This window comes from Pongo pygmaeus, chromosome 1, assembly GCF_028885625.2.
Source record: "Pongo pygmaeus isolate AG05252 chromosome 1, NHGRI_mPonPyg2-v2.0_pri, whole genome shotgun sequence".
Classification (NCBI taxonomy): Eukaryota; Metazoa; Chordata; class Mammalia; order Primates; family Hominidae; genus Pongo; species Pongo pygmaeus.
Window position 1 is genome coordinate 222,149,841 of NC_072373.2, and position 70,283 is coordinate 222,220,123.

The window sequence follows — 70,283 nt, forward strand, 5'->3', positions numbered from 1 at the left end:
TTAATAGATGATTGATGGGTTTTCCATTAATGATATGGGTTCCCTGAGCCATGAGATAGCCCCACTCACTCCAAATTTGAGCACCAGAATGAATAATGTTATAGGCATATTTAGAATTGGTGTATATATTAAAGTGTGTGTGTTTTTGCTAGAGCTAGTGCTCTTATTAGGGCAACTAGTTCTGCTTGTTGGGAGGACGTGCCCAAAGGCAAGGGAGCAGACTGTATGACTTTTCTAGGTGGGAGAAAGTGGATATTATCATGATACCCTTCAATGATGGTGCATCCTGCTTTGAAGGGAGGATTTTTTGATGCGCTCCCATCTATAAACCAATCTGGGGCTCCTTTTATGTGAGTGGAAGTAAGGTGGTAAAACATGGTGAGAGACCTTTCAGTTAGATTACAGCATGAGTGTTGGTCGGGGTCTAAAATTGGCGTTGAAGGTAAGAGTGGTAGGATTGGCAGGGGGCATCAGGAAGAGAGATAGAGGGTTGAGAGAGTTGAATATAGGACTTGCACATGAGAGGATGAGATGGAGGTGAGCACCTTATGGCTGACCATATCTTGTAGACTGTGAGAAGGAAATACCCGAAGAGGTTCATAGAACGTGAGCTTTTGTGCGTAATTATTGAAGCTGTGGCCAAAAATTTTAAGCAAAGAGGCCAGCTTTTATAAACGGGGTCCAGTTGTTTTGAAAAATATGCCACTGGTTGGAGGGAGTTTCCCATGAGTTGGGCTAGAAGTCTAAGGGCCTGATTATGAGAACTATGTAAATATAGATGAAAAGGTCTTAGGGGGCTTGGAAGGCCTAAAGGAGGGGCCTGTAATAAGACACATTTTAGGTGCAAGAAGGCATGATAGAAGGTCTGGGATGGGAGTGAGTAGTTGGTCAAGATTTCCTTTAGTGTGTTAATAAAGGAGTTTAGCAATAATGGCAAAATTTGCTATCCATATTCAGAAATATCCCACTAATCCGAGGAAGGAAAGTAAGTCCCTTTTTATTTTAGGAAATGGGATTTGTTGAACACGTTGCTTTTGTGCTGACAGAATATCCTGGATATTCAGAGTTATGATTAATCCTAGGTATGAAACTTTCGGAGATGTTAATTGGGCCTTTCTTTTGGATACCTAGTACCCATTCAGCCAAAAAATTTAAAAGCTTGGTGGTGTGTTGAATACAATATTTTAGGGAAGGGCTGCAAAGGAGTAAATTATCCACTTATTGAAGCAAAATGCTAGGTTGTAGAGGTAGTTGGGAGAGGTCTAATTGAAGTGCCTGACAGAAATAGTGAGGGCTGTCCCTAAACCCCTGGGGGAGGACAGTCCAGGTGAGTTGTTGGGAGCAGCCTGTGTCAGGATCAGTCCAAGTGAGAGCAAAAAGATTTTGAGAGGAGGGATGTAGAGGGATAGTTAAAAAGGCATCTTTAAGGCTTAATACAGAGAAGTTGCTAGTGTTGGGATAGGAGGGTAGAGGGTGTGGGGAAAAGAAAGAGAGATTAGATTGTTACTGTGTCTGTGTAGAAAGAAGTAGACATAGGAGACTCCATTTTGTTCTGTTAATCTATAACCTTACCCCCAACCCCTTGCTCTCTGAAACATGTGCTGTGTCAACTCAGGGTTAAATGGATTAAGGGCTGTGCAAGATGTGCTTTGTTAAACAGATGCTTGAAGGCAGCATGCTCGTTAAGAGTCATCACCACTCCCTAATCTCAAGTACCCAGGGACATAAACACTGCGGAAGGCCGCAGGGACCTCTGCCTAGGAAAGCCAGATATTGTCCAAGGTTTCTCCCCATGTGATAGTCTGAAATATGGCCTCGTGGGAAGGGAAAGACCTGATCGTCCCCCAGCCCGACACCCGTAAATGATCTGTGCTGAGGAGGATTAGTATAAGAGGAAGGCATGCCTCTTTGCAGTTGAGACAAGAGGAAGCATCTGTCTCCTGCCCGTCCCTGGGCAATGGAATGTCTCGGTATAAAACCCGATTGTATGTTCCATCTACTGAGATAGGGGAAAACTGCCTTAGGGCTGGAGGTGGGACATGCGGGCAACAATACTGCTCTGTAAGGCACTGAGATGTTTATGTATATGCATATCTAAAGCACAGCGCTTAATTCTTTACCTTGTCTATGATGCAGAGACCTTTGTTCACGTGTTCATCTGCTGACCTTCTCTCCACTATTATCCTATGACCCTGCCACATCCCCCTCTCTGAGAAACACCCAAGAATGATCAATAAATACTAAGGGAACTCAGAGGCTGGCAGGATCCTCCATATGCTGAACGCTGGTCCCCTGGGCCCCCTTATTTCTTTCTCTATATTTTGTCTTTGTGTCTTTTTCTTTTCCAAGTCTCTCATTCCACCTAACGAGAAACACCCACAAGTGTGGAGGGGTAACCCACCCCTTCAATAGGGGTTTGGGACAACCGGATAAACAGGAACAAGAGCAGAGTTGATTTGTCACAAATCCTGAACCAGTCTATAGGAGCCATCCCGTTTTTTAATTGGGAGAATAGGATTATTGTGGGAAGAATAGGTGGGGATTAAAATATTGGCAGCCAAAAGTTGGGAGATGATGGGCTTGAGTCCCCATAATCCATTAAGGATTGAGGGGTTATTATAGGACCACTATATAGTGCTTAGGATTCTTCAGTGAAATTTGGATTGGAGAATGGTGGGTAGCTATTATGGAGAAGTCAGTCATACTATGGGGTTTACTTGGCTGAGGAATTTGGGATTTAAGTCTGTTTGATGTTGAATGTCTGAGGAGGGGTTCTGTTCTTGACATAATAGTACATAAGAGTGGCTTTGGTGTAGGGCCAATAAATGAATGATTCCCCCTAGTTTGTGTAGAATGTCCCTTCTTAATAAAGGAGTGGGACAGTGAGGAATGACCAAAAAAGAGTGAGTGAGGGTGATTCCCTGAAATGAGCAGTATAGTGGCAGTGTTTGGTTTCTTATACGCCCTTCACGCCAACAGAAACGGATGAATGTTCTAATGGGCCTTCATATTCAGTTAGTACTGATAGGCTCGCCCCAGTATCCAAAAAAAAGGAAATAATCTTAATGGATACTGTCCAAATTACCCTGGGTTCCATGGACTCACTAGATGTGGGGGTGAAGAATCCCAGGCACCCTCATTCCTCCATGGGCAGCGCCAGCTGTGAAGAGATTTCCTCCTGTGATGGTCAGGGGTCTTCATTATGAGTGGCACCCAAACGGGGAAGGTGTTCCCACTGGGGGCAGTCCATTTTCCAGTGTTCCCAAAGACTGCAAGTTGGGCACAGTTTGGTGGGCAGCCGGGAGTTAGGCCAAGCCTTTGGCCAGTGTCCAGGGTTGCCACATCAGAAACAAACTCCCAGAGAGGTGGGGGAGTTTCCTTTTGGGTTGTTGGGAGGCTTTTGTGTAATTGACTTTTGGACAGCAGAGGCAAGCATCTGGTATTTTAAACAGAGATGCTTGCCTTTTTGAATTTTTTGTTCCTTGTCTCTGTTGTTAAAGACATGGAAGGCTGTATTTAGGAGGTCCCACTGAGATGTCTGGGGACCCTTCTCTAATTTTTATAATTTTTTCTAGATATCTGGGGCGGATTGGGAAATAAATTGGAGGTGGAGAAAAGTTTGACCTTCTCTAGATTCTGGGTCCAAATTGGTATGTTCTAGCATAGCTTCAATGAGGTGTGATAAGAAAAGGGTAGGATTTTCCTGGGGCTCTTGTGTAATTTCTGTAAGTTTTTCATAATTAGCTGCCTTATGGGCATTTTCGTCCATGCCCACAAGGAGACAGGTAATCGTGTGGTCTCTTTATCTGATGCCAGCGTCTCCCTGTTGGTAAGTTCAGTTTGGGTCTCTATGGGGAACTGCATCATTAGCCACCGGATTGTGTATAGGGGCTTGATTATGGAGTTTATCTGCGTGTATTTCAGCTGAATGCCAGATGCACACTTTTTCATCAGGAGTGAGGGTGGAGGTTAGAATTATATGAATGTCATGCCAAGTTAAAGGACTGAATTATGTGCAGGAATTTCTTGCGATAATGAGAGGAATTTTCAGAGAAAGATCCCACACGCTGTTTGATTTGTGACAAATCAGAGATGGAGAAAAAGACATGAACGCAAGTGATGCCTTTAATCCCAACCACTTTCCAGAAAGGAAGACTGGCAGGAGTGGCTTGACTGGCTGAAGTAGTTTTTGTTGTTGTTGTTGTTGTTGTTGTTTTTGAGATGGAGTCTTGCTCTATCGCCCAGGCTGGAGTGCAGTGGCACAATCTCGGCTTACTGCAACCTCCGCCTCCTGGGTTGAAGCAATTCTCCTGCCTCAGCCTCCTGAGTAGCTAGGACTACAGACACCCACCACCACATCTGGCTAATTTTTTTGTATTTTTAGTAGAGACAGGGTTTCACCGTGTTAGCCAGGATGGTCTCGATCTCCTGACCTCGTGATCCACTTGACCTCCCAAAGTGCTGGGATTACAGGCATGAACCACTATACTCAGCTGACGTAGTTTTTGAGTGGGTAACGGGTGAAGAATGCAGGAGAGAGTGGCAGTTGGCCAGATGCCAAGCCACCACCAGGGGTAGTCGGCAGACTGCAGCCACCCAAGGGGCTGGAGTAGTTTTCAAACAGCTAATAGGTGGAGAAGGAGAAGGGAGGGGGTTTGGTGGTAAAGGCTTGGGAGCAGGAGGGGCCAGCTGGGTGGAGGGTTCGGGTGGGTAAGGAGTGGATGCAGAGGGTTGAGAATATGGAGGGAGTTTATCTGCAGGGTCAAAAGGGGTTTCAGAGGAGGGGTTCTGGAGGAAGGAAAAACCCAGGGAGGATTTTCATTAAGAACAGGGATTTCATGAGGGGTGCAAGCTTGGCATAAGGAGGGTCAGGATCTAAGATAGAAGAAAGCCCGAATACAGGGAATCTCTTGCCATTTGCTATTCCTGGTTATAAAGTTGTTAAGGTCCCTGAGAATTTGAAAGTCAAAGGTGCCATTTTCAGGCCATCAACTGTCATTATCTCATTTGTATTGGGGCCAGGCTGTCTCGTAATAAAAACCTAAATGCTTTGGCTTTAGGTTCCCCCGTAAGCCAAATGTTGGATGTTCCAGTTGGAATTGGCAAAGGGCCTCCTGGACTGGAGGCACGCGAGGAAGAGAGAGAGAGAGAAGAGGAAGGAAAAGGGAGCAAGTGCTAGAGAGCGAAATACCTGTTGCGGGCAGTTGGAGGTGGATTCCTGAGACCTGAGGGTTTTCAGAGCCCACCGGAGAGTAGCCCTGGCCCGAGCCTCATAGTCCCTTCAGATTAGTTGTCCTCCTCACACAAATCACTTGAAAAGTGAAATAAGAGAAAAGACAGGGCGGGTGTCCAGAGGCTCTTAGGATCCAGGAGTTAACTCAGGATGAGGGCTGCTGCTGTCCACTGCCTCTTGGGTTGCAAGAGAGCCTCTGCCGCCAAGACCCATCCCAGGTTTTGGCACCAAGTGTCCAAATGTAAGACTTAAAGAAAGAAGAAAGAGGCTGGGCGTGGTGGCTCACACCTGTAATCCCAGCACTTTGGGAGGCTGAGGTGGGCGGATCACAAGGTCAGGAGATCAAGACCATCCTGGCTAACACGGTGAAACCCCATCTGTACTAAAAATACAAAAAATTAGCCAGGCGTGGTGGCGGGCACCTGTAATCCCAGCTACTTGTGAGGCTGAGGCAGGAGAATGGCGAGAACCCGGGAGGCGGAGCTTGCAGTGAGCCAAGATTGCACCACTGCACTCCAGCCTGGGCGACAGAGCGAGACTGTCTCAAAAAAAAAAAAAAAAGAAAGAAAGAAAGAAGAAAGAAACACAAAATGTGGCTTGACAGTTAAGGACAGGTTTATTTTAGAGAAAACAAACCTGAAAGGGGCTTCTGGCTGAGTTAGGTGAGACAGCTCTTCTCTCTTACAGACTAAGGATATTTAAGGGTTTTGAAAGAGGGGACTTATCATAGGTTCAGAATGTTTCTATGTGAAGGAAAGTTTATTGTGGGGTTGGAATGTCTCTGGTCACAGGGGAGGCTGTCTTGGGGTTGGCATATTTCTGGTCAGAGAGGGATTTATCTTAGGGTTGGAATGTTTCTGGTTATGCTGACATTAGCCATTAGGCTGATGTTTTGGGGCTGGATTTAGAGGTTTTTTAATCAAGTGGAACTTAGGATGGTGGTGTTTGCTCAAAATGGTGTTGCTCCTGCTCTGTCAAGCACCAGTACCATTTTCCATACCCTTATGATGGCATTCCACAACCAATCAATAGCACCCATTCCCTAGTCTGCTGCCCACCAAACTATCTTTGAAAATCCCTAACCTCAGCCAGGTGCAGTGGCTCATGCTTGTAATCCCAGCACTTTGGGAGGCCAAGGTGGGTGGATTGCTTGAGGTTAGGAGTTCAAGACCAACCTGACCAACTTGGTGAAACACTATCTGTACTAAAAAAATACAAAACTTAGCCAGGCATGGTGGTGCATGCCTGTAATCCTAGCTACTCAGGAGGCTGAGGTAGGAGAATCACTTGAACCTGGGAGGAGGAGGTTGTAGTGAGCTAAGATTGTGCCACTGCACTCCAGCCTGGGCAACAAAGTGAGACTTCATCTCAAAAAAAAAAAAAAAAAGAGAGAGAAAAAGAAAATCCCTAGCCTCTGAGCTTTCCGGGAGATTAATTTGAGTGGTAACTCCCTCTCCCTTAGGGCATGGCTGGCCTCGAAGCAATTAAACTCTTTCTTTACTGCAATGCCATGGTTTCAGTCAATTGACTTTGTCTGTGTAGCGGGGCAGGAAGAACCCATCGGCAATTACACTTCAGGCAATGACTAAGCTGGAGAAAGAGCCCTAGAGCAGGTCCAGCTGTCATTATCCCTGTTAATTAGCCTTTCTTGCATTATCCAAGTGATCATGAAGATTGAACTCCCTGTCCCACTTCATATTAACTAGTTCCTTTCCTTTGTTCCCAGGGCCCCAGTCCCATCCTCAGCAGTCAACAGAGGACCTGGGAGGGAAGACTTATTCTTGTTGGGCAGTACCTGTTAATGAGGAAAGCATTTCCAGCAATTTCTTAGGACCATGATACCAGAGATGAGATCAGACCCTTCCTCCTTTCAGCTTTTCTCCCTGGCAGACAGCAGAACCCAGGATTTGCCTGGGCCCGTTGCATTGGGGAAAGCTTTTCAAATACCAGCAGATAAAAGCTTTCTGCAGCCAGCACTTGTCTTGGCCTGGAGGGGAGCAAACCTGCCCCGTCCTGCACCACTGCCCCCGCAGTGTAAACCAAAAATAAAATTCTAAGCTGCCCTCCCGACACAACCATCTGAATGAACTTCCTCCTCAGCCAGGGCTCTTAAAACTTAACCTGAGAGACTGTTTCAGGCCATAATGGAAGTGGGGATCGAACATGCCTCATCAAACCTCTCCAGCACCAACAGCAACACAGACTTTAAGGCTGATAAAAAACATTTTGCAACTTATTCTCTCTGAAGCCTGCTAGCTAAAAAGCTTCATCTGCATGATAAAACTTTGGTCTCCACAACCTCTTATCTTACAGACATTCCTTTCTGTTTAATCCCAGGTCTTTAGACAAATTCAACCAATTGTCAACCAGAAAGTGTTTAAATTTACCTATAGCCTGGAAGAACCCTCCCCCACCTTCAAATTGTCCCGCCTTTCTGGACCAAACCAATGTATTTCTTAAATGTATTTGATTGATGTCTCATGCCTCCTTAAAATGTAGAAAAGCAAGCTGTACCCTTGAGCACATGTTCTCAGAACTCCCTGAGGGCTGTGTCACAGGCCGTAGTCACTCATATTTGGCTCAGAATAAATCTCTAAAAATATTTTACAGTTTGACTCTTTTCATCAACACCAGCACCACATTATCCCAGGAGGAAAAGCAGACGCGTGACAGAGTTGGAGAGCAGGCACAGAGTGCTGTGGCAGTCAGCCAGCACCCACATCAACACCAAGGAGAGTCCTGCGGGTGCTGTGCAAGGCCAGGGGTAAGTCAGCCCTGGTTGGGCACAGAGGCCTTGGGGCCGGGAGGAATCACTGGTGCGCCGCGTTCAGGAAAAGCCTAGAGCAGAGCTTCTCGAACTTAAATGTGAGCTTGAACCACCAGGGATGTGGCCAAAATGCAGGTTCTGATTCAGCAGGTCTGGAGTGAAGTGTTTTTTGCATTTTTCTAACCAGCTCCCAGGTAATGGGGCTGTTGCCGGTTTCCAGACCAACGGGGGCTGGAGGATAGTCTGGTTCCAGGGTCGCCAAGGGTTTGGCCGATGCTCACATGGTGTGGCTGCCCCCATAGGGCTGCTGGCTTCCAAAGCATATTCCTCAAGATCCCAGGTGAGATGCAAGATGTGTTATCTGGACCTGGTGCCTGATGTAGTACCAGAGTCCATGATGTGCTGGAACGTGTCCAGCAGGCTGGGATGGTGGGCCGGGGGCTGATTTATAGTGTGAGCTGATTTGTATAGTGTTTCTGATGCCAGTGGGCTAGGGGAGGTCCCCAAACGCCAGTGGGACCTTAACTGCAGGCGGTGTCCAGGCTCTTGACACCTTTGCCAGAAGGAATTCAAGGACAAGTCAGAAAATAGTGAAAGTACAGAGATTTATTGCAAAGCAAAAGTACCCACTCAAGAAAGGAGAGTTCGGGCCTACTCAAGAGAGAGTTGCACCCAGCGGGGTTGGGAGCTTCCACGTTTATGGGTTTCTTTAACCAAGGGGTGGGATATTTATGAAGATTCCTGGAAAAAGGGGAGGGTTTCTCAAAATTGTGGTGTTACCTGTTTTTATGCCAAATATGGATGTCCCAGGAACTGTCATGGCACTGGTGGATGTGGGTTTAGTATGTTTTTTGTTTTGTTTTTTTTGTTGTTGTTGTTTTTTGAGACAGAGTCTCGCTGTCGCCCAGGCTAGAGTGCAGTGGCGCCATCTTGGCTCACTGCAAGCTCCACCTCCCGGGTTCACGCCATGCTCCTGCCTCAGCCTCCCGCGTAGCTGGGACTACAGGCACCCGCCACCTCGCCCAGCTAATTTTTTGTATTTTTAGTAGAGACGGGGTTTCACCGTGTTAGCCAGGATGGTCTCGATCTCCTGACCTCATGATCCGCCCGCCTCGGCCTCCCAAAGTGGTGGGATTACAGGCGTGAGCCACTGTGCCCGGCCGGGTTTAGTATGTTTTGTTTGTTTGTTTGTTTGTTTTGAGATGGAGTTTCACTCTTGTTGCCCAGGCTGGAGTGCAATGGTGTGATCTTGATTCACTGCAACCTCTGCCTCCTGGGTTCAAGCGATTCTTCTGCCTCAGCCTCCCGAGTAGCTGGGATTACAGGCATGTGCCACCATGCCCTGCTAATTTTTTTGTATTATTAGCAGAGATGGGGTTTCACCATGTTGGCCAGGCTGGTCTTGAACTCCTGACCTCAGGTGATCTGCCCACCTCAACCTCCCAAAGTGCTGGGATTACAGGCATGAGCCACCGAACCCAGCAGGGTTTAGTATGTTAATGAGCACATAATGAGGTCCTACGTGACACCTAGGTCAAATCCAGTGCTATGTTGGTTTCAGTCGGCCTTAGCCAGCTTGGCCCACCTGTTTTTCAGGGCCCCTACTTCTGCAGCTATTTCAACAGTTTCCTTTTGCTAGCCATGCAAAACTGCTGCCTGGAATTTTCTATTCTCCTGAGACCACCCTGTATTATTCCTGTCTCATTTTCACCATGGCTGATTTCAAACCACTGTGGAGAAAAATGTGCGCTTTCGTGGAAAATTGCATTGCTTCAAGCATACTCTTCCCGATCCAACAGGGCCCTGCCCTTGCGTTGCCTTTGAGCTTACAGTTCTGTAAGTTGTAGATAAATGATGTCCCAGCAAAGTAGTTGTCTTTAAAACAATTTTTTTGAGACAGAGTCTTGCGGTGTTACCCAGGCTAGTATCGATTTCTTTTTTGTATTGAGGTGAAATTTACATAACATGAAATTAACAATTTGAAAGTGAACAATTTGGCAGCATTTAGTATATTCACAGAGTTGCACAATTAATGAATAACTTCATCTATTTCTTCACCCCAAAAGGAAAAGGTGCCTATTAGCTGTCACTTCTCATTCCCCCTGCCCCCAGCCCCTGGCAACCACCAATCTGCATTTTTTTTTTGTCCTGTTTGCAGTATCATACATGATCATCGAACTGCTCCTAGAATGCCCACAGCTGTTACTGCAAATTCAAAACCCAGGAAAGACTTCTGGGAATTTACTTTAGGTCAGGGTTGGGCTGCCTGGTACAAGACTGTACCCACAACTGGCCAGGTTCAAAAACATAGGAGCCTTTCCCCAGACCATCAATCTGCATTCTCTATGGATTTATCTATTCTATCTATATTTTTCACATAAATGAAATCTTACAATATGCAACCTTTTTCTGTCTGGCTTCTTTCACTCAGCATGTTTTTGAAGCTCATGTAGCATGTATCAGTACTTCTGTTTTTTGATTTTTTCCTTTTAGAGACAGGGTCCCCCTATGTTGCCAAGGCTAGACTTGAACTCTGGGACTCAAGCAATCCTCCCACCTCAGCCTCCTGAGGAGCTGGGACTAGAGGCATGCACCCCTGTGCCTGGCTCATTTCTTCTTATAGCTGTATAGTATTCCATTGTGTATGTGCCACAATTTGCCTACCTGTTCATCCACCGATGGACATTTTGGCTGTTTCCCCCTTTTGGCTATGTAAATACTGCTGCTACGAACATATGTGTACATGTATTTGCTTGAGTACATGTTTTTCATTCTTTTTGGGTATACATCTAGGAGTAGAATTGCTGGGTCATATGGTAATTCTATGTTTAACTTTTTGAGGAACCACCAAACTGTTTTTTCCTCAGTAGCTGAACCATTTTACATTCCCATCAGCAAGGTACAAGTGTTCTAATTTCTCCACATTCTAAACAACACTTGTTTTATTTTATTTTTTTTGAGACAGAGTCTTGCTCTGTCTCCCAGGCTGGGGTGCAGTGGTGGAATCTCAGCTTACTGCAACCTCCACCTCCTGGGTTCAAGCAATTCTCGTGCCTCGGCCTCCCAAGTAGCTGGGATTACAGGTTTATTGCACCTGTACAGCTGGATTACACCACCACACCTGACTAATTTTTGTATTTTTAGTAGAGACGGGGTTTTGCCATGTTGTTCAGGCTGGTCTTGAACTCCTGGGCTAAAATGATCCACCCACCTCAGCTTCCCAAAGTGCTGGGATTATAGATGTGAGCCACCTCACCTGACCACCAACACTAGTTAATTTCCCTTTTTTTTTTTTTTAAGTATGATAGCCATCCTAATGTGTGAAGTGATACCTCATTTTGTTTTTGATTTGCATTTCTCTAGTGAGTAATGATGCCGAGTATCTTTTCATGTGCTTCTTGGTCATTTGCATATCTTCTTTGGAGAAAATAATCTATTCAAGTGTTTTGCCCATTTTGAATTTGGTTGTTTGTCTTTTGTTGTTGAGTTGTAAGAATTCTTTATATATTCTGGATACCAGACCCTTATAAGATATACGATTTGCAAAAATTTTTCTTCTAGTCTCTTGTCTTTTTACTTTTTATTTTTTTTTATTTTTTAAGAGAAGGAGTCTACCTCCATTGCCCAGGCTGGACTTCAACTCCTGATCTTTCCTGCCTCAGCTTCCCAAGTCGCTGGGAATATAGGCACATGCCACTGTACCCAGCTCATCTTTTTACTTTCTTGATAATGTCTTTTCAGGCACAAAAGTGTGGGTTTTGTTTTGGTCGTGTTTTTTTTTTTTTTTTCTGAAACAAGGTCTCATGCTGTTTCCCGGCCTGGAGTGCAGTGGTATGATCACAGCTCACGCCAGCCCTGACCACTCAGGCTCAAGTGATCCTCCCACCTCAGCCTCCTGAGTAGCTGGGAACAAGGGCATGTGCCACCACCCTCAGCTAATTTTGTTTGTTTGTTTATTTGTTTTTAGTATTTTTTGTAGAGATGAGGTTTCACCACATTGCCCAGGCCAGTCTTAACTCCTGAGCTTGAGTGATTCGCCTACCTCGGCCTCTGAGGTGCTGAGTTTGCAGGCATGAGCAACCTCACCCACCACTTTTTCATTTTGATGAGGTTATTGGCAACCTGAAATAATTGAAAGCATTAGAATCCAGTTTAAAGGAGTTTATTCAAGGCCAGGCGGAGTGACTCACACCTATCATCCCAGGCGAGAGGGATTAAAGGTCCCATAAGCACATTCCTTTAAGACTCAAAATAATTCCAATTTCCAACAGCTTTGATTTTGAATTATTTGTTTTCACATTATATATAAGCTGGCTCCTGCACACCACTGGATATTATTTATGGCCTGCCTGGTCTCATTTTCTGTGATCAAAGACAGTGGTCTCATTAGGAAAGAACTTGAATAGACATTTCTCCAAAGATGTACCGATGGCCAACACGAATGTGAAAAGATGCTCAACATCACTCATCATTAGGGAAATGCAAATCAAAACCACAATGAGAGATCACCTCACACCTGTTAGGATGGCTGCTACCGAAAACAAAAACCACAACAACAATAACAACAAAAACCACAACCCAGAAAATAACAAGTGTTGGTGAGGATATGGAGAAACTGAAACTCTTATGTACTGTTGGTGAGCACGTAAAATGGTGTAGCTACTGTGGAAAACAGAATGGTGATTCCTTAAAAAAAATTAAAAATAGAATTATCATGTGATCCAGTGATCCCACTTCTGGGTATGTATCCAAAATAATTGAAAACGGGGGCTCAGCGAGATACTTGTACACCCATGCGCATAACTGCATTTCTCACAATTGCCAAAGGTATTAATAGAAGCAACCCAAGTGACCTCTGACAGATAAATGGTTAAACCAGATGTGGTGTGTGCACAATGGAGTATGTTCCAGCCTTAGGAAGGCAATCTTGTTCCATGTTACAACATGAAGGACTCATGAAGACATGCTCTAAGTCTTCGGAAATCAGTTACAAAAAGGCAAATACTGCATGATCCTACTTACATGAGGTATCGTGAGTGCCCAAATTCGTAGAAGCAGAAAAGTAGAATGGTGGTTGCCAGGGGCTTTGGAGAGGGAAAATGGGGAGTAGTTGTTTAATGGGGACGGAGTTTCAGTTTTGCAAGATGAAAAGGTTCTGCAGATCTGTTTCATAACAATGCGAATATACTTACCACAACTCAACTGGTACATTTATTTAAAAATGTACAGTTAAAATGATAAGTTTTATGTTATGATGTTTTTAAAAAGAGGGATATCGGCTGGGCGTGGTGGCTCATGCCTGTAATCCCAGCAATTTGGGAGGCGGAGGTGGGCAGATCACCTGAGGTCGGGAGTTCGAGATCAGCCTGGCCAACATGGTGAAACCCCGTCTCTACTAAAACTTCAAAAAAATTAGCTGGGCATGGTGGCTCACGTCTGTAATCCCAGCTACTCGGGAGGCTGAGGCAGGAGAATCGCTTGAGCCCAGGAGGCAAAGGTTGCAGGGAGCTGAGATCACGCCACTGTACTCCAGCCTGGGCAACAGAATGAGACTCTGTCTCAACAAAATAAACAAATAAATCAAAAATAAAAAGAGGAGTGTCTATCCAGGGTAATGTGTAACCGACAGAAGCCCCCTGGGTCCTGAAGAGCCTCTGCTGCTCCGGCTTTCACGTCTTCTGCCTGTGCTTCTCCAGGAGCATGCCCTTCCTGTGCACGTGCACTCTGATAGGCGAGGTCAAATTCTGTTCTTGGTAAGAAAACACATAGGCACCTTGTCATGTCTCTGAAGTTTACACCCCAGGTGTATCAGAGCGTGATCAACAATCTCTGTGCCTCGGGGACATCTAGTAGGAGCTTGGAAGGGAGCGCAAGTGAGGACAGAATACACAACTGGCTCCTGAAGGAAGATAAACTTGGAAGGCGCACGTTTTCTGGACCCTCCCTGCAGACTTGGGTTCCGGCGGCCAGGTGGCATGCCCAAGGTGGGGTGTGGCTTTTCACAGAAGAGGAAGAGGGAGACACCGCACGTGGGCACTGGAGTTGGGAGGTCCTGTGTCAATCGACTGGATGCACCCCTCTCCCTTCCCCAGACGAGATACACTGCCTGTGCCAAAAGCAAAGCAAGTGCACTGTGGGGTGGTCAGGTCCACTCTGAATCTGTTAATGATTCCTTCCTTATCTAAACCTGGAATGTGGGAAAAGAAAAACAGCCGAGCAGTGTGAGCCCTGCGAGGTTCGCAAAATTTATTAGGCCCAGAGAGACGTGAGTGGGAACTTGAGTCACTTCCCCACCCACGTCCAGGGCAGCTATTTGACGACATTTTGTTCCTGATAGCTGCCTCGCCCATTTTCTTCAGGGTTTTGGAATTCACGGTACAAAGAACAATGTAGAGTCCATCTACAGTTTACATGGTTTTGATGTAAATTCTTGGTAAAGAACTGTGTCTTCTTTAAATGAAATGTTTTTCAATAGTTTTTGGGGATACAAGTGGTTCTTGGTTACATGGATAAATTCGTTAGTGGTAATTTCTGGGATTTGGGTGCACCCATCACCCCAGCGCTGTACACTGTACCCAATATGAGGTCTTCTTTCCCTTTCTCGCCTCCTGTCAGAGACATTGGAACCAGAGCGACTCCATCTTGAATAGGGACCGAGTAAAGTGAGGCCGAGACCTACTGGGTGGCATTCCCAGGAGGTTTAGGCATTAGTCACAGGATGAAATAAGAAGTCAGCACAAGGTCACAAAAACCTTGCTGATGAAAGGATGTGGTAAAGAAGCCACAAAAACCCACCGAAACCAAGATGGTGATGAAAGTGACCTCTGGTTGTCCTCACTGCTCATTATATGCTAATTATAATACATTAGCATGCTAAGAGACATTCCCACCAGTGCCATGACAGTTTACAAATGACATGGCAACCTCAGGAAGTTACCTTATGTGGCCTAAAAGCGGGAGGAGCCCTCAGTTCTGGGGAACTGTCCACCCCTTTCCCAGAAAACTAGTGGATAATCCTCCCCTTGTTTAGCAAAGAACAATAACTAATTATAAGTATAATCAGTTGAGCAGCCCAGGCCACTGCTCTGCCTATGGGGTAGCCTTTTTTTTATTTCTTTACTTTCTTAATGAACTTGCTTTCACCATACTCTATGGACTCACCCCGAATTCTTTCTCACATGAAGTCCAAGAACCTTCTCTTGGGGTCTGGATCAGGACCAACACTCCCATTGCCCCTCCCTCCCTTCCTTCCTTCCTTCCTTCTTCCCTCCTTCTTTCCCTTCTTCCCTCCCTCTCTCCCTCCCTCCCTGTCTCCCTGTTTCACCTTTGTTGCCCAGGCTGGAGTGCAATGGAATGATCTCGGCTCACTGCAACCAGGTTCAAATGATCTCCTGCCTCAGCCTTCCGAGTAGCTGGAATTACAGGTGCCTGCCACCAAGCCCAGCTAATTTTTTTTTTTTTTTTTTTTTTGTATTTTTAGTGGAGATGGGGTTTCACTATGTTGGCCAGGCTGGTCTTGAACTCCTGACCTCAGGCGATCCACCTGCCTCAGCCTCCCAAAGTGCTGGGATTACAGGCGTGAGCCACTGCGTCCAGCCTTTTCTGTTTTGTTGTTGTTGTTGTTGTTGTTGTTGTTGTTGTTTGAGACAGGTTTTGACTCTGTGGCCCAGGCAGGAGTGCAGTGGCGCTATCTCAGTTCACTGCAACCTCCACCTCCCAGGCTGAAGCAATCCTTCCACTCCAGCCTCCCAAGTGGCTGGGACTACAGGCGTGCAGCACCATGCCTGGCTAATTTTTGTATTTTTGTAGAGACAATATCTTACCATTTTGGCCAGACTAGTCTTAAACTCGTGAGCTCAAGCGATCTGCCTGCCTCAGCCTCCCAAAGTGCTGAGATTATAGGCATGAGCCACCATGTCCAGCCTTCCTTTTTTCTTTTAAAAACCCACTTGTAAGCCTTGGCGTGGTGGCTCACACCTATAATCCCAGCACTTTGGGAGGCCGAGGCGAGCGGATCACGAGGTCAGGAGTTCGAGACCAGCCTGGCCAACATGGTGGAACCCTATCTCTACTAAAAATACAAAATTAGCCAGGCGTGGTGGCAGGTGTCTGTAATCCCAGCTACTAGGGAGGCTGAGGCAGAAGAATCGCTTGAACCTGGGAGATGGAGGTTGCAGTGAGCCGAGATCGCGCCACTGCACTCTAGTCTGGGCAACAAGAGTGAGACTCCATCTCAAAAAAAAAACAAAAAAACAAAAAAACAAAAAAACACCACACTTGTAACTATTGCTGGTAGGAACATACATTCAGGGCAACTTGAATCTATGCTCCTGGGTTGCAGTCCTCAAACTTGGCCCAAATAAACTCTCTACTTGTATGGATTTCGCCTCAGTTTTTTCCTTTAGATTAATAAATGGGTGTGGCCAAGAGCCATTTCCTCTCCCCATCAATCAAGCAAGCCAAATATAGACACCACCTTGATAACAACCCCGTTTTGTGCGTCAAAGGCACATATAGGCATTTCTGCTATCATGTGATATACATGTTCCTAAAGAACAGGACATTCTGCCAAGTGGCACATAAAAATAACAGGGCTTAAGGGGAGAAAGGACTGGCAAGGACCATTTGAATCCTATGCAGTTTTACAATCTGAACACAAACAAGTATAAATGCAGTCTTGATAAGCACAGCAGCTAGGGCAGATCTCCACCGCCTGGGGGAACTCCTGCTTTCTCTTCTCAGATTAGGGCCTTTGGGCCTTTCACTCCTAGTAGAGCTGTTCATCAAAATTGAAAATCCAGCCAGGTGCAGTGGCTCATGCCTGTAATCCCAGCACTTTGGGAGGCCGAGACGGTCAGATCATTTGAGGTCAGGAGTTCTAGACCAGCCTGGCCAACATGGCGAAACCCGGCCTCTACTAAAAATACAAAAATTAGCCAGGCGTGGTGGTGGGCGCCTGTAATTCCAGTTACTCAGGAGGCTGAGGCAGGAGAATCGCTTGAATCTGGGAGGTGGAGGTTGCAGTGAGCCGAGATTGTGCCACTGCACCCCAGCCTGGGCAACACAGCAAGACTCCATCTAAAAAAAAAAAAAAAAAAGCCGGGTGCGGTGGCTCACGCCTGTAATCCCAGCACTTTGGGAGGCCGAGGCGGGTGGATCACCTGAGATCAGGAGATCGAGACCAGCCTGACCAACATGGTGAAACCCCGTCTCTACTAAAAATACAAAAATTAGCCAGGCGTGGTGGCAGGTGCCTGTAATCCCAACTCCTCGGGAGGTTGAGGCAGGAGAATCACTTGAACTTGGGAGGCCGAGGTTACAGTGAGTTGAGATCATGCCATTGCACTCCAGCCTGGGGGACAAGAGTGAGACTTTGTCTCAAAAAAAAAAAAATCGAAAATCCAATTCAGGCTATAATCAATTAAAACAAACAAATTACATATGAAAATATCTTCAACTGTCCTCCTAACTCCACCATTTATTTTAAGATTATTGAACGGGTCACAGGGGAGTGACAACTGTCTGGGCCAGTGGCACGGGAGTAAAAGAATTTACCAAGACAGTTGTAGGTAGAGAAAGATAGATTTATTAGAGAAAGTAGAAAAATATGTTGCAAGGAGGCAATGGGCGGTATCAGCAGAAGAGGAGCGGACTGCAAGGCAACAAAGGCTTGCTGGAGATTTTATAGGATGGTTCTTGGGATGATGGATTACGCCATGGCTGCAGGAGCTAACCTGCCTTCTTCTGTCAGCCGGGATGTTTGATAAATTGAGGCGTTTGATGATAAGCGGGAAGTTTGTGAGTTATGTGTGTTATTTGCTCAGGAGGGCTACACTTCCTGGGACATAAACACAGACCTATAACTCGTCTGCTTCCTCTTTGTTTATCTGTTCTGGACCATGAAGAAAGGCAGATTTATAGCTTATTTGCTTTTTCTTGCTTTCCCCTGGTGTTGCCAACCTGACTCCTTTTCCCTAATTAGGACTACACAGAAAGCTTGGAAAGCTCTTCTTTTTTTGTTTTGTTTTGTTTTTTGAGACAGGATCTCACTCTGTTGCTCAAGCCGAGTTCTGTGGCTCAGTCACAGCTCACTGCAGCCTGAAGTTCCTGGCTCAAGCAATTCTTCTGCCTCAGCCTCTCAAGTAGCTGGGACTACAGGTGCACACCACCACACCCGGATAATTTTTGATTATTTGTAGAGATAAGGTCTCACTGTGTTGCCCAGGCTGGTCTCGAACTCCTGGGCTCAAGCGATCCTCTTGCCTCGGCCTCCCAAAATCCTGGGATTACAGGAGAAAGCGCTTCTTTAAATCACAAAACTAGCCCAGAGCCCTGCAGAATTTGCAGCGTTTTCTCTTTAAGGTCTTCATTCGTTGTGTGAAAGGAAAATAAAAAACTCAGGACCCCAGTTCACTCTGCCAAAAAGGAAAAAGAAAATTAAGCTGAAAGCTGAGTCATGCAAGGAGCTGTCTTTCCTTTTGTTCCTAAGCAGACAGTGACAGATAAAAGGTTAAATATCCCCACAAGTAGCTACTCTGTGTTCACTTCACTTTATGTAAAGTGCTGATTTACTGAGCAACAGACAGACATGTAATTGATGATTCCTCTACTTGTACCTTTTCTCTTGTAACATGTAGATGACCATACTCTCCCTCTTTCCCCTCCAGCCAACTTTTCTTTAAATATTGAAGCCCTCAAAATCATCTTTGGAGAAAGGCACAGACCACAGACTGTTTCTGAGATTCTGCTTTTTTCTTCTGGGCATGTCCTTAACCTTGGCAAAATAAACTTCTAAATTGATTGAGACCTGTCTCAGATACTTTTTGGTTTACAGTTGCTAAGCCTTGCTCTTTCGTTGAGAGAATGCTTGCCCCCCTCTGCCCCACCACCACCTCAAACTATTATATGAATATGCTGCTAAGAACGCAAACACAATTTCTGCATTCTACTGACAGTATTCTCTTTTTTTTTTTTTTTTTTTTTTAATTTTTGGAGATGGAGTTTTGCCCTGTCACCCAGGCTGGAGTGCAGTGGCTCCATCTCAGCCCACTGCAACCTCCGCCACCTGGGTTCAAGCGATTCTCCCGCCTCAGCCTCCTGAGTAGCTGGGGTTACAGGCTCCCACCACCAAGCCTGGCTAATTCTTGTATTTTTAACAGAGACCAGGTTTCACCATGTTGGCCAGTCTGGTCTTGAACTCCTGTAATCTGCCTGCCTTGGCCTCCCAAAGTGCTGGGATTACAGGCGTGAGCCACCGCACCCGGCCAGCATTCTCTTGTTTACCATCTGCAAATGAACTAACTAACTCACAGGACAGAAGCATGTACTGAGTGAGGCAGAAGAGACTCTGCCATTTGCACCACCAGGGGCTTTGGTAGAATATCTTCCTGTTTTCTGTCCTAACAGATTTTCAGGCATGCATTTAATAGTTTTACCAGTGAGAAACAGTTTCGGCTGCAAGTGACGGAAAACAAAATGAAGGATTTTTCTTCCCTACTAAGTCAGGTCGGTGGGGAGCTGGGATGGTGCTCCACAGGGTAAGGGGCCCCAGCTCCTCCTAACTTGGTGCTCTGTCCTGTGGGGCTTCAATCTCAAGGCCCAAGCTGGTGGCATCTACTTTCCAGGAAGCAGGATGGAGAAAGAGGCAAAGCTAAGAGAGCAAAGTTTCTGGAAGCTGCCTGCCATATGGCATCTTGCATACATTGCATTAAGCGGAACTTTATGTCTGTACTGACTGCAAGAGCAATGGGGAAATGTCTTTATTTTGGGCAGCTGCAGGTCTTGCTCCCAATTCTATTACTACAGAAGAGGCACTGGCCAAATGGATTTATGGATGGGGAGGAGAAGCCATTAGCAGCCTGTACAAAAGAGGCCCGTGGCAAAACTTTAAAATTCTAGAACATTCCTAGCAGAGGTGAGACCAGTAGTGACTGAAGTCCTGGTATCATTGTCTGGTCACAGAACAGCCCGGAGATGTGCCAGCCTGCTTTGTGGTATGCTGTTAACTCAATATTTTGCCCTGGTTAAATTTTTCTTATATAAAACATTTGCTTTTCATTCTGATTCAGAAAGGTAACTTTTATTTCTGTTTTACTTTTTTTTTCTGGAGACAAGAGTCTCACTCTGTCACCCAGGCTGGAGTGTAGTGGTGTGATTTCAGCTCACTGCAACTTCCGCCTCTTGGGTTCAAGCGATTCTCCTACTTCAGCCTCCCAAGTAGTTGGAATTACAGGCGCACATCACCACGACTGGCTAATTTTTTTTTTTTTTTTTTTTTTTTTTGGTATTTTTAGTAGAAATGGGGTTTCACCATGTTGGCCAGGCTGGTCTCGAACTCCTGACCTCAAGTGATCCACTTGCCCCAGCCTCCCACAGTGCTGGGTTTACAGGCTACCACACCTGGCCTAGTTGTGTTTTATTATAACAGTAACAGAAACGCTCCTATTTCCTCTCCCCCACCCTGTCACCAAGTGATTGTCAATTTTCCATCCTAAATATCCCTCAAGTGTATCTACTTCTGTCTTCTCCATCCCCATGCTGGTACAAGTCACATTGTTCTTTCACCCGGGCTATGGCAAAGACCTTCCACTGCTCCTTTTCCCCACTCCCAAATCCAGCGGTCTCTTGTCCCCTCTTCAGTTCACCTCTGGACAGCCAGATGGAACTTTAATTTTTAATTTAAATTTTTTTTTTATTTCTAGGGACAGGGTCTTGCTCTGTCACCTAGGCTGGAGTGCGGTGGCATGATCGAATTCCTGGGCTCAAGCAATCCTCTTGCCTCAGGTCTGCCAGGACCACTCCCCTCCCCTCAGTCCCACCTCACCGCCGCCATCCCCCTCCTCCATCTTTGAGCCACCAGGCTTCTCACAGTCTCCCACCCCGCCCTGCTCTCGGAGCCTGCAGGCCTCGGCCTAATGGCGGCCTGAGGCAGGGGCCTGGAGGCTGGTCCGCCCGCCACGAAGGTTGGGGGGTTCCTGGCCAGAAGGAGGACCCGGGCGAGGCTGAGGGGTACTCGGGCAGAAGCTGAAGGGGACCCGGGTGAGGCTGAGGGCGACTCGGGCAAAGGCGGAGGGGAACCCGGGCTGAGGCTTGGGGGGATCTGGGCTGAGGCAGAGGGGGACCGAGGCTGAGGGGGACCCGGGCTGAGGCAGAAGCCGAGGGGGGATCCGGGCTGAGGCAGAAGCCGAGGGGGATCCGGGCTGAGGCAGAAGCCGAGGGGGATCCGGGCTGAGGCAGAAGCCGAGGGGGGATCCGGGCTGAGGCAGAAGCCGAGGGGGGATCCGGGCTGAGGCAGAGGCCGAGGGGGATCCGGGCTGAGGCAGAGGCCGAGGGGGATCCGGGCTGAGGCAGAGGGGTCCTGGGCAGGGACAAGACCCACCCGGAGCCCGCAGGCCCACCAGGCAGAGGGACTGGCTGAGCGGCCCGCAGCCTGGCGTCATGACGGCCTCCCGCCACGCCCTCCTCCCCGCGCTCGGCTCCCTCCAGAGCAGAAGCACGGGTCGAGCGTTGGTGACGCCATGGCTGTGCTTGCGACGCCCTGTCACTGGCAAGAACCAGGTACTGCGGCCCGCAGCTCCCGAGATGATCCCCTGTGGCCCTGAGGGCCTGGCTCACTGTCCCCGCTTCCCCAGGCCGGGCCGTCAAGGCGGGGACTGGGAATGTCCGCGTCCCCCGCAGCAACCCCCGTTTTTAGTTACCCCCTCGCCCAAAGGCAGGGAGAAGTGGAAGATCTGGGCCTAGATAGAAGCAGGTGTCATGCACTTGACATGACTGATGACTACAAACTTTGGACGATTATTTTTGCTGGGAGGGTGGGGGACGGAGATGAGTCTCACTTTGTCGCCCAGGCTGGAGTGCAGTGGTGTGATCTAGGTGCACAGCAACCTCCGCCTCCCGGGTTCCAGCTATTCTCCTGCCTCAGCCTCCCAAGTAGCTGGGATTACAGGCGTCTGCCACCATGCCTGGCTAATTTTTGTATTTTTAGTAAAGACGGGGTTTCACCATGTTGGTCAGGCTGGTCTTGAACTCCTGACCTCAGGTGATCCACCCACCTTGGCTTCCCCAGGTGCTGGGATTACAGTCGTGAGCCACCGCACCCGGCCGGATGCTTCTTTTTGTTGGATTGCGCACCTGTACGCGTCTCCTCACTCCCCCATCGTTGATTTCCTCTCCCCACCCTATCCCTGCAATTAAAGTGCATTTTCTTTGGAAACTTTTTCTAGATCTTTGAAATAATTGGAAACCTCTGGTCTTGCTATGCGTTAGTCACAAGTCAGTGTGCTAGGACAGTGGTACGCAGAAGAAAAAGACAGGCAGTGAAGCTGGTGAAAGGGAATGCTGAGTTCTCCCTTGTGAATAGGGACCCCCCCCCCCGCTGACCCCCCAACACACACACACAGACGGCCACGCTGATAGGCTTCTCACAGTCTCCCACCCTGAGCAACCCTGGGGATTTGCTGCTAATGCGAGGAACAGTGCCTAACACAGGCTCCCAGTCTCTGCTTGTTTAAAGATGCATGAGATTCGGAATCAATCACTAAAGTAACTGGATTTACGCCACAGCAAATAGAACTGGGAGTATGTCCTGTAAAGATGAAAACCTGCGGGACTTGTGAGACTTTGGATTTTGGCCACTTGCCCTGGCGTGCCGTGTGACAGCTGAATGAGTGCCAAACACGGGGGACTGACAGTGGCCTGGCCTTGAGATGGCCAGACCTGGACCAGCAGGTGTGACTCACTTTCCCTGCCCTGCCTGGAAAGGGATTTGAGGTATTTACCACCTTCCCAGTAGTGATGAATACACAGAAAGTAACATCTCTAGGTCATTCTGAGCTCCTTAAAATGGAAAATAAGAGGCCGGACGCAATGGCTCACACCTGTAATCCCAGCACTTTGGGAGGCCAAGGAGAGTGGATGACTTGAGGTCAGGAGTTCGAGACCAGCCTGGCCAACACGGCAAAACCCTGTGTCTACTAAAAATACAAAAATTAGCCGAGCGTGGCAGTGCACACCTGTAATCCCAGCTACTCAGGAGGTGGAAGCAGGAGAATCGCTTGAACTTGGGAGGCGGAGGTTGTAGTGAGCTGAGATCATGCTACTGCACTCCAGCCTGGCGCAAGAGCGAAACTCCGTCTCAAAAAAAAAAAAAAACAGAAAATGAGAAACTTTCCCCAAACAGTATTACACGGTGACTTGGGTAAAACTGACTCTCTACCAAGAGACACTTGACTGTAGTTTTCCTGGCAGGGACAGCATCTATGAGGTCTCTAGTGGCCCAATCTGTTGCCCTCGTATTACCTGGTGTCATGTAGGGTGGAGGACAGCTGTTGTTTGCCACGTGTTCCTGACAGAAATAACCCTTCCAGTCATTCACCATGAGCCTGACGGGTAGAGACTTTAGCAATGGGGAAATACCGCAGACTGTTCCATCAGGACAATGCTGGGCCTGCAGTCCCCAGGGGGCACCCACTTACTTAGCCAAACCCCAGACGTTTCATTTAAAAGCAGAAGTGAAAGGAAGACCAGGTTCCTGAAAGGGTTATTCTGACTTAATCTGGCTATAAAAATGCTATTGGCTGTTATTTGGCGTGGCCAAAGTGCACCCAGAATGTCTTCTCTCTCCATTCAGTGCACGCGTTACTTTGGCTAAAAGGAGGTGAGCGGCACTCTGCCCTTCCAGAGCAAGCATGGAGCAACAGGATCAGAGCATGAAGGAAGGGGTGAGTGTGTTGCTCAGGGAAGGGGGCCAAGAGCAGGCTTGGCTGCCAGGGCCTGTTCAGCCTTCCTGGAGAGTCGCTGGGGGGCTCCTGGTGTTGCAGAGGGAACTCTGTGTTGGGAGGGATCATGGTGGGGAGAGGGGGAACGTCTTGTCCAGCAGGTGGTCTTTTATAGGGAGGAGAGAGGTTTAGAGACAAGTGCTCTGTGAAAATCATTCTACTGGAACAGCCTTTAAAAGCAGGATCTGTAACTGAATGGAAGAGACCTAAAGGATTCATTTGTCCCAACTTGAACCAAACATGTTAGCTGCAAAGTCCTTCCATGGTTGGTGAGATGTTTCGCCCTGCTTTCGTTTTGCTTTTGGCTTCAGGGCAGTTAATTTTTTCAGCAAGTAACATAGCTGAGCTGCCTGAAAGCAAGATAAACTCAGAAAAGGCGTTGCTTGATTTGAATTTAGTTCAGATCTGTCACGTAGGTTTCCTGCCTTTTAGATACTGAGGCTCCCTTGTTTTAGAGAGGAAAGATTTTCATGGACTCCCGCAACATAATTGCAGTTTACTTTCTAGATTCCCTTGATTGGGGAAAATGCATAATGTCAGAAAAGTAACACTGACTTATTAACACTTTATAAGAATTTGCATTTATTCATCACAATAGCATCTGCTTATATTTGGAGTGGAGGAAGGGTAGTGCACATTTTTCCAAAACAGCATTTGTTCAGGCATGGATGTGAGACCCTCACCATAGGCAGACTGGAAACATGCTCTATAGCACATAGATTAAGAGTGGGTCTTGGGAGGCTGAGGCGAGTGGATCACCTGAGGTCAGCAGTTCGAGACCAGCCTGGCCAACATGGTGAAACCCCGTCTCTACTAAAAATACAAAAATTAGCCAGGCGTGGTGGCAGGCGTCTGTAATTCCAGCTACTCAGGAGGCTGAGGCAGGAGAATCACTTGAACCCGGGAAGCAGAGGCTGCAATGAGCTGAGATCACGCCATTGCACTCCAGCCTGGTCAACAAGAACGAAACTTCATCTCAAAAAAAAAAAAAAAAGAGTGGGCCTGGGAAGTAGAAGCCCCCAGGATTCATTCCTGCTCCATCCTATTCTAGCTGTGGGACTTGGGCAAGTTCTTTAACTCTTCAGTGCCTCAGTTTTCTCATTTGTAAAATGGGAGGAATAACCATACCACCTCATAGGGTGCTGGAGCAATTAAATGAGACAATGCATGTAAAGTACCTGGCACAGAGTGAGTTCCCTGTAAATGTTACTACTTTTCTTTCTCTCTCTCTCTCTCTCTCTTTTTTTTTTTTTTTTTTTTTTTTCCGACACAGAGTCTTGCTCTGTCACCCAGGCTGGAGTACAGTGGTGCGATCAAGGTTCACCGCAACCTCCACCTCCTGGGCTCAAGTGCTCCTCCCACCTCAGCCTCCTGAGTAGCTGGGATTACAGGCATGCACCATCACACCCGGCTAATTTTTGTATTTTTAGTAGAGACGGGGTTTCACCATGTTGGCCAGGCTGGTCTAGAACTCCTGACCTCAGGTGATCTGCCCGCCTCGGCCTCCCAAAGTGCTGGGGTTACAGGTGTGAACCACTGCGCCCGGCCATCGTAAATGTTACTACTTTTCAATCATTCTTTAGGCTGGTTTCTCCACTTCCGCGTGATTGCCATTTGGCTCTGGCTAATGCTTTGTTGTAGGGGCTGTCTTGTGTGTTATAAGATGTTTAGCAGCATCCCTGGCTCTACCTTCTAGATGCAGTAGCACCCTCCCCCAGGAGTGACAACCAATGTCCCCGAGAGGGCAGAAGCCCTCAACTGAGACGCACTGCTTTGGAGTCTACTCAGCCCCTTCGCTTGGGTCATCTTGTTTGTCTCACAACTAAGAAAGTGTTAGACAAATCAAGTGTCATCACCTCTATTTTATAGAAAAGAAACAGAGGTGACAAGGACTTAGGTGTTTGGGGGTCAGGAAGGTCCTCTGCTGTCCAGAGAAAGGCACAACTGCCACGTTCCCCACGTCCACCAAGTGCAGCTGCAGAAAGGAATGGAAACCCCCCCCCCCCCCCGTGGCAGGCCCTGAAACTGAGTAACACATTGCGAAAGGAAATGATTCAGATGGCCACATGCGAGAGGCGTGGGCTGACCCAGCTGCCCGCTGCCTCAGCCCTCCAGGGAAGGAAGCCTCCTCTGGGCCAGAAGGATGAAGGTGGAGATGGGCTTCCGGCTCCTGAGAGCAGCCTGCCCCTCGGGGAGAAAGCCAGGGCGTGCTGGGCTTCCCAAAACACTCTGAAGGAAGCGATTCCAATAGTCTGTAAGAATCTGGGAAATCATTAAGTGCAGCCGAGAGGGGATGTAGGAGCCAAAGAGAAATGCGGGGGCAGGCGAAGGCTACAGAGGCTGCGCGGTCTGGGGAGGAGGGCGTCTGGCAGTGTGGAGCCAGCTCCCTGCCCCTCAGTGGTTGTGTGGCAGTGGCCTCACTGGCCTTTTCTCTTCTTTTTCTTTCTTTTTTCTTTTTTTTTTTTTTTTTTTAATTTTGAGACAGGGTCTTACTCTGTTGGCCAGGCCAGAGTGCAATGGTGGGATCATAGCTCACTGCGGCCTTGAAGTCCGGGGCTCCAGCAATCCTGCCACCTCAGCCTCCTGAGTATCTGGGACTACAGGCATGTAGCACCATGCTTGGCTAATTTTTAAATATTTTGAAGAGACGGGGTCTCACTATACCCAGGCTGGTCTTGGGCTACTGGGCTCAAGTGTGCCTTCTGCCTCAGCCTCCCAAAGCGCTGGGATTGTAGGCCTGAGCCACTGCACTCAGCCCTGCTTTTCTCCTATGTAGAGGGCAAACACTGACATCTATCAGATGTGCACCAAGGACTTTCTACCAGGAAAAAAAGACTCTTGGTCTGAAAGAAAAAAAATAAAATGGATTAGGAAAAAAAAAAAGGTACAACAAGGTATTTTACAACTACATAAGAAGTGAGGGCCAGGTGCAGTGGCTCTGGCCTGTAATCCCATCAGTTTGGGAGGCCGAGGCAAGTGGATTGCTTGAGCCCACAAGTTTGGGACCAGCCTGGGCAACATGGCGAAACTTGGTCTCTACAAAATATACAAAAATTAGCTGGGCATGGTGACTGCGCCTGTAGTCCCAGCTGCTCTAGAGGCTGAGGTGGGAGGATCGCCTGAGCCTGGGAGGTAGAGGTTGCAGTGAGCAGAGATAGTGCCACTGCACTCCAGCCTGGGTGACTCCAGCCAGAGTGAGACTCTGTCTCAAAAAAAACCAAGGATTGTTGAATATAGTTCCCTACCTCAATAAAAAGATGCCAAAGTGCTTTGGAAAATAAAGACACATTTTTGTGGAGTGGCTCCACCAGCAACTAGTTGAGTATCCTAGAGCAACTAACACCCCTCTGTGCTCTCCGGGTCCTCACTGATATTCATTTGTAATTAATAGATTAATTAATTAACACACTTGTCACACCTGCTACAGACCAGGCATGGTCCTAGGCGTTCTATACCAGTGAACTCATTTATTCCTGTGGTGGTATGATTATCCTTAAAAAAACATTTTTTTTTTTGAGGCAGGGTCTGGCTCTATCACCCAGGCAGGAATACAGTGGCACAATCATGGCTCATTGCAGCCTCCTGGGCTCAAGCGATACTCCTGCCTTGTTTTTAAATTTTTTTGCAGAGACGAGGTCTCACTATGTTGCCCAGGCTGGTCTCAAACTCCTGGGCTCAAACCATCCTCCTGCCTCGGCCTCCCAAAGTGCTGGGATTACAGGCATGGACCACCAGGCCAGGCCCATTATCCCCATTCTAAAGGTGAAGGAACTGAGAAGCTCAGGGAGTTGCCCAAGGCCACACAGCCCAGCAGGGCCAGGCTTCGATCCCACACTCCTGGGCTCCAGAAGCTGTGCTCCAAACCACCACAGCGGCTGACGATGCTCATCTCTCCCTGCACCTCCCACTACCTGTTTGTGAAACTGAGTTCAACAGTGTGATAAAGTGATGTAGTTTGAAGTACTGATCCTCCATGAGCGCTAACTACTCCGGGGTGTTTGCATTCTGACTGGAGATTCCTAACAAGGAAAAGTTTTGAACTGAAAGGTCTCTCTGACAACAAAAACTTCAGGATGGATTTCTAAGGGAGGTGGTTTGGGCTTCCTTCCCAGTGACCTTGAATCGCACCCTGTCAGCCTTGAGGACTGTCAACCTAAAAAAAGAAACTGAAGCGAAATGAATGTAGAGAGTGTACTGGGGCCAAGGTTGAGAACTGTGCCCTAGGAAACACTGGGAAGTACTTTGGAGAGCATAGGAGAGGTTCAAGTTTTTAAAGAAAAAAGGACGAATCAGGAGAGGAGTGATTAATTACAAACGGTGTTTGTTAGGAATTCTCACTAGTTTAGAGAAATGACATTGATTTAGTGATAGGCCATATATATATTTTTATATATATATATATATATATATTTTTTTTTTTTTTTTTTTTTGAGACAAAATCTTGCTCTTGTCGCCCAGGCTGGAGTGCAGTGGTGTGATCTCGGCTCACTGCAACCTCCACCTCCCGGGTTCAAGCAATTCTGCTGCCTCAGCCTCCCGAGTAGCTGGGATTACAGAAGTGTGCCACCATGCCCGGCTAACTTTTGTATTTTTAGTAGAGACGAGGTTTCACCATGTTGTCCAGGCTGGTCTTGAACTCCTGACCTCATGATGCGCCCACCTCGGCCTCCCACCAAAGTGCTGGGATCACAGGCGTGAGCCACCGCGCCTGGCCTACGTTGTTAACTGTAGAGTATGCGTTATGGTGTCTGGTGTATGGCATTGTTAGGCTAATTTACTGCTACTTGGTGGCAACACTCAGTGTAGAGTCCACGTAGCAGGCAGATGACTTAGCTCACGTGGGAAGAAGATGTGACTGCTGCTGTATTTCAGTGCTTTGCTGGACCGGTCATTTAAAGGGGTGCACATCCCCCAAAAAGTTTCTTTTCTTTCTTGGGGTGGTCGTTATTACTAAAGTCTCAAAATGTTCTCTGTATTATGAAAGGCAGGAAGCTGGTTTACTGACAGCATGAGGAATGTGGTTTCTGGTTTCTCCCTGAAGCACAGCTCAGAGTCATGGCAACCTCCTTAGCCTCTAAGGAGAGCCCCTCCCGATCATGGCTGGGGGTCACTGGGGCTTCTCCTTTTAACAAGCTGGCCAGAGACCCGCACATCCTCTTCAGCCCTTCCCTTTTCCTTATGCCCTAATCCAGCCCAGTACCAAATTCTTTTTGTTCTCCCTCCTGGAAAGCAAAAACAGAAAGAGGGCTTAAGCCTTCTTTCTACTATGTGCCTTTTAAAATGTAGTACTGCATCTTTATTGAGAATATAACTCAATACCATACAATTTCACCCCTCTAAAGTACACAGGCCCAGGCTGGCACTGTGGCTCACACTTATAAAACCAACACTTTGGGAGGCTGAGGCGAGAGGATTGCTTGAGACCAGGAGTTCAAGACTAGCTTGGGCAACATAGCAAGACCCTGTCTCTATAAAAAATGTAAATAATAGCCTGGTGTGGTGGCTCACACCTGTAATCCCAGCACTCCAGGAGGCCAAGGCAGGTGGATCATTTGAGGTCAGGAGTTTGAGACCAGCCTGACCAACATGGTGAAACCCCGTCTCTACTAAAAATACAAAAATTAGCCAGGCGTGGTGGCATGCACCTGTAATCCTAGCTATCCGGGAGGCTGAGGCAGGAGAATCACTTGAACCGAGGAGGTGGAGGCTACAGTGAGCTGAGATTGTGCCACTGCACTCCAGCCTGGGTGACAGAGCAAGACTCTGTCTCAAAACAATAACAACAAAAATTTAAATAAATAAAGTATACAGGCTGGGCATGGCAGCTCACACCTGTAATACCAGCACTTTGGGAGGCTGAGGCAGGAGGATTGATACCAGCCTGGGCAACAAAGTGAGACTCTATCTCTACACACACACACAAAGTACATATTAATATGTAAAAGTATACAATTTATCACCAAAGTGAAATAAGCCAGGCATGGGAAGACACACACCGCATGATCTCACATGTGGAATCTGAAAAAGTTGAACTCACAGGGGGAGAAGTGGTATCTCATGCTGATTTTTATTTGCATTTGCCTCATGGGATATCAAGTCTTTTTAATTTGCGTCCTCAATAGTCCTCAAAGCTGGTACTTTTAACCCCTACCGTGGCCCTTTCCATTACCCAAGTGCCCATCTGCTGTCTGCTGGCCTCTGCAGTAACCTGCTCCTTGGTCACGTAGCAGCTGGAGTAATTCTTTTATTTGTTAGTTATTTATTTTTTGAGACAGAGTCTTGCTCTGTTTCCCAGACTGGAGTGCAATGGCGTGATCTCGGCTCACTGCAACCTCCATCTCCTGGGTTCAAGCGATTCTCCTGCCTTAGCCTCCCTAGTAGCTGGGACTACAGGCATATGCCACCACGCCTGGCTTATTTTTGTATTTTTAGTACAGATGGGGTTTCACCATGTTGCTCAAGCTGGTCTCAAACTCCTGATCTCAAGTGATCCTCCCGCCTTGCCTCCCAAACTGCTGGGATTACAGGCATGAGCCACTGTGCCCAGCCTGGAGTAATTTTTTAAAAGTTCAAATCCTTCCATCCCACTCCTCGGCTACCGAGCACATGGAGGGAACAGATGGAGTGAATATGCAGTGAACACCCAGTCTTTTCTGTGGCCCTCACCCCGGTTTGCCCTCCTTTCCCCACACTCCAGCCATACTAGCCAAATTCCAGATGCTCAAAGGTTCTGAGCTCCGCCTGCCTCAGGCCTTCCCACATGCTGTTCCCTTTCTCTGAATCAGTCTCTTCTCCCTTCTCTCCTCAGCTGAAATGTTGCTCCCCAGACCTCTCTTTTTAACCCTTCCTGTGTTTTTCTTCTTAGTACTTACTACAGTTACAGTTTATTACATTCTCATGTAGTTTCTTAATGTGTGTCTTTACCATTGACAATAGTCTGCTGGGGGCAGCTGTCTTGCTTACCCGAGGGTACTGTGCTTCCTGGAGTCCGGTTAGCTGGCCATGCATATTTGTTTAATGAAGGTAGTTGGACCAGCAGGGTTAGCGAGAACCCACCCAGAATAACTTTGCTACTCCCAGGAGAGTGAGCCGTGATTTCTACTGCGCCCACAGAATGTGCCTGTGGCTTGAATTCAGGGAGGCAGTGAAAGAATGGAGGGTGAATTGAATGCTCTATGCTCAGAGACTCTGTAGCCTGATAATTTAGTCGCTCTGATCGCTCATCTATAGTCTCTCTGATCATTTTTGCTGGGATCTCATCAAAGCAGTCAGGGAGCTGGCTATCCATGGTGCCTGGCAGAACCCCCAACTCTGGGGCATGAGCCCTGGGAACCAGCCAGCTCCACCAGCTGGGCTGTGCTTGTTGACTGTGCTGCTGGCCAGAACCCCACCCCTGACCCCAAAGGACTTCAAACCTTAGGGCACTCATCAGACTGAGGGAGTGGTCAAGAGCTGCACTTGGCTGTATGAATGAAGCTGATTGCAGTTTCGTCTTACTGAGAAGAGAATTAGAAAAGAATTTTTTTTTTTTTTTTTCTGAGATAGGGTCTAATTTTGTGGCCCAGGCTGGAGTGCAGTGGTGCAACCATAGCTCACTGCAGCCTTGAATCCCTGGGCTCAAGCGATCCTCCCACCTCAGCCTCCTGAGTAGCTGGGACCACAGGCGTGTGCCACCACACCCAGCTAATTTTTAATTTTTTTTGGTAGAGACAGGATCTCCCTATGTTGCCCAATCTGGTCTCAGACTCCTGGGCTCAAGTGATCCTCCTACCTTAGCTTCTCAAAGTGCTGGGATTACAAGCGTTTGCCATCACACTCAGATAGAAGGGAGTTTTTCTTTTTTTTTTTTTTTTAAGGCAGGGTCTTGCACTGTCACCCAGGCTGGAGTGCAGTGGTGCCATCTCAGCTCACTGCAACCTCTGCCTCCTGTGCTCAAGTGATCCTTCCACCTCAGCCTCCTGAGTAGTTGGGATTACAGGTGCACATCATGCCCAGCAAATTTTTGAATTTTTAGTAGAGACGAAGTTTCACCATGTTGCCCGGGCTGGCCGAGAACTCCTGGGTTCAAGTAGTCTACCCATCTCAACCTCCCAAAGTGCTGGGATTATAGACATGAGCCATCGTGCCCAGAAGATAATTTTTTAATCAACATTTTCTTCCCTTTCTTCCCCCCACCCCCACCCCTCTCTCTTCGTCTGTAAAAAATCAAGCAGTAGAACAGCTATAGGGGAGGGATTTTTGTCTGTCTTGTTTGTTCACCGCTATATCCCCAACACTTAGAGCAATGCTGGTTCACATTGGGTGCCCAATATGTTGAATGGTTGAATGGCTGAATAGACGAGTGAATGAATGAATACACAGAGCGAGTCAGATGGGAGGTGAGCCAAGCCTATTGTGTGTGCATATGTGTGTGTGTGGAGTGGGCTGTGTGTGTGTGGGGTAGGCTGTATGTATGTGGTGTGTGTGTGGGGGGTGTGTGTGGGCTGTATGTGTGTATATGTGGTGTGTGTGGTGTGTGTATTTGTGCCTATGTGTGTGGGGGTGGGAGGTGGGTGTGTATGTGTGTGGTGTATGTGTGGGGTATGTGTGTGGTGTATGTATGTGTGCATATGTGTGGGGGTGAGGTGTGGGTGTGTATGTGTGGGGTGTGTGTGCAGGGTGTGTAGTGTGTATACATGTGGGGGGTGTGTGTGCTTGTGTGTATGTAGTGTGTGTACATGTGGGGGGCCGTGTGTGTGTGTAGTGTTTGTGTACATGTGGGGAATGTGTGTGTAGTGTGTGTACATGTGGGGGGGCATGTGTGTGTGTATTGTGTGTGTACATGAGGGGCGCGTGTGTGTAGTGTATGTATTGTGTATGTAGTGTAGTGTGTGTAGTATGTAGTGTGTGTAGTGTGTGTTGTGTGTGTATTGTGTGTGTGGTGTGTGTAGTGTGTGTGTAGTGTGTGTATGTGTGTGTGTAGTGTGTGTGTATTGTATGTGTGTAGTGTGTGTGTGTGGTGTGTTTTTGCTCTTCACCAGGGCTCCTGGCAGGTGCTGCTCTTCACAGGTTTACTCCACCCCATCTGGGGCCCCATGACAAGGCAGGAATGATCATTGTTTCTCTCCCTATCTGGCTCCTCACTTACCTCTCTCAAGACATCCTCTTTAGGCCGGGCACAGTGGCTCATGCCTACAATCCCAGCATTTTGGGAGGCTGAGGCAGGAGGATCACTTGAGCCCAGGAGTTTGAGACCAGCTTGGACAATATAATGAGACCCCTGTCTCTATAAAAATATATATTTTTAATTAGCCAGGCATGATGGCATGCACCTGTAGTCCCAGCTACTCGGGAGGCTGAGGTGGGAGGATCACTTGAGCCCGGGAGGTTGAGGTTGCAGTGAGCTATGATAGCACCACAGCACTCCAGCCAGGGCAAGAAAGCAAGACTCTGTCTCAGAAAAAAAAAAAAAAAAAAAAGATTCTCTGTAGATTTAGATTCAGTGGGATAGTGCTCATCTTGTCACTGGAGGGCCGAGCATGAACCTGTGTCACCTGTGAAAGGGGGCTCTCTGGCCAGGCGTGGTGGCTCACGCCTGTAATCCCAGTACTTTGGGAGGCCGAGGCGGGCAGATCCCGAGGTCAGGAGATTGAGACCATCCTGGCTAACACGGTAAAACCCTGTCTCTACTAAAAAATACAAAAAAGTAGCCGGGCGTGGTGGCGGGTGCCTGTAGTCCCAGCTATTTGGGAGGCTGAGGCAGGAGAATGGTGTGAACCTGGGAGGCAGAGCTTGCAGTGAGCTGAGATCGCGCCACTGCACTCCAGCCTGGGTGACAGAAAGAGACTCCGTCTCAAATAATAAAAAAAAAAAAAAAGAAAGGCGGCTGTCCATCAGAGTAGATGGAAGAAGGTCCTTTGATGGCAAGTCAGAGAGCAGCATCCCAAGCTCTCTCTGACAGCAGATTCACCTCTGCAGCTAGACATGGTCATAATTAATCCTGACAAACACTGCGAGGGAGTGTGATTGTCCTCATTTCAGAGATGAAGAAACTGAAGATCCTAGAAATTAAGCTGAAAAGTGGCAACGGGTAGATTCAAAACTGAGGCCTGTAGATTTTAAGCCCACAGCTCTTTCCATGTCTGTCTCCCGCTCTTCATTACTAATGAATTTCCTCTTGTCATTAAAGATTGTCTGAAAGGAAATTTTCAGTGGCCCGAAATAGCTAAAAATTTCTTTTTTTCTCTTTGATTTTCTGGGAGTTTATGTTTGAGATGGTGCAAGAGCACATTTGCTACAGTTGGCAAATGCCCCACGTGGCAGGAATGTCACAGGAGCAATTCAGACATCAGCTGCAGTAGCTGCAGTGTTAGAGAAGTAGGTTTCAGCTTCTCTCTGATCCAGTGGTTCTCAGGAGCACATCCCCACCGGGGGACAGTTAACAATGTTGGAAGACATTTGGGTTGTTGCAGCTGGGGAGAGGGGTGCTAGTGGCACCATGTTTACAGGATGCTGTAAACATCCTGCTGTGCTCAGGACAGCCCCCATAACAAAGAATTATCAGACCCCAAGTGTCAAAAGTGCCGTGGTTGAGAAAGCCTGTTGTAACCCAAGGTGGGTTGAGGGTAGGTTTCAAGGAATGGAGTAGTCTTCAGATTCTGTTACATCTTTCTACGAAACCGAAGTAAAGCGGGAGGGCCCTGGAACCCTGGGGCTGCCGCCTGACCTAAGCTGTGATCTCTGCAGAGGCTGACGCTTGTGCTTGCCTTGGCAACCCTGATAGCTGCCTTTGGGTCATCCTTCCAGTATGGGTACAACGTGGCTGCTGTCAACTCCCCAGCACTGGTAGGTCACTGTGGTGAGCAAGATGTGGGGAGGGCATTTGGAGCAGCCCATTGCCTGGGTGGGAATGGCCGGCCTGGGGCTGTTCACGCAGTGGGTCCTGAAGCAAAGGGAGAGGCAAACACCCTCCGGACACAGCACAGACCCGAGGGAACTCGCAGACACAGGGCTCTTGGGATGAGCCTGGTCTGGATGGACACACAGTGGGCCGGGCTCCAGGAGGGGGCTCAGATCTTCTGTGGCCTTGCCGTTTAGAGGGAATCCAGAGGGGCCAGAGGTCTCCCAACTGATTGGGAAATTGGAGTCATCCCTTGCTGGCTGAGAAATACCCAGGGTAGTTTGCTGCTCAGAGGCTTCCCAGCCCTCCCGGTGGGTGCCCACCCTTCTCACTGCTCATGAAGCTCTGTCCTGCCTCCCATCACCCCCTGGTTAATAAGGTTGGCCTCTGTGTGCCCAGGTTATTTCGTTGGGTGTCCTAACAGCTAATGTTCTTCTTGCAAAACCGGATCAAGTTATTTTGGTGTTCTGTTTTGCTTTTTCTCCTAGCTCATGCAACAATTTTACAATGAGACTTACTATGGCAGGACCGGTGAATTCATGGAAGACTTCCCCTTGACGTTGCTGTGGTCTGTAACCGTGTCCATGTTTCCGTTTGGAGGGTTTATCGGATCCCTCCTGGTCGGCCCCTTGGTGAATAAATTTGGCAGGTAATTTTTAACTCCCTGAAACTCATAGACTCCCATCAGAGCTAAAATATAGGCCTCAAACTGAAATCCTTACCATGAGACTAAGATAATAACCACTGTGGTCATTTTTCTTTTCTTTTTCTTTTTTTTTTTTTTTAAATTTTTGAGACGGAGTCTTGCTCTGTCAGCCAGGCTGGAATGCAGTGGCGCGATCTTGGCTCACCGCAACCTCCGCCTCCCAGGTTCAAGCGATTCTCCTGCCTCAGCCTCCTGATCCTGGGATCACAGGTGTATACCACCATACCCGGCTAATGTATTTTTAGTAGAGACGGAGTTTCACCATGTTGGTCAAGCTGGTTTCAAACTCCTGACCTCAGGTGACCCACCCGCCTCAGCCCCCCAGAGTGCTGGGATTACAGGCGTGAGCCACTGCTCCTGGCCGGTCATTTTAATTTTCTAATGGGGTCAGAAAAGAAGACCAGACATTGACAGTGTTTGGGGACCTAGGCAGGGTCTCAGGGGTTAGAAGCAGGAGTGGCCAGGGATCTACAGGCTCTCGGGCAGACCCGGAAGGAGCCGTGTGTGCTTGTGGAGACCCAGGACTTGCTTCGGCTCATACTGCCCTTTTGCCCCCACGGCGTCATCTAGGACATCGCTCTTGTGACAACAGCCTCGTGAACAAAGGGGTCAGGACTGCATCTTTGCCCCTATTTCTAGAAACATTAGAAATGCCATATTTTATTCCAAAAAAGTGTCCTTAAGATGTCACGCTCCCCCATGTAAATTCCATGGACATTGTGGAAGACCTAGTTAGAAACAGAATTTTAGAGGTCCCCTTGTCCAACCCCTCTAGGGATGAGGAACACATGGGGCTGAGTGAGGTCACAGATCTAGTGAGCCCAGAGTAACCCAGACTCTGACTCCTCCTCCAGTATTTCAAGAAAAGAATCTGAGAATAAAAACACCCAGCTGGGCGCGGTGGCTCACGTCTGTAATCCCAACACTTTGGGTGGCCGAGGCAGGCGGATCACCTGAGGTCAGGAGTTGGAGACCAGCCTGGCCAATATGGTGAAACTCCGTCTCTACTAAAAATACAAAAATTGGCCGGGCATGGTGGTGGGCGCCTGTAACCCCCCTACTTGGGAGGCTGAGGCCGGAGAATTGCTTGAGCCTGGGAAGTGGAGGTTGCAGTGAGCTAAGATCACACCATCGCACTCCAGCCTGGGCAACAAGGGCGAGACTCCGTCTCAAAAAACAAACAAACAAACAAAAAACACCACTGCAGCTTTGGGATCTAACATCCTCTTGAGAGGTTAATGTTGAACCCACAGTTTTCCCTGTGGGCCCTCATGGAGCAGAACATCCCTCCAGTCAGAATCAGACGTGCCGGACACTTCTTGAGTTAAGAGCACGCCGTTTGGCCCACAGATGGAGCTGAAGGTTGCTAATTGAGCTGTCTACTTAGGAGTCTGATAAACACTATTTGGCTATTTGCCATTTTCTTAAGTATTTGTGGGTGTTATTTATTTCTTTATTTTTTGAGGTAGAGTCTTGCTCTGACGCCCAGGCTGGAGTGCAGTGGTGTGATCTTGGCTCACTGCAACCTCCACCTCCTGGGTTCAAGCCATTCTCCTGCCTCAGCTTCCCAAGTAGCTGGGATTACAGGTGTCTGCCACCACGCGCAGCTAATTTTTGTATTTTTAGTAGAGACAGGGTTTCACCATATTGGCCAGGCTGGTCTCAAACTCCTGGCCTCAAGTGATCCACCCACCTTGGCTTCCCAAAGTGCCGAGATGACAGAGGTGAAACACCGCGTGTGGCCAGTGTTATTTAAATAGCAACTAACTTTTATTAATGAGTTCCTGTGTGCCAGGCACTATCCTGACTGTGTTTAGAGGTACTATTACAATCCTCACTTTATTTTTATTTATTTATTTTTGAGATGGAGTCTCGCCCTGTCACCCAGGCTGGAGTGCAATGGTGTGATCTCAGCACACTGCAACCTCCGCCTCCCGGGTTCAAGCGATTCTCCTGCCTCAGCCTCCCGAGTAGCTGGGATTACAGGCGCCTGCCACCACACCCAACTAATTTTTTGTATCTTTATTAGAGACGGAGTTTAACCATGTTGGCCAGGCTGGTCTCAAACTCCTGACCTTATGATCCGCCCGCCTTGGCCTCCCAAAGTGCTGAGATTACAGGTGTGAGCCACTGCACCTGGCTAATCCCCACTCCATTTTAAAGATGGGGAAATGGTGCACAGAGAGACACTGTAACTTACCCGAGATCACACAGCTGGGAGGTGGCCAGGACTCCACCCCAGGATATTTCACTTCTGAGCATGAGCAAGTAATGTCTACACTCTACTTTTGTTACTTAGGGAAAATATCTTCTCAATCTGTTGCTTTATTTTTTTAATCATACATATAGTACCTTTTTATGCAAAATTTTAAAGTCTTCAAGTGGTCAAATTTATAGATTTTGCTTCTCAACTGGGGACACTTACAAAGCAAAACCATAAATCTATATGTGTGAGACAGGGTCTCACTTTGTCACCCAGGTGGAAGTGCAGTGGCATGATCACAGCTCATTGCAGCCTTGAACTCCTGGGCTTAAGGGATCCTTCTGCCTCAGCCTGCTAAATAGCTGGAACTACAGGTGTGTGCCATGATGCTCAGCTCATTTTTTAGTTTTTGTAGAGACAGGGTCTCACTATGTTGCTCTGGCTGGTCTCAAACTTCTGGGCTCAAGCAATCCTCCCACCTTGGCCTCCCAAAGTGCTGGGATTATAGGCACGAACCACTACGCCTCGCCTATTCTGTATTTTTAAAATGTATTTCACAATTTGCTTCTTCCAGATAGATCTGGTGTTTTATTTTGTATATATTCAGTGATGAGAGAAAACTAATTTTATTTTATTTTTCCAAGTGGAAAGTCAGTTGCTTTCAAATTTATCTTAGTTATTCATGTTCCTTTACTCTTCCATTTAAAATTTTAAGTCAGCTTCTCAAAATCCCTGAAGAAAGATTCTGATTGGCATTGCTCTGAATTTATAAATTAACTTGAGGAAAACTGACATCTCTACAATGTTGACCTTTCCCACTCATGAGCAAACTAGAGCTTTCCATTGTCTTCAGGTCTTCTTACATGTCCTCCAATAAAGTTTCATCGTAAAGGACCAAGGATTTAGTTTTCTTTATCCTGTGAGTCACTGTGGTTCCTTGTCTGAAGTTTCATGTCTTTGTCATCAGTTATGAGAATTTTTCAGCCAATACTTCTACAAATATTGCCCCTCCCCGATTTTCTCCATGAAGTTCCTCCGTGTCTTTGAATCTCTCATATTTCCCATCTTCTTATCTCTCTCGGGTGCTTTCTAGGTAATTTCTGCAGGTCTACCTTCCTATTCATTAATTCTCTCTTCGGATGTAATAAACCTGCTACGTTTTTAATGATTATATTTTTCATTTCAATAAGTTCTATTTATTCGTTTTTAAAATCTGCTTTCTATCATTGTTTTAGATAACTTTGTTTTATAGTTTTTTGTTCTTTCCTATAGTACTATTTTTATTTTATTTTATTTTTTATTTTTTATTTTTTTGAGACAGAGTCTCGCTCTGTCACCCAGGCTGGAGTGCAATGGCGCAATCTTGGCTCACTGCAACCTCTGCCTCCCGGGTTCAAGTGATTCTACTGCCTCAGCCTCCCAAATAGCTGGGATTACAGGCACCTGCCACCATGTCCAGCCAATTTTAGTATTTTTAGTAGAGATGAGGTTTCACCATGTTGGCCAGGCTGGTCTTGAACTCCTGACCTCAAGTGATCTGCCTGCCTTGGCCTCCCAAAGTGCTGGAATTACAGGCATAAGCCACTGTGCCCTGCCTATTTAAAAAAAAAAAAGAAGATCTATATATATATAATATATATTTTAATATATAAATATATATATAATATATATTTTAATATATAAATATATATATAATAGAGTAAGACCCTATCTCAAAAAATATATATATATATATATTTTTTTGAAATATGGTCTTACTCTGTCGCCCAAGCTGGAGTGCAGTGGCGCAATTATGGCTCACTGCAGACTCCACCTCCTGTGCTCAAGTGATCCTCCTCTCTAGTAGCTGAGACTACAGGGATGGGGTCTTGCTATGTTGCTCAGTCTGGTCTTGAACTCCCGGCCTCAAGCCATCCTCCCACCTTAGCCTCTGAAAATGCTGAGATTACTGGCATGAGCCACCATGTCCTGCCATTAAAAGTAGACTTCATTTTTAAAGAGCAGTTTTAGGCTCACATAATTGAGAAGCGGCTACAGAGACTTCCCATATACCTCTCCTCCAATACATGCATAGTCTCCCCCTTTATCAACATCTCTCACTAGAGCTGTGTATTTGTTACAAATGATGAGACCTGCATTGACCTATATCATCACCCAAGGTTCATAGTGTACATTAGGGTTTACTCTTGATGTTGTGCATTCTATGGGTTTTGACAAATGCGTAATGACTTGTATCCACCATTATAGTATCATATAGAGTAGTTTCACTGCCCTAAGACTCCTCTATGCTCTGCCTAGTCGTCCCTCCCTCCTCTCTAACTCCTGGCAACCACCAATCCTTCCACTATCTCCATAGTTTGCCTTTCCCAGAATGTCATAAAGTTGGAATCATGTAGTATGTAGGATTTTCTTTCTTTCTTTTTTTTTTGAGATGGACCCTTGCTCTGTCACCAGGCTGGAGTGCAGTGGCACAATCTCGGCTCACTGCAACCTCTGCCTCCCATGTTCAAGCAATTCTCCTGCCTCAGCCTCCCGAGTAGCTGGGACTACACGTGCATGCCACCACGCCCAGCTAATTTTTGCATTTTTAGTAGAGATGGGGTTTCACCGTGTTGGCCAGGATGGTCTCAATCTCTTGACCTCGTGATCCGCCCACCTCGGCCTCCCAAGGTGCTGGGATTACAGGCGTGAGCCACCGCGCCTGGCCCAGATTGGCCTCTTTTACTAATATGTACTTAAGGCTTCTCCATGTCTTTTCATGACTTGAATATTTCATTGTCTGGTTGTACCACACTATCCGTTCAGTACCAGAGGACATCTTGGTTGCTTCCAGCTTTTGGCAATTATGAATAAAGCTGCCGTAAACATCCATGCACATGTAAGTTTCTGTGTAGATATACGTTTTCAACTCCTTTGGGTAAATACCAAGGAGTATGTGATTGCTGGATCATATGAGTACAGATAAGCATATGTTTAATCTTATAGGAAACTGCCAAACTGTCTTTTAAAGTAGATATATCATTTTGCATTCCCACCAGCAACAAATGAGGGTTCCTGTTGCTCCAGCATTTGGTGTTGTCAGAGTTCTGGGTTTTTGTTCTTCTGACAGGTGGTACCTTATTGTTTAATTTGCATTTCCTTGATAACACATCATGTGGTGCACCTTTTCATATGCTTATTTCCCATCTGCGTATCTTGGTGAGGTGTCTGTTAAGATCTTTGGCCCATTTTTAAATTGGGTTGTTTGTTTTCTTTTTGAGTTTTAAGAGTTCTTTGTATATTTTGGACAACAGTGCTTTTCAGATATGTCTTCTGCAAATATTTTCTCCTAGTTTGTGGCTCGTCTTTTCATCCTCTTAACAGTGTCTTTCACAGAGCAGAAAGTTTTAATTTTAATGAAGACCAGCTTATCAATTCTTTCTTTCTTTCTCTCTTTCTTTGTCTCTCTCTCTTTCTTTTCCTTCATTCCTTCCTTCCTTCCTTTTCTTTCTTTTTTTCCCTCCTTCCTTCTTCTCTCTTTCTTTCTTTTTGCAATAAAGCTTTATTGTGATTCATTATTGTTATAAAATTACAGACAATTGCTCGGGAAGGGTGTACTACCTTAAAATGTCCACCTCCCTCCTTGATATGCCACTGGTTCCTATCTTTAGCTTGTTCTTTGTGAATTGACCTACTATTCTGAGATGCTCTTTCACGTGAGCAGCTTCAGACCAGAATTGTTGGTTTACCTCTTCCTCCCTGGAATTTCGTCAGTCCAGTTGACGTTGTATGTATTTTGAGGCTGTGTTGGAATCGTCTCTGTTTATGATAGTTATATCTTCTTTGCTATTATTTCTTTTACTTTTATGTAATGCATATAACACCTCTGTGTTTTATGACATTTTTATCTCAAATCATATTTTGTCAGGTATTAAGACTATTACCCAACTTCACTTTTTGTCTTTATTGGCTAAAGATTTTATATTTTCTAACCTTCTGTCTTTCATTTTAAGGATCAATTCTTTCTTTCATGGATTATGCCTTTGGTGTTATATCCGAAAAGTCATTGCCAAACCCAAGACTGTCTAGATTTTTTTTCCCTACGCTATCTTCTAGGAGTTTTATAGTTTTGCATTTTATATTTAGGTCTGTGACCACTGTGAATTAATATTTGGGAAAATTCTAAGGTTTGTGTCTAGATTCATTTTCTTGCATATAGATGTCCAGTTGTTCCAGCACCATTTTCTTTCCTTTTTTTGTTTTTTGTTTGTGAGACAGGGTGTCACTCTGTCACCCAGGCTGAGTGCAGTGACACAATCACAGCTTGCTGCAGCCTCAAACTTCCTAGCTCAAGCAATACTCCTGCCTCAGCCTCTCCAGTAGCTGGGACTACAGGAGTGCACCACCAGTAGTGCCCAGCTAATTTTTGAATTTTTTCTTTTTTTTTTTTTGAGACAGAGTCTTGCTATGTCACCCAGGCTGGAGTGCAAGTGGCATAATCTCAGCTCACTGCAAACTCTGCCTCCTGAGTTCAAGCGATTCTCATGCCTCAGCCTCCCGAGTAGCTGGGATTAGAGGTGCGCAGCTGTAGTAGAGACGACGAGGTTTCACCATGCTGACCAGGCTGGCCTTGAGCTCCTGACTTCATGTGATCCCGCCTGCCTTGGCCTCTCAAAGTGCTGGGATTACAGGCGTGAGCCACTGTGCCCGGCCTGTTTGTCTATTCATTCACTAGTACCACACTGTCTTGATTACTGTAGCTTTATGGTAAGCCTTGAAGTCAGGTAATGTTGGTTCTCCAATACAGTACTATTTGGATTCCTTATTTTATGACACTAATCATTTTAAACATTTTATAGTCACAGTCTGATTCTGTTGTCTGAAGGTGTGCTGTTAGTATAAGTGGCTCTCACGTGTGGCAAGTTTCTCAGTGTTTAGGAATGCTGGAGCTCCACTCGCTAACAGCTTCATCCATCATGAGGGTCCTCATCATGAGGGCTCCATTGTGAGAGGCCCCTCCAAAGAAGTTTGCTTTGCTTCTGTCAGGATCTCCAGGGTAGGCTTGTTCCTGACTTAAATGGGAAGGCTTTCCAAGTTTTATTAAGTGTGATGTTTGATATAGGTTTTAGGTAGATTTCCTTTATCAGCTTAAAGAAGTTCCTCTATTTATAGTTTGTTAAGGCTGGTTTAAAAAAAAATGGCTGGGCACAGTGGCTCATGCCTATAATCTCAGCACCTTGGGAGACTGAGGTGGGCAGATCACTTGAGGCCAGGAGGTGGGCAGATCACTTGAGGCCAGGAGTTCGAGACCAGGCTGGCCAACATGGGGGAACTCCATCTCTATTACAAATACAAACACTTAGCTGGGAGTGGGGGCACGTGCCTGTAATCCTAGCTACTTGGAAGGCTGAGGTACAAGAATCACTTCGACCTGGCAGACCAAGGTTACAGTGAGCTGCGATCACTGCACTCCAGCCTGGGTGACAGAGCCAGACTCTGTCTCAAAAAAAAGAAAGGAGGAAAGAAACTTGGGCCAACTTTTAAATAAATAAATAAAAATTTAAAAATCATAATGGTGTTAAATTTTATTGACTTCTTTTGCTGCTTCTATTGAGATAATCCGATATTTTCCCCCAATATAATGTTTGTTTGTTTATTTATTTATTTATTTATTTATTTATTTATTTATTTATTGAGGTGGAGTCTCGTTCTGTCACCCAGGCTGGAGTGCAGCGGCACGATCTCAGCTCACTGCAACCTCCACTTCCTGGGTTCAAGCAATTCTCGTGCCTCAGCCTCTTGAGTAGCTGGGATTACAGGCACCCGCCACCACGCCCAGCTAGTTTTTGTATTTTTAGTAAAGACAGGGTTTTACCATGTTGGCCAGGCTGATCTTGAACTCTTGACCTCAAGTGGTCTGCCCACCTCGGCCTCCCAAAGTGCTGGGATTACAGGTGTGAGCCACCATGCCTGGCCCCAATATAATCTTTAATATGGTGAAATACATTGAAATATTTTTGTATATGCTGTTGAATTTAATCTACTAAGATTTCATTTAGGATTGTGGCATCCATGTTGACATAAGTGAGATGGACCTATACTTTTCTTTTCCTCTAATGTCCTTACCCAGGACAATTTTGGGGTTGGCTTTCAAGATTACACCAAAATTACAAATTAACTAATGATTTCAAAAACCCTTTACTATATCTTAATACAGAGCCCTTTCTCTCCATTTTCACCATTGATGCCCTCTGGACTGTGGTCATTTCCATTTGCTCCCCACACTGAAAGTATTCCCACACCAGGCCATGCACTTGACCTGTATCAGTCCCAGGTCCCAGAGAGCTAAACGCACAGCAGTAAAGCCACTGCTGTAACTGCTGGAGCCTATGCAGAGGAGACACTCCAGAAACATTTCTTGAATGAATGAGTGAATTCTTCAGCAAAACTAACTGATATTTTGTCCTCTGCAGAAAAGGGGCCTTGCTGTTCAACAACATATTTTCTATCGTGCCTGCAATCTTAATGGGATGCAGCAGAGTCGCCAAGTCATTTGAGCTCATCATTATTTCCAGACTTTTGGTGGGAATATGTGCAGGTAAACAATGCTATGCTGTATTGCCATTCTGTGAGGGTCGCCAAGGAGGAGGTTCCCAGGGACTAGAACAAATCTCTGAGCATATAGACAGCTGTTCCTATGCCTCTACTGTGAAATAGATGCTTGAGCCCTACCTGGTTCTCAGGTGCAGAGCTTTACTGTGATGTTTCCTACAAAGAAACATCTTTGAAAAACTGAAATGCAGAATCTTAACCTGGGAAGTGTCCTTCCAATCCAACCCTTTATCTCAATATTTTCTAAACTGCAGGTCATGACCAGTTAGTGGGTGGTAATGTCTGTTTAGTGAGCAGCATTTTCTTTTTAAAAATAGAATAGCTGAGTGCAGTGGCTCACACCTGCAATCCAGCTACTCTGGAAGCCGAGGCGGGAGGATCACTTGAAACCAGCCTGGGCAACACAGTGAGACCCTGTGTATTAGTCTGTTTTCACACTGCTGTAAAGAATACTCCCCAAGACTGGGTAATTTATAAAGAAAATAAGTCTAATTGACTTACAGTTCCCCATGGCTGGGAGGCCTCAGGAAACTTACAATCATGATGGAAGGGGAAGCAGACCTGTCTTACATGGCAGCAGGTGAGAGAGAGAGAGAGAGAGAAGGAAAACTGCCTTATAAAACCGTCCGATCTCATGAGAACGTGGTATCACAAGAACAACATGGGAGAACTCGCCCTTATGATCCAATCACCTTCCATCAGGTCCTCCCTTGACACATGGGGATTACAATTTGAGATGAGATTTGGGTGAGGACACAGAGCCAAACCATATCCTCCTGTCTCAAAGATAAATAAACATATATATAAATCAATAAATAAAATGGAAGAGGCGGTGTTATGTGTAGTAAAGTATTGCCCACTTTTGTTTCAGATACACACACACACGAGAACCAGGTTGCAGTGGAAAATGTATTTCTGTATTTTTTACTGTGGGTGAGAGTCAAAAAAGCTTGAGAAACAATCTAATGTATGAATTCCACTACCAGAAAGGTGCTAACAGTGCCACATTTTAAGTTTTATAGGGCAATTTAAAGTTTGCCAAGGGCGTCCTGAGTTCTATTCCTGAAATGTCCACCTGCTGAGCGGGTGCTGACTCCCTGAGTCCTCTCATCTAACAACCTGGGAGGTGTTTTTTCCTAGTCCCACTCTGTTGCTTCCAAGCCTAGGCTGCCAGACTGTACAGTGGTGATTTTAGAAAACTCTCCCATAATTGCTTCACACTGAGGAGAGATGAGGGTACAGCCATGCCAGTGGCTTTCCCTGAGTTGGCATCCTTAGTAGGCAGTATTTCTCACTGCCAGGTGGGGAGAGGCATCTAGGGTGGAAGCTCTCAGGGTCCTACAGGTGCAGAGTGGGCCCCTTGAGGGAGCCCCTCCCAGGTGCCTCACTGCCTCCCTCCAGTCACTCTCCCGACATTGCCAAGGAACTCTCATTTGTTCCTTCCAAATGCAGGGATAGGGACAAATGGATAATTTGGCTGGCTGTCCACAAACCCCTCAGCTGGGATTAATTTGCAGTAACAGAGACATGAAAAAAAAGATGAGAAGACATTTCCCAAACAGAGACTAAGTCATGCCAAAGGGAGGATGGTGAGCCCCATGGCAAACTTCACTTAGTGCTCGGCTTTCCCTGAGAGCACCTGGCTGGGTCTCTGCCATCTTTTTTTTTTTTTTTGAGACGGAGTTTCCCTCTTGTCACCCAGCCTGGAGTGCAGTGGCGTGATCTTGGCTCACTGCAACCTCTGCCTCCCGGGTTCAACTGATTCTCCTACCTCAGCCTCCCAAGTAGCTAGGATTACAGCTGCCCACCACCACACCCAGCTAATTTTTGTATTTTTGGTAGAGATGGGGTTTCACTTTGTTGGCCAAGCTAGTCTCAAACTCCTGACCTCAGCCTCCCAAAACGCTGGGATTACAGGCGTGAGCCACCATGCCCGGCCGGTCTCTGCCATCTTGCCCTGACCTGTGGGTTTTCTCTGCAGTGGGCTCAACATTTTGAAAAATAGATTCCTAAAAGTTGCCAGCAGTAAGCAGGTCCAATCACTTTTCTATTGACCATTAACAATACAGAATTGTTTCCAGCAGAGAAATATTAGGCTCCAATAGATAACAAATCAGTTAAAAATACCAGCCTTTACTCTGAAGTCAGCAGTTCTCAGTTTTTGGTCTCAGACCCCTTTAAACACTTAAAATTATTGAGGGCTCGAAAGAGCTTTTGCTCATGTGGGTTACATTGATCAATATTGACTGTATTAGAAATGGCAACCGAGAGACATATTAATTCATTTTTTAAAATAAGCCTATTACATGAAGAGTGGCCTTGTTTGACATTTTTGCAAATCTCTTTAATGTCTGGCTTAACAGAAGACAGCTGAATTCTCAGATGTACTTCTGGGTCGGGTCAGTTGTGATGTGGCCTGGCAGGAAGTCTCTGGGAAACTCCCATATGCTCATGAGAGAAAGAAAATGAAGAGCAAATATCATCTCAGGATTATTATGAAAATAGTTTTGATCTCACAGATACCCTTAAAAGGTCTCAGGATCCCCAGGTCCTCAGATCACGGTTTGAGAACACTGGCCGTTAGGGGCATAATCCATTTGCCATCAGTTTTTCACATACCTCCAGCAAGTCAGCAAAGTGGATCATCAAGCTATGTGCTGCTTAGACACTCATTTTAAAACCACCCATATGGCCGGGTGCGGTGGCTCATGCCTGTAATACCAGCACTTTAGGAGGCTGAGGCAGTTGGATCACTTGAGGTCAGGAGTGCGAGACCAGCCTGGCCAACATGGTGAAACTCGGTCTCTACCAAAAATAAAAAAATTAGCCGGGCATGGTGGAGTAGGTCTGTAATCCCAGCTACTAGGAGGCTGAGGCACTAGAATCGCTTGAACCCAGGATGGGGAGGTTGCAGTGAGCTGAGATTGCGCCACTGTACTCCAGCCTGGGCAGCAGAGTGAGACTCTGTCTCAAAAACAAAACAAACAAACCAACACAAAAATAAAACCACCCATATGAGCAAGAACCACATTGCTCACTCTAAAATGAAGTAAACAACTACCTTGACAAGGGGGGTGCCAAGATGAGTATGACTTTGACTGGAACATGCTCACAGTTCACTGATTTGTTATTAATCAACTTCTTCGCAGGAAGACTGAAGGTATTCATTGGCTCAGAGGAATTTAAACTTTTTGTTTGTTTGTTTGTTTGAGGTGGACTCTTGCTTAGTTGCCTAGGCTGGAGTGCAGTGGCGCGATCTCGGCTCATTGCAAGCTCCACCTGCTAAGTTCAAGCAATTCTTGTGCCTCAGCCTCCTGAGTAGCTAGCACTACAGGCATGTGCCACCGTGCCCAGCTAATTTTTTTTTATTTTTCGTAGAGATGGGGTTTCGCCATGTTGGCTAGGCTGGTCTCGAACTCCTGGCCCCAAGTGATCCACCTGCCTCAGCCTCCCAAAATGCTGGGATTACAAGCGTGAGCTACAGTGCCTAGCAGGAGGAATTTAACCTTCAAAAGCCAGGCCAGGTGCGGTGGCTCACGCCTGTAATCCCAGCACTTTGGGAGGCTGAGGCGGGTGGATCACCTGAGGTCGGGAGTTCAGAACCAGCCTTGCCAACATGGTGAAACCCCGCCTCTACTAAAAATACAAAAATTAGCCAGGCGTGGTGGTGGGCACCTGTAATCCCAGCAACTCAGGAGGCTGAGGCAGGAGAATCACTTGAACCCAGGAGGCAGAGGTTGCAGTGAGCTGAGATCGCACCACTGCACTCCAGCCTGGGCGACGAGCGAAACTCCGTCTCGGAAAAAAAAAAGCCACTTTGCTCTGACTCTAGTATCAGAACTGGCTGGCTGGGAGGTCCTAGTGGAGTCATTTTAAAGACAAAAATAGAGATTGCTTTCCACCAACATACAGGTAACCCCATCTGTTCACAAACCTCCTGAGGTTTGACTATTAATGTCCTTCACCAAGATGCTCTTGCCGCTAAGTGGCTCTTGTTAAGTGGTGAGGACACAGCCTCCCACTTCAGCTCCCAGGAGGCCTTCCCTTCCTTTGCAGCCCTTTGCCCTAGGCCTGTGAGGTGTTGCTCCCTCTTCCCACCTAGACATGCTAAGAGCTGCTTTAAAGACTGCCCCTCTTTGCTCTGAAAATGAGGAAGAATCGATATTAATGAACTGTGATGTCTCTTTTGAAATACTAAGTAGAGACATCTGTGGGTAGAATTGCCAAGCAGGAAAACATGGCCTCAGGTACCCTCCCATCTCAGTGCTATTAAATACCCCACCATCAACAGCAGCTCCAACCTCTGCTCACTCCAAACTCTGTTCCTGAGAGTCTCCCTTCAGAGACCCACGTCCCTGAGCCTCCATTTGACTCAGGATTTGGTACCTGATACTTGGACTCGTGAAACTTCCTCTCCATCCCCAGCCTCTGGATGTGCTTTTAGGAGAATTAAATAGGACAATATATGTGAAAATACTTTGGAAGCTGTAAAATTAAATTCTGCCTATGTTTTTTAATTGACATCAGGCAACACATCATTCTAAAATATAGAGTAAGTTTTCCCTCCACCAGATTCCAGTATGATGGGAAAATTTACAAGTTTAAATACTGGGGATTCAGAAGTAGTCCAGGCATTACAGAAATCTCAGAAATGCAGATATTCCATAATATGTATTGACATTTTTAATGCTTACAGAGACATATAACTTGTGCTTAAAGGTGTATGAAACTATCGCTGCATTGGTTTATTTACTGTTCCTATAAGGTAAAGCTGGGGGCTAGGGGTCTTGGGCCATACACACATACACACACATACACACATGCCATATATATACATGCACATACACATGCCCTATACACACACACACACACACACCCAGGCCACATATACACACACACACACACACACACACACAGAGGCCATATATATATATATATGTACACACACATGCCATATATATATATATATACACACACACACACACACCAGGCCATATCCATATATACACACACACATACACACAGGCCATATATATATATACATATATATACACACACAGAGGCCATACACACATACACATACACGCCATATGTAAATACACACAGGCCATATATATCGCGCGCACACACACACACACACACACACACACATACATATTTTTAGTGGAAACAGGGTTCCACTATGTTGCCCAGGCTGGTCTCAAACTCCTGGCCCCAAGTAATCTATCCTCCTCACTTAGCCTCCCCAAGTGCTGAAATTATAGGCACGAGCCATCACACCCAGCTGCCTTGCCTTTTATTAAACAGACCCTCCTCAAAAAGCAGAAACATGAGTGGGTCTAGACTCAGGCCGGGGAGCGGGGAAGGCCGTAGATCCAGTTGGCCAGTGTCCCCAGATGATACGGGCCAAAGCAAGGGCCCCTGTGCATGAGCTCCTTTGATCTGTTTCTCTTTCCTTAAAGTATAAAGGGCTAAGAATTAAAATAGGTGTTTGCGTTCTCCTCTGCAGTTTTGAGAGAGTTCTGGCCCAAATAATGTTATTGCTAAAAACAGTATACTTGAAGATAGCTTGTCCCTGCCAGACTAATTTATTCTGATGGTGTTTCTATTTTACCTCCTCCCAGGTGTATCTTCCAACGTGGTCCCCATGTACTTAGGGGAGCTGGCCCCTAAAAACCTGCGGGGGGCTCTCGGGGTGGTGCCCCAGCTCTTCATCACTGTTGGCATCCTCGTGGCCCAGATCTTTGGTCTTCGGAATCTCCTTGCAAACGTAGATGGTGAGTTCAGGACATCTTGGGACCACCCCCACCCCTTCACCACTACCCTTGGCCCCCTCCTTGTGTTCCAAAGCCACCACCACAGGACAGGACTTTCTGCAGACTGGTCTCTTCTAACAGGCTGGATGTCCTTGGGGGGCCCATCCTGTCCTGAGCCAACACAGCAGGCCCTGGACAAAGGCGTGATAATGGACTAGCCAGTGTTTACTATCTAGTCCCTCTTAGGAGATGGATGAGGTGGCTTTGAGTGATTGGCTTCTCTGCCTGCTCAGCGACTGTCCATATGGAGGCCCATGGCATAGCAATGACAATAGTGTGCCAGGCTCTGTGCGTGGGGCAGACCCAGCATCAGTTCATAGGACCCTCCCAGCAATGCTGCTGCCTGGGGCTCAGTGATTATCCCATTTTGCAGACCAGAAAGAGAAGTACCAGGAGTCAGGGTGGCCTGGCCCCATGGGGGAGGTGGTGAGGACATCCCAGACCCTGCCTCCACCTTCCCCAAGACAGCCTGGGGCCTGGCATGGGGCAGGTGCACAGACACCTGTAACTGGGGTTGTTTTTGCATGACTTTCCCTTTAAACTATCATCAGTCATCCTGTCAGCCAAAACATAAGCCAGTTCCCCCCAGGGTTCTACACACCGCCTGCAAGTCAGTCAAGTGGATCATCAAGCTCTGTGCTGCTTAGACACTCTCTATAGAAAGTGCTTATCGTGGGCCAAGTGCCAAGTCTTTTTTAGTAACTCATGTATTCCTCAGAACAGCCCTATTAAGCCTGTACCAGTATCATACCCATTTTACAGGTGTATCACAGGTACAGAGAGATTGGAAAACTGGTCCAAGGTCTCATGAGGATGCAGACCCAGCGGCACAGACCTAGGTCCCTGTTTAAGTACCACATGCTCCTGCCTCTCCTTCACTCCTGCATGTGTTGGGGACACTTACGCCAAGGCGCCACGTTCTCATTAGGAGCTGGGACCACAAGTGAATAAGCCAGGTTCCTGTCTCAGGGAGCGCGATAGCAGGACTTAGAACCACACATGGCCCTCTAGGCATTTGTGAAGCTCTGTGCTTCATTTTTTTGCTTTGCCTGTAGTTTTGCCTTTGCAGTACCAGTGCGGCCAGCCCATGTGTCCCCTCTATGTGGAATGTTAAGGATATTCCCACTTTTTCTGGTGTCCTTTCTATTATAATCAGAGCTGCCGTGACCATTCCAGTTCAGGCATCCTGGTGGCCTGGCTTCTCTGGGCATAGAGCTGGGAGCGGGCAGCTGGGTCAGGCCAGGTGTGCCCAGCTCCTCCAGCCCCTGCGAGACTGTCCTCTGAAGGACACGGGGACGTTCTCGCCAGCACTTGGTATTGCCGGCCTTGTCGGTGTGGTCTGTCTGATGGGCGCAGGGGTGCGTCGCTGCTGAGCCCTGCTGCAGGTGTTTCCCGAGTGTCCACCGTCGGGAGTTGCTGTTCTTAGGGCTGGGAAAGCTGTGCCCTCCTGGAGCCTGCACCCCACTCAGGATGACGGGGCTGGGGCCGGCTCTGCAGAGGGCGCCTTCGGGGTGGTGGGGAGGCCGCTGGTGCCAGCTCGCTGCCTTCCTCCCAGGCTGGCCGATCCTGCTGGGGCTGACCGGGGTCCCCGCGGCGCTGCAACTCGTTCTGCTGCCGTTCTTCCCTGAAAGCCCCAGGTACCTGCTGATTCAGAAGAAAGACGAAGCGGCCGCCAAGAAAGGTAACGAGGGCTCGGGCGGGGGCAGCCTCCAGGTTCTGCCCCCCAGCCCTGGTCCGACGGTGCCGCTTCTCCCCAGCCCTACAGACGCTGCGCGGCTGGGACTCTGTGGACAGGGAGGTGGCCGAGATCCGGCAGGAGGATGAGGCAGAGAAGGCCGCGGGCTTCATCTCGGTGCTGAAGCTGTTCCGGATGCGCTCGCTGCGCTGGCAGCTGCTGTCCATCATCGTCCTCATGGGCGGCCAGCAGCTGTCGGGCGTCAACGCTGTATGGGCCGGGCTGCGGCTCGGGAGCTGGGGAGGGCTCGGGGGGCGTGGGGCGCAGGTCCTGGGGCGCCGGGCGTGGGTCCTGGCGCCGAGGCCGCCTCCTCCGGGCAGCCGCCCAGCCCCGCGCTTGCCTTGCAGATCTACTACTACGCGGACCAGATCTACCTGAGCGCCGGCGTGCCGGAGGAGCACGTGCAGTTCGTGACGGCCGGCACCGGGGCCGTGAACGTAGTCATGACCTTCTGCGCCGTGAGTGTCCTTGGAGCTGCCCGCAGCCTCCACCCAAGGCCCCTCGGGTCCCCACGCCCCAGCCTCGGCGCCGCCAAAAGGGCAGCCCGTGGCCCCAAAACGTGGAGGACCAGCCGCTACTACAGAAACTCCGTGTGGGAGGTGGCCCCGCACCGGCCCCTCACACCTGGGGCTGCCGAGCCGCACCGGGCCCGGGGCCACCACCTGACAGGGACGTAGGGGTGCCTGGACCAGGCAGCACCCACTGCTGGGTGGCTCCGAGCGTGGGCTACACGGAGTGAGGCTTGGCCACCTCGGGATGGGAGCAGGCTCCGTGAGGGCAGCGTCTCCGGTGCATGCAGACATCTGGCCTCCCGAGGGCAGGAATCCTGAGGCTCAGGGTTGTGGGATTAGGAGGCCCTAGAGCTGAGTCTCAAGGGTGGGCAGCTGGGGTCCCGCATCACAGCCACAGCCGACTTCCCGCTGGCTGCCCAAGGGCATGTCTTGCCCATGTGAATGTGAGTGTGCCTGCACACAGGTGGGCACCCGGTCCGCCCAGCTCTCCTCACAGCTGCCGCATTGGAGGGGGCTGGAGGGAGGTGAAGCTGGGCCTCTCCCGCCTGAGCCCTGCCACCCTCCTGTAGGTGTTCGTGGTGGAGCTCCTGGGTCGGAGGCTGTTGCTGCTGCTGGGCTTCTCCATCTGCCTCGTAGCCTGCTGCGTGCTCACTGCGGCCCTGGCACTGCAGGTGAGGACGGGCCAGGGTCCCAGGATCCCAGAGTTGCACCAGGAAGACCAGTGCCCCTCCCACCCTGCACCTCCACCTGCCTTAAAAGGAAGAGGGGTCACAATGAGCTGTTTAGCAAATACAACTGGCCAGACATCTGGGGACCGTGTGTCCTGCCAGCTCATAGCCCACGTTCAGCTGATTTCCCAGTGGCTCATCGAGGTGGCACTGCTGGGGGGGGAGCCAGGTGCCATCCTCCACCCACCAGGACAGGTTGGCCGCCCCCTGGGGTCCCATCCTAGCTTGTCTGCTCCAGGTGAACCAACTGCTTTCTCTCCACAGGACACGGTGTCCTGGATGCCATACATCAGCATCGTCTGTGTCATCTCCTACGTCATAGGACATGCCCTCGGGCCCAGTACGTACCCAAAGCTGGCCTCAGGGTGTCACAACCCCCTCTGGTCCCAGAAGCTCCGGGCTGGAGCTCCTTAGAGATACCAGGATGGCCAATGCAGCCCGGAAATGGCATCTCTTCCCCCTTCCACTGCAAGGGGGTGGGTGGCACATAATGAGAGTGAAATGGTAAAATGGTGGTGTGGGTGGGAACACACAGACTGTGCAGGCAGCAGAGTGGGCCTAACGGGTGGTTGCTGGCCTGCCATCCCTGTACACTGCCGTTTGCCTCCTACGTGCTGCCGCACATGCCCAAGAGTCCTGGAGACGCCGCTGTCCTGGGGCCAGCTACCTGATGGGTCTGCATGGCCAGGCCTGGGATGCTTGGGCCCGCTCTGCCTTCAGGGAGGCTGCTCTCCTCCCCCTACAGGTCCCATACCCGCGCTGCTCATCACTGAGATCTTCCTGCAGTCCTCTCGGCCATCTGCCTTCATGGTGGGGGGCAGCGTGCACTGGCTCTCCAACTTCACCGTGGGCTTGATCTTCCCATTCATCCAGGTGAGTGGGGCCCGGGGCCCACGCTCACCAGATCCCCGTGCAGTAGAGTGCGAGCCCCTGGGCAAACCACGTCCCACACGTGTCACCTGCCTCTCTTCCCGCAGGAGGGCCTCGGCCCGTACAGCTTCATTGTCTTTGCCGTGATCTGCCTTCTCACCACCATTTACATCTTCTTGATTGTCCCCGAGACCAAGGCCAAGACGTTCATAGAGATCAACCGGATTTTCACCAAGATGAATAAGGTGTCTGAAGTATACCCGGAAAAGGAGGAACTGAAAGAGCTTCCACCTGTCACTTTGGAACAGTGACTCTGGAGAGGAAGCCAGTGGAACCGGTCTGCCAGGGGCTTCCCCCTTTGGCTTATTTTTCTGACTTCTAGCTGTCTGTGAATATCTAGAAATAAAACAACTCTGATGTGGAATGCAGTCCTCATCTCCAGCCTCCCCACCCCAGTGGGAACTGTGCAAAGGGCTGCCTTGCTGTTCTTGAAGCTGGGCTGTCTCTCCATGTTGGCCTGTCACCAGCCCCGAGTCAAGCAAACAGCTGGTCCTCCACTTTGCTGGTTCAGCCTTCGTGTGGCTCCTGGTAACACGGCTCCACCTTGCTGGGTCAACCTTTGTGTGGCTCCTGGTAACATAACAAAAACAGTTACTATAGTGGTGAGATGGAAGGAATCAAATTTTGCCAGAGAAACTAACTTGGTGGCCCTGACAGGTCTTCCGGGCCTGTCTAAAATTTTTTTAGAGCCAAATTCATCCTCTTACCAGATCCTTTTCCAGAAATACCTGTCTAAGAAGGTGTGATGTCAGAAACAATGACATCCAGAAAGCTGAGGAACAGGTTCCTGTGGAGACACTGAGTCAGAATTCTTCACCCTAAATTATACTGTTAGTGGAAAATGGAATTGCTTCTGTGTAGTCAATAAAATGAATCTGATCACTTTTCAACACGACGTGCTGCTGTTCTTTGAGCAAGTGGAAGGCAGGAGGATGTTCCCTGCTCCTTCAGGCAGTTTTTTTTTGTTTTTATTTTTGCTTTTTTTTTTTTTTTTTTCTGAGACGGAGTCTCGCTCTGTCGCCCAGGCTGGAGTGCAGTGGTGCGATCTCGGCTCACCGCAAGCTCCACCTCCCGGGTTCACACCATTCTCCTGCCTCAGTCTCCTGAGTAGTTGGGACTACAGGCGCCTGCCACCACGCCCAGCTAATTTTTTTGTATTTTTAATAGAGACTGGGTTTCACTATGTTGGCCAGGATGGTCTCGATCTCCTGACCTCCTGATCCACCCACCTCGGCCTCCCAAAATGCTGGGATTACAGGCATGAGCCACCGCGCCTGGCCACTTCAGGCAGTTTGACTGCATGAGTGTCAGTTCCTTGAGGGCAGGGGCATGGTCAGTTTTGTTTATGCCTGAATCCCCAGCATCTCGAAGACGGCCTCTGGAGGCTGAGGTGGGAGGATTGCTTAAGTCTGGGAAGTAGATGTTGCAGTGAGCTGAAATTGCACCCTATACTCCAGCCTGGGCAACATAGTGAGACTCCATCTCAAAAAAAATTTTTTTAATTGGGCATGGTGACATGCCTTTGGGGTCCCAGCTATTTGGGAGGCTGAAATGGGAGGATCACGTGAGCCTGGGAGGTCAAGGCTGCCCTGAGTCATGATCACATCACTGCACTCCAGCCTGCATGGCAGAAGGAGACCTTGTCTCAAATAAATAAATACATGTAAGATTGAGGAAGCTTCCAAATGTCCTCAGGTATGTAATGAAATCTTGAGGAGTCTTAAAATCTTGAAGACTATGGTGGGGGAGGAAGGGAAAAGCGGCAGGGTCTTGATATGGTTTGGCTGTGTCCCCACCCAAATCTTATCTTGAATTGTAGCTCCCATAATTCCCATGTGTTCTGGGAGGGACCCTGTGGGAGATAATTGAATCACGGGGGGCAATTTCCCCCATACTGTTCTCATGGTAGTGAATCAGCCTCATGAGATCTGATGGTTCTATAAGGGGTAACACCTTTTGCTTGGTTCTCATTGTCTCTTGCCTGCCACCATGTAAGATGTGCCTTTTGCTTTCTGGCATGATTGTGAGGCCTCCCCAGCCATGTGGAACGGTGAGTCCATTAAATCTCTTTTTCTTTACAATTTACCCAGTCTCTGATACATCTTTATCAGCAGCATGAAAATGGACGAACACAGGTCTCTCCCCAAAAATATAGAGAGCTGGAGGCTTTTCTTAGAGATATGAATAAAGGGTACGAGTGTGAGCGTATGTGCAAAAATATGGATAAAACCTTGAAAGTGCTGAATGGCCTGTGGCAAGAAGTGATGTCTTCTCATAGATGGGTGGCAGAGGCTGGTGGCCGGGAGAGACAGCAGTGGGACTTGGGAGCACTTTTTGTGGGTATGGAATGGAGATTCCACCAGCAACAAGCTAAACCACTCACAAGAGGGCCCAGAGGAAGTAAATAGAACACTTCCTTGGTTGAACCATCCTTGGCCTTCTGCAGCAAGGATCTGCAGCCTGGAAGGGGCACAGAAACAACCAAAGACGAAGGCTCTCAGAGCTGAGGAGAGGCGAGGTCAGAATATCAGAAGTCAAGAAACTGCGGCACCTCTAACACAGGGGAGGCTGTGTGTGAAGTTCATGGTTCTGGATGTCTGCTTCCTGGGTTCAAACCTTGGTTCTGCCACATTAATTGTGCAACTTGGGAAAGTTACTTGGCTTTTCTATATCTCAGTTTTCTCTTCTGTTAAATGGCACTAATAATAAATGTCTCACATGTCCATTGTGAGAATTAAATGACTTTATATGTTTTTGGTGTTTGGATCAGTGGCATGTATTTAGTTTTCTTAGGTACTTATAAGTGCTTGGGAATAAGCATTAATCTTGAGGACAAATAAACTCACAAATAAGATACAGTGAGAGGCCACTCTGCATGTATACTAGGATTGAGCAATCCGGTAAATGGATGGCAGATGGTGGGGGCCATTTCACAGTTGCAGTGGGAGGTTACAGATAAGCAGGGAGAGAGCGTGAATGATCCATGTGGTAGTAGATCACTCTACTCCAAGTAGACTTGGAGACCTTAGTATGAACTCACATGCAGTTTAATATAGATTCAGGCTACATATACAAATATTTATAGATAAGTATCTACACATGGGTTAGTAAAATACCGCAGGAAGAGAGATGTGGGAGTATAGAAGGGAGGTGAGAAATTTGGAAAAACAAGTATGATTTCTCCAGTTGGAGAAGATGTGATAGGAAAGTGAGGGATGGGCATTCCAGGCAACAGACAGCACAGAGAGGTGTGGAGGCATTGAGGGATGCTACAAGTTATTTGGTCTGAAAGTGAAGCCAGAGAGGTGGCAGGGGCTGTGGGGTGGGGGCAGCTATAGTGGATCCTGTGGGTCCCAGGAGCCAAGTTGAACTTCATTGTCAAGACAACCGGGGGTTATGTGATGACCGAGTTTCCAGGAGCACCTGGCATGAATGGATAGGGAGACCAGCTGGTAAATAATGAGGACCCAGCAAAGCCAGCAGTAGTCAAGGCCGAATGTGAGGGAACATTCAGAGAGTCAGTAGGATTTGGGGTCCACTCAGCAGTGAGCAGTCGGGCATCCCTGCCAGGTTTCTAATATGGGCCAATGGGGAATGGCTGGAAGAGCTCGGTGGCAGGTTTTAGGAGAAGGTCATATATAATTTTTGAACATGTTGAGATGGAGGAATCATGGGACACACAGAAGATATCTAGAAGGAAGGTGGCATGTGGCTCTGGAGCTCAGGGTAGCAGGGACATAGACTTGGGGAAACCATATATCTGTTAGCACCTACTGTGTGCCAGGCACAGCTCCAGGCCCTGGGGCCAGGGTTCTGAGTGAGAGGTGCAGTGAAGAAAAGTAGATTAGCCCAAGGGGTGACAGGTGGAGAAGCAGCTGAACAGAGAGAGGAGTGGGGCTGGCTGGGGGGCAGCAGATGCAAATGTCTTGTGGGAGAGGGTTGGCCATGGTTCAGGGAATGATGGGAGGCAAGTGATGCTGGGGCAGAAAGGGGGTTGGGGAGGAGGAAGGGGGCACTAGGTGCCTGGGGGCACTGTGCAGACACTCAGTAGGCCCCCAGGAGCATCAGAGATTCTATTCTGAATGTGTTGGGAGGCCACTGGCTCACTTGAGCCAGAGAGTATCCTGATATGATTTGCACTTTAAGAAATCATTCCAGCTGCTCTGGAGAAGAGTCTGAAGGAGCCCACGAGACAGCAAGGAAATCAGATCCTTACAAAAGATTCGAGAATAGGTTAAAGCCTCGCATTTGCGTAAGATTGCCCCAGGTTTGCCAACCGAGAGGATGAAAGGTGAGAGGTGGGCTGGGTGTGCTGGCTCATGCCTGGAATCTCGGCACTTAGGGAGGTTGAGGTGGGAGGATTACTTAAGGGCCTGAGTTTGAGACCAGCCTGGGCAACACAGTGAGACACCTCCACCCCCCACCATCTCTACAAAAAGTAAAAATAAAAATAATTAACTGAATGTGGTGATGCACACCTGTAGTCCCAGCAGCACGGGGAGGCAGGAGGATCGCTTGTGCCTAGAAGTCATGATCACACCAGTGCACTTCAGCCTGGGCAACAGAGCAAGACCTTGTCTCTAATAAATAAATAAATAAATAAATAAATAACTTTTTTTTAAGGTGGGAGATGGCGCACCATCCAACAAGGGGCACAGGAAAGCCAGCAGAGAGGACTGAGCTGCCAAGCTCTGCCATTTGCTGAGACTAGAAAAAGAGTTCCCCTTGGATTCAATGACTCAGTGACCTCAGGGAGTGCTGTCAGGGGTAGTGTGGGGGCAGAAGGTAGACTGCTAGGGTGAAGACTGCAACTGAGGCAGAAAAGAAAGAATGGGAGCCCTAGTTATTGTTCACTCTTCCTTCCTCCCTTTGCTATTCCTGCTTGAGTGGATGTTATGTCACTTACAGAACACATACACATATATAACATAAAAAATAAGTAGACATAGGCCGGGCACGGTAGCTCACGCCTGTAATCCCAGCACTTTGGGAGGCCGAGGCGGGTGGATCACGAGGTCAGGAGTTCAAGACCATCCTGGCTAACAAGGTGAAACCCCATCTCTACTAAAAATACAAAAATTAGCCGGGCATGGTGGCAAGCGCCTGTAGTCCCAGCTACTCGGGAGGCTGAGGCAGGAGAATGGCGTGAACCTGGGAGGTGGAGCTTGCAGTGAGCCGAGATTGTACCACTGCACTCCAGCCTGGGCAACAGAGCGAGACTGTCTCAAAAAAAAAAATTTTTTTTAAATAAGTAGACATATATTGGAGGTTTGTAGGCAACATTTTCTTACTGATGGGGAGGCATGATTTTAAAAGTTTGGAGACCACTTGGGGCCAAGCTGCCTGCAAAGATCAGTGAAAGCTGAGGAGAAATGATGCTTTGGGAGAATTAGACAATGTCAGGGGATTGTGATGGCAGCAGCCACTCCAGACAGCTGCCACTGCCATCACACCAGCTGCAGCAGGGAGGTGCAGCCCAGGCTGCACATTCCATGGAGCAAACAGGAGCTCCCCGGGTGCCGCTGCAGCCACCCAAACTGCAGCTGTAGACCCTAACCTTCTGCTCCATGGAGCAGGCAGGAGGCCCCCACCGACCCCACCTCCCAATGCAGCTGCAGCCGCCCAAACCGTGGCTACAGATTCAGGCATCCCCACACTCTTGGGGACCCAGGAAGGCCCCGCTGCCCTCACAGGCTTGGAAGTGCCTGCTTCTGCTGCCTGGTTTCTCCCTGCTGTTGGCGTCCACTTTGATCTCCGAGGCACTGCCAGGGCTGCATGCTCCAGAGCCAGCAGGAGCTAGGGACAAGCAGGAGCCCCGCCCCTTCTGAGTTCATGGGGGTGGGAGCTCCCCAGGTGCAGCTGCAGCCTCCACCCGCGCCCCCCGCCAGGTGCAGGTCCTAGGCATCTCTGCAGTCTGCACCTTCAGGGGCCCAGCAAGGCCTTCCCACCCCTCCCCTCTGTCCCCACAGACTTAGGGGTGTCTCCTCCCACTGCCTGGCTTCTCTCCACTCCTGGCACCCACTCCAGTCTCGGAGAGGGGCTGGGCCTGAGCCTGGGCACTGTCACAGCTCAGCTGGGTGTGCACACACCCTGGGAAGTGCTGACATGCCAGCCCCCTGCTGCCTGGGCCCCCTCTGGAATTTGGGCACTGATGAGTGTAAGAGGGGAAGCTTAAGGGGGGCTGAGGGTGGCTCAGTGCTGGCCTACAGGTGCCCCTTACTGCAAGCAACATGGGCACCACAGACAGCTGTGGGAGGCAGACAGGTTCCTGAGTGGAAGTGGACAGTTCCCTGTAAGACCCCACCTTCAGGCCAGGGAGGGCCTAAAGGCTGAGGGTTGGGCTGCCAGTCCTCCAGACTGGACTAGGGACTTGTGATGCCTTTTCTGGGCCCACCTATGGCCCCCCATGGACCAATCGGCATGTACTTCCTCCCTTTGAGGTCCATAAAAGCCCCAGACTCAGCCAAAACAGGACAGAGGATGGACAGACAACAGGATGACCAGCTGCAGAGAGGAGCTACCCTCTCCAGGGCCTCCTCTCTACTGAGAGCTGAACACTTGATGGGACAATCTGCCTACAGAGAGGAGCTACCTACTGTGGGTCTCCTCTGAGCTCTTCTAACACTCAATAAAGCTCCTCTTCATCTTGTTCACCCTCTACTTGTCTGCATACCTCATTCTTCCTGGATGCAGGACAAGAACTCAGGCAAAGGCTGCCACCGGCCACAGAGGTTTCTGGCCAGAAAATCAACACTTGAAAGATCAGATAACAATGCTAAGTCCTTGGGATGGGATCAAGGTCAGGACACTTGGCAGGTGAGAGATGGAGCTGAAGAGGGTTCAGCTGAAGAAGGTTCAGACCCGTTTGCTCAACACTGTGTCCACCGTGCCTGGAACAGTGACTGGCACAGAGTAAGGGTTCATTCAGTGTTTTTTGAATGAATGAGTCTTGGTAAGGAGGATTTTAAATGGTTGACAGCAGAGTAAGAAAGAGTGGATATGGGGAGGAGTTGTCAGCCCCAAATGACACGTTTTTATTTTTATTTTTTCTAGACAGAGTCTCACTCTGTCACCCAGGCTGGACTGCAGTGGAGCGACCTCAGCTCACTGCAAGCGCCGCCTCCCAGGTTCACGCCATTCTCCTGCCTCAGCCTCCCGAGTAGCTGGGACTACAGGCACCCACCACCATGCCCAGCTAATTTTTTGTATTTTTAGTAGAGACAGGGTTTCACCATGTTAGCCAAGATGGTCTTGATCTCCTGACCTTGTGATCCGCCCACCTCGGCCTCCCAAAGTGCTGGGATTACAGGCGTGAGCCACCGCGCCTGGCCAAGTGACATGTTCATAACGCAAATTAGGCAGCTGGAAGGTAGGTTTGACCAGCGTTTTTCACACTTCCAGAAGTCACATACCAAAATTTGGTAGACTAACATCAGGCTGCCTCTTTCTATTTTGCAAATAAAAACATTTTTTAAAAATTGGCCAGGTGAAGTGGCTCATGCCTATAATCCCAGCAGGATTGCTTGAGCCCAGGAATTTGAGACCGGTCTGAGCAACAAAGTGAGACCCTGTCTCTAATTTGCATATATATATATGCAAAAAAATATAAATATAAATATATCTTTTATATATTTATTTATATTTATATTATATATATTATATATATAAATTATATTTATTTATATATAAAAAAAAATATATAATTTTTAAAAAATGAACCCCCGTCAACAATCAAAATGAGGAAATGATGTTTTAAAAGAAAGGGCATTTTACTATCTAGACAGGATGTAATCACAGAATAAATTTCAGTCTTTTAAATTGAATAGATTTTTCTTTGTGAAAATCTTACTCCATTGCCCTGTGTCCTGGTATTGCTTAGTGGCTTAACCACCAGGACAGAAACATCAGGAACAAGGGCAGGGCAGTGCATGGTGCACTGGCCATTTCCATTACAGAAGGGCTCTCAGAAAGGAGAGCTGAAGTTCCAATCTGGAATGTTAGTTAGACTGAGTCTTGCCCTCTTCAATGTGCTTTCTCCAGGATTATTTTTTAGTTCCTTTAGGAAAAATGAGAAAGTAGGTAGTTGGCATCCTGACACTCTCATCTGAACCTCTCCTTCTCCCTCCTACTACTCTGCAGTGAATTGAGTGCTTTTTTTCTCCCTTTTTTATGTGTTTGCTTTTTTTTTTTTTTTTCCAGACAGGGTCTCACTCCATCACCCAGGCTAGAGTGCAATGGCACCATCTCAGCTCTCTGCAACCTCCACCACTCAGGCTCAAGCGATCCTCCCACGTCAGCTTCCCTAGTGGCTGAGACTACAGACACATGCCACCATACCCAGCTAATTTTTGTATTTTTTGTAGAGGCAACGTTTCACCATGTTGCACAGGCTGGTCTTGAGCTCCTGAACTTAAGTGATCCACCAGTCTCAGCCTCCCAAAGTGTTAGGATTACCAGCATGAGCCACCACACCTGGCCCTAACAGTGCTGTTTGAGGGGCTGCTCTTGTCATCCTACATTCTGCACAGCACTGGGACATGCAAGTGATACATACATGGCATCTTCTGTCTTCAGGAATTTACAGTGTAGCCAGGAAGATAAACACCATGCATGCCTTTTCCCTCCTTGCACCCTTGAACTCAAAGTGGGTCACCAGAGCCATCTGTGAAAATTTGGCTAGGGTCCCTGCTCTTACCCGATGTCTTAGTTCATTTTGTGTTGCTATAACAGAATACCACAGAGTAGGCAATTTATAAGCAACAGAAGTGTATTTGGCTCATGATTCTGGAGGCTGGGAAGTCCAAGATTGAGGAGCTGCATCTGGTGAGGACCTTCCTGCTGTGTCATAACATGGCAAATTCCTTTATTTTAGCCCAGTGAGACCCATGTCAGACTTATGACACATAGACCCCTAAGATAATAAATTTGTGTTGTTTTAAGCCACTACGTTTTTGGTAATTTGTTACAGCAGCCATAGAAAACTAATATAGAGATTTTGGTATTGGGAAGTGGAGTGCTGCTATTAACACCTAAATAGTTAAAAGTATGTAAATGGCTTTAGCATTGCACAATGAGAAGAGGCTGGGAGAATTTTTAGAAGCATGCTATAAAAAGCCTAGATTACCTTGAACAGACTGTTAGTAAAAATATGAATGTTAATGACCCTGCTGGTGAGGACTCAGAAAGGAGGGAGGAGCAGAGTGGAGAAAATGCCTATCCCTTTAGAGAATACCTACAACAGGCAGGGTGCAGTGGCTCACACCTCTAACAACAGCACTTTGGGAGGCCAAGGTAGACAGATCACTTGAGGCCAGGAGTTCAACACCAGCCTGGCCAACATGCTGAAACTCCATCTCTATTAAAAATACATGGTCAGGCAAGGTGGCTCACACCTGTAATCCCAGCATTTTGGGAGGCCGAGGCGAGTGGATCACCTGAGGTCTGGAATTTGAGACCAGCCTGGCCAATGTTATAAAATCCCCTCTCTACTAAAAATACAAAAGTTAGCCGGGCGTAGTGGTGCACGCCTGTAGTCCCAGCTACTCAGGAGGCTGAGGCAGGAGAACACTTGAACCCAGGAGGCAGAGGTTGCAGTGAACCAAGGCATGTGAGACCACATGCCTCTCAGCCCTAAGAGCCCCAGCCCTGTGCCACCTCCTCCTCCTGGCCACTGCACTCCAGCCTGGGCGACAGAGTGAGACTCTGTCTAAAAAAAAAAAAAAAATGCAAAAATTAGCTGGGCATGGTGGCGCACGCCTGTAATCCCAGCTACTTGGGAGGCCGAGGCAGGAGAATCGCTTGAACACTGGAGGCTGGAGGCTACAGTGAGCCACGATCATGCCACTGCACTCCAGCCTGGGCAACAGAGCAAGACTTTGTCTCAAAAAAAAAAAAAAAAAAAAGAGAGAGAGAAATACCTACAACATAGTCAGGAGCAGGAGCAGAATAAAGATAAATAAGGACCTTTCATTCTCTCAGTCTTGTCATTTACCCACCTGTTACCATCCATGGGCAAACACAGTTTTCCCCAGGTATCCTTTTTTTTTTTTTTTTTTTCTGAAACAGGTTCTTGCTGTCACCCAGGCTGGAGTGCAGTGGTGTGATCGTGGCTCACTACAGCCTCAACCTCCTGTTTTCCAGTGATCCTCCTACCTCAGCTTCCCAAGTAGCTGGGACCACAGGGGCATGCCACCATGCCCAGATGATTTTTGTATTTTTGGTAGAGATGAGGTTTCACCATGTTGCCCTGGCTGGTCTTGAACTCCTGAGCTCAAGCAATCCTCCACCCACTCAGCCACTCATCGTGCTGGGCTTATAGGCATGAGCCACTGCACCCTGGCCTTCCCCAGGTATACTATGTGTATTCTGCTTTGATCACTTCTCTTAAAGGTCATGTTAATTAAAAAACATGTTAATGTTTCCATGTTCCTACATTTCATAATTATCCTTTGAAACAGAAGTCTGGCATTCCAATCAGCTACCCATAATTTATTCAGTCATTCTCTACTTTTTAAAAAAAAATGCTAGTAGAGACGATTCTGAAGTAAGCACCTTTGTCCAATATTTTATTGACTTATTTAACACTATTAAGTGTAATTAGAAATAATAACTGCATTTCTCTGAAAGTGTCTAATTTTTTCTTTCCCCCAAATGGACAATTAGTCCCAATGCGAGAGAGGAGACACATACGAAGAACCTAGGAACACACAGAAGGGAACAGCAAACATTGGGGTCTACTTCCGGCTGGAGGGTGGGAGGAGGGAGAGGAGCAGCAAAGGCAACTACTGGGAGCTGGGCTTAATACCTGGGTGATGAAATAATCTGTACAACAAACCCCCGTGGCACGAGTTTACCTATGTAACAAACCTTCACATATACCCTAAACCTAAAATAAAAGTTAAAAAAAAAAAAAAAGCCAGGTACAGTGGCTCATGGCTGTAAGCCCAGCACTTTGGGAGGCCAAGGCAGGCGGATCGCTGGAGGACAGGAGTTCTAGACCAGCCTGGCCAACATGGTGAAACCTCATCTCTACTAAAAATACAAAAAAAAAAAGGCAAGGTGCGGTGGCTCACGCCTGTAATCCCAGAACTTTGGGAGGCCGAGGCGGGCGGATCATGAAGTCAGGAGATCGAGGCCATCCTGGCTAACACGGTGAAACCCCGTCTCTACTAAAAATACAAAAAAAAATCAGTCGGGCATGGTGGTGGGCCCCTGTGGTCCCAGCTACTCGGGAGGCTGAGACAGGAGAATGGCGTGAACCTGGGAGGCGGAGCTTGCAGTGAGCTGAGATTACTGCACTCCAGCCTGGGCGACAAAGTGAGACTCCGTCTCAAAAAAAAAAAAAGAAAAAGAAAAAGAAAAAGCTGGGTGTGGTGGCACATGCCTGTAATCCCGGCTACCTGGGAGGCTAAGGCAGGAGAATAGCTTGAGCCCAGGAAGCGGAGGTTGCAGTGAGCCGAGATTGCGCCACTGCACTCCAGCCTGGGCAACAAAGGAAGACCCTGTCTCAAAAAAAGAGAGGCATACATGGAAAAATGACACAGAAAAAGCATCCTAGATCCAGGTCACAGCCTCACTGGGTCTCTGAAAGTCCTCATTTCTATGGACCAATGTCAGGCAGTGCTTTTTCTCTCTCCTTGGTGCAACTAGGGAGCTTTCAGCTTGGGGCTTAGTGGGTGCAAAGATGAAATTCATGCTGTGTATGATTTGTGCACTGGCAACGTGTGTCTTATCAACATTTCCAGGGAGAATTTGCTCCTAGGGAAAGTCAGCAGGGTCCAGAGAGCAAAAGGATCATAAAGCCAGGTAGACCCAGGGGAGAAATAGCAGGTCTTTAGGTGGCTGGCGCAGAGCAGGTGTCACTTGGGAGGTAGAGCACACCTGTTCTCCCACCTGAACAAGGATGGAGAACAAAGAGGCGGGAACCCCTCCACCCATTCCATCCAGGGAGGGGGTAAGTGCCAAGACTAGGAACCTGTCACTGTCCCTCTCCCACCAGCTGTGCAGACCTGTGGAGGGAGGTGAAGGCCCTGGAATGCTTTTAGCAAGGAGTGGGTAGCGTGCTTCCCTTTTCTTCAGGATAACCAGGCCTGGGAGAGCTATGTGGAGAAGCAGCTATGCTCAAACCTCATGGCTCAGACATGGGCCAGGGTGGCTGAGCGAATGCTGGGAGAGCGGATGGTGCTGGAGATGCCTCTCTCCCTTCCACCCCTGCTCCCCTCCGCTTCCCCTACCCTTAAAGATCGAGGAGAGATGCCCTCTGAAGAATGCCCGAATCCTGCCCTTCTCTGTCTGGTTGTTCCTGGGTGTGCAGAGCTACGGGCTGTGGGCAGCCAGGCAGCTAAGTGTGAGGGTTGGGGTGAGGACATGTGGCACAGGAGTGAGGGGTGGAGGGGGCAGTGGGGAGGGGGTGTGCACCAGGGCCTTGGCTCTAGGACATGGTCAGAGACCCTGCCCACCTGCTCCTCAGACTTTGGCCCTCAGGCCAGTTCCCCTCCAAGCTGCCCTTGGTGTTGTGGCAACCATGGAAAGCCTGGCCCTGAGCACAGGCGACTGCCGGCGTTTTCCTAAGGGCCTGTTCTAGAGGCAGAGGCAAGCAGTGAGTCCCTCTGTCTGGGATGCTCTTCCCCCCGATGCTCACGTGGCTGCTTCCTCTCATCCATTCTGGTCCCGGCTCAAAGGGCACCTGCTCAGAGAGGCCTTCCCTGCCCTGCTCACCCTACTGAACACAGTCTCTCGTTCCCCACAGGCTGCTACCCCACCCATCACCCTGGTTTATTGTCCTCACAGCATTCTAGCTATTTGGAATTATCATCTTTGTCTTTCTTGGACGGGGTGGGCTCCCCTCACTAGAAAGTGAGCTTCTTAAAGGCAGTGCTTTGCTGGGCCTTTTTCCTAAAGCATCCCCTACTTCACACTTGGCCTCCAGGGCCTAGCACAGGGCCAGGCACGTAGGAGATGCTCAGATACATCCTCAAGGAGGGAATGAATGCGTGCAGACCTCGTGCCTCTCAGCCCCAAAAAGCCCCAGCCCTGCGCCACCTCCTCCTCTTTTCTGGGGCACGGCCTGGGCTCCCCTATCCCCCACTTCCAGCCCAGGCTGGAGGGAGGTGGAGGCCCGGCCACTCCACTTCCCGAGGCCCAAGCCCACAGCGTCCCGACCTTGGACTTGTCTCCTACAGCGGCTCCAGCCCACGCTGTTGCTGGCGACACTGAGCGCCGCCTTTGGCTCAGCCTTCCAGTACGGCTACAACATCTCTGTGGTCAACACGCCGCACAAGGTGGGTACAAGGTGGGCCGGGCAGCAGCTGACCGGGGTCGTGGGTGGAAGGTAGCCGCCATCTTCCTCCGTGGAGGCTGCCATCTTGCCTCTAGGAGGCGCCATCTTTCCTTTGGGAGCAGCCATCTTGCCCTAGTACCCTGGATGCCCACCCCCGGAGACCAGGGCGTGGTAGGAGGTGTTTGCCCCTGGAGTGTCGTCCTTTCCAGGCACATTGGGATGCTGGGGGACCTGGATTCCCGGCCCAGTCTTTTTGGGCCTCAGGTCCCACTGCTGTCACCTTGGGTAGGCCCCTTGTTGATTGGAAAGAGAATGGGGTCAAAGATTGAACTCTGTGGCATTTAGGGATTGGGGCAAAGGGGAAAAAAGGAAAAAGAGAAGGGGCCCTCGCAGGTGTGGAAGAACCTGAGGGCAGAGTGTCTCCAAAGCCTAGTAAAGGATGAGCGTCAAGGAGGGAGGGACAACCTGTGCTGATGAGCTCAGATGAGGACTGAGAACTGACCACAGGCTTGACCTTGGTATATGTATATGCTTATGCTTGTATACATATATTAGCATGTCTACATACACTGTATTACATTTGTGTGTGTATTACATATACAGACATATATTAGTGTACTTACAATTATTACCATGGATGGAACCTCTGAGTCGAGCAATGTACCATCACTTAATCACATTTAATGCTAACACATTCTTTATAAGGTACATCTTGTTTCCATAACTGATGAGGAAATTAAGGTTTCTGGAGGTTCTGTAACTTGCCTGAAGTCACACATTAGTAAAAATATTTCCTGGGCTGGGAGCAGTGGCTCACGCCTGCAATCCCAGCACTTTGGGAGGCTGAAGCGGGTGGATCACCTGATCACCTGAAATCGGGAGTTCAAGACCAGCCTGGCCAACATGGTGAAACCTCGTCTCTACTAAAAGTACAAAAATTAGCCGGGCATGGTGGTGGATGTCTGTAATTCCAGCTACTCGGGAGGCTGAGACAGGAGAATCACTTGAACCCGGGAGGCAGAGGTTGCAGTGAGCCAAGATCGCACCACTGCACTCCAGCCTGAGTGACAGAGCGAGACTCCATCTCAAAAAAAAAAAAAAAAAAAAAAAAGAAGAAGAAGAATATTTCCTGTGGTGCCTCTGGCAGAGTAGGTCTCTCAAAAGTAAATTTAAATTTTTTTTTCTTTTCTTTTCTCTCTTTTTTTTTTAATAGAGACAGGGTCTCCCTATGTTGGCCAGGTTGGTCTTGAACTCTTGGCCTCAAGCTATTCTCCCGCCTCAGCCTCCCAAAGTGCTAGGATTACAGCTGTGAGCCACCATTCCCAGCCAAAAGTAATTTTTTTTTTTTTTGAGACAGAGTCTCACTCTGTTGCCCAGGCTGGAGTGCAGTGCCGCAATCTCGGCTCACTGCAAGCTCCGCCTCCCAGGTTCACACCATTCTCCTGCTTCAGCCTCCTGAGTAGCTGGGACTACAGGCACCCGCCACCACGCCTGGCTAATTTTTTGTATTTTTAGTAGAAACAGGGTTTCACTGTGTTAGCCAGGGTGGTCTCAATCTCCTGACTTCATGATCTGCCCGCCTCGACCTCCCGAAGTGCTGGGATTACAGGCATGAGCCACCGCATCCGGCCAAAAGTAAATTTTTTCGCGCTCGGCCAAAAGTAATTTTTTTAACAGTGAATTTGTAACAATCTTTTTGTTCAACCTAGTTTCTCATTTCAACCCATCATACAGTAGATTTTTTGATTCTCAGGTAATAGTAGGGAATCAGTGGGTTTAACTGTGTCTTATAGGTGTTAGCAGAAAAACCTCTCTGTACAATGACAAGTGGCCACTGAGAACACTTTCTCATTTCTCATGAATTGCCCAATATTCTTAGCTGTGGATGGGGCAATGTTTTCCAGGTCTTCAAGTCATTTTACAACGAAACCTACTTTGAGCGACATGCAACATTCATGGACGGGAAGCTCATGCTGCTTCTATGGTCTTGTACCGTCTCCATGTTTCCTCTGGGCGGCTTGTTGGGGTCATTGCTCGTGGGCCTGCTGGTTGATAGCTGTGGCAGGTAAACAGAAGGTGCACTGCTCCCACTTAAAATTCACGCTAGTAAGCCACACTGTCTCTGGGCATTTGTGCACCTGGTGGGGAGATGTGTGACCCTGAAAATCAGGAGATCTGAAGTCTAGTCTCCGCCTGGCCACAGTCATCATGACCTTAAACCAGTCCCTAAATGTCTCTGGGATTTCTTTCCTAGGCAGTTGCCTGGGAAGAGCATTCCCTTCCGTCACCTGCCACAGAGGTGGTGCAGCCTTTGAGATCAAGGTTCTTGATAGTACTTAGCTTAGTGCCTTGTAAGCACCTCCAGTGGGTGTTCAGTAAATGCTTGTTTATCTGGTTTCATTCCGGGGTCAAGTGGCCATGGCTCCAAGTTCTAAGAGCTGCAGCCTCTCCCCGCGTGTCCTTCTCAGAGTTTGTTACTGAGGCTGGGGTCAGGCTGAGTCACACTGCCAGCCACTGTCTCATAGATACGAGATTGTTTGGAAATGAAGACTGGGCAGGTCTTTGAACTTTGCTTGGCTTACACAGATTCACTAATCATTCTTCCTAAGCCCAGGTGCTCCAAAGACGTGACTCCACAGATAAGGAAAGATGCACAGGCCAAGGTTCCCAGGAGGGCAAAGCGTGAGCCTGGGTTCAGGGTGCGGCCTGGTGGCATTCCCTTAGGTCAGCTCACTCATTCGGATTCACGGTTACACTTGGGCGTGGTGTACCAGGTTAGGCAGCTTGCAGGAGTGACTGGAAGGCCCTCTAATGAAAAGTCACTCAAAAAACCAGAGCAATTCCATTTTCAGGCATAGAAAAAAATAGTGCTGATTGAAAATTAGTTATCTATTAATTAATGCAAGACTCATAGGACCTCTTCTTGCATATACTTGATCGACAATTAATTTGCCATACATCATGCACTGGAATGAGGAAACTATTCACTCTAATGTAACTATACTATAATTCAAGCTTTCTTTTGGTCATCCAGACTGTGATGTTCTCAGCTAGACCGAGAGTGATTGGACTGTTCTGGAAGCCCAGTCTTGGCCTCCACTTCCTTGTCTGAAGCCATTTTCCAGATG

The 70,283-nt window shown here is 48.1% G+C and overlaps 2 protein-coding genes and 1 non-coding gene across 9 annotated transcripts in view; 2 read left to right on the top strand and 1 right to left on the bottom strand.

The window, feature by feature from the left end:
• The first annotated feature begins 6,957 nt into the window (after positions 1-6,957).
• Positions 6,958-54,766, top strand: SLC2A5 (solute carrier family 2 member 5). 7 transcript variants are annotated; one of them, XM_054440632.2, is made up of 14 exons: positions 20,805-21,038; positions 21,486-21,557; positions 23,629-23,719; positions 34,502-34,600; positions 35,144-35,304; positions 44,017-44,141; positions 49,780-49,932; positions 51,527-51,652; positions 51,729-51,916; positions 52,054-52,164; positions 52,788-52,889; positions 53,211-53,286; positions 53,692-53,819; positions 53,924-54,766. In XM_054440632.2, the coding sequence occupies exons 3-14, from the start codon at positions 23,687-23,689 to the stop codon at positions 54,125-54,127; spliced, it is 1,506 nt and encodes a 501-aa protein (XP_054296607.1). In that variant the 5' UTR covers positions 20,805-21,038; positions 21,486-21,557; positions 23,629-23,686; the 3' UTR covers positions 54,128-54,766. The 7 variants fall into 7 exon arrangements, with proteins under 7 accessions (XP_054296599.1, XP_063524245.1, XP_054296607.1 ...); XM_054440651.2 differs by lacking the exon at positions 21,486-21,557 and adding an exon at positions 22,563-22,769 and having other exon boundaries at positions 20,826-21,038; XM_054440642.2 differs by having other exon boundaries at positions 20,894-21,038; positions 21,366-21,557.
• On the bottom strand, positions 10,147-10,330 carry LOC129023877 (small Cajal body-specific RNA 16). The gene has a single exon (XR_008496963.1). It is a non-coding gene; the product is annotated as a small Cajal body-specific RNA 16 (non-coding RNA).
• A 10,934-nt stretch (positions 54,767-65,700) lies between the features above and the next one.
• SLC2A7 (solute carrier family 2 member 7) overlaps positions 65,701-70,283 on the top strand; it is a 23,235-nt gene continuing 18,652 nt past the window's right edge. The window contains exons 1-3 of the mRNA XM_054440603.1: positions 65,701-65,829; positions 67,058-67,156; positions 69,060-69,220. Coding sequence (XP_054296578.1) covers positions 65,779-65,829; positions 67,058-67,156; positions 69,060-69,220 — 311 coding nt within the window. The 5' untranslated portion in view covers positions 65,701-65,778. The remainder of the gene's footprint in view (positions 65,830-67,057; positions 67,157-69,059; positions 69,221-70,283) is intronic.

Excerpts from the sequence above, each read along its gene's own strand:
- SLC2A5 (XM_054440624.2), top strand. The coding sequence starts at position 23,687 with ATGGAGCAACAGGATCAGAGCATGAAGGAAGGG. Across the intron at positions 35,305-44,016 it reads TTGGTGAATAAATTTGGCAG|AAAAGGGGCCTTGCTGTTCA; the intron begins GTAATTTTTAAC and ends TGTCCTCTGCAG. Across the intron at positions 44,142-49,779 it reads TTTGGTGGGAATATGTGCAG|GTGTATCTTCCAACGTGGTC; the intron begins GTAAACAATGCT and ends ACCTCCTCCCAG.